Consider the following 72,089-nt stretch of genomic DNA (forward strand, 5'->3'; position numbering starts at 1 on the left):
TCCCCTACCCTTCATCATCTCCTCACCCTTTCAGTTCCTGCCCTATCCCCTTGACCTCCCCATCACCCCACCCTTCTTTTTCCCTCTACCACTCAGTCCCCTTCTTTTACCCACCCCTTCCACTCTCCCTCTTCCTCCCCCTTTCATTCTTCCCAACCATCTCTTCCTGATCCTCTTCCCCCTCCCCTTCCCATCTGCCTGTCCCCTCCACTCCCCACCCCACGCTTGCCATCCTTTCCCCTTCCCTGCTCTCACCCATCCATTCCCATCCCGTCCCATCTCCTGCCCCTCCGCTCCCCAACCCACCCTTATCATCCCTTCCATTCTCAATCCCTTTCCTATCCCATTACCTATCCCTCACTCTATTCCCTCTCCCCCTTCCCTGTTTCCCTTTCGTTCCCTCCCTCACATCCTCCTTTTCCTTTCCCTTCTTTTTCCTAACCTTCCCCATCCCCATCCCCTCACCCTTTCTTTCCCTTCCCTATCCCCTTGCCCCCCCAGCCTATTCCTTGCCCATTTTCTCACCCTCCACTTTCTCCATGTATACCCTTCCCTTTCTGTTTGCTTTCATCCCCTTCCCCTCACCCTGTTCCTGCCTTTCCCTTTTCCCTTTTGTTCCCTTCCCCTCCCTCCTACTCACCCTTCTCCTCCCGTGCCCTTCCACTCCCTTGGCACCTCTCAATTCCCTCCAAACGTTCCTTTCCCTTACCTTCCCCTTTCATTCTCTCATCCTTCCCTTCTCTCCCTTCATTTTCCTTCTCTTCACTTCCCACCCTAATCCCTTACCCATACCCTCCTCTTCTCTCCTTTTTTCTCCCCTTCCTTTCTTCCCTTCTTTCCCCCTTCCCCTTGTCCTCCTGTCCCCTATGCACCACCCTCACCTTTTCCCTCTGCTGTCTCTCACTTTTCCTTCCCTTCCCCAGGCTTATTCCTTCCCCTTCTCCTTCGCCTCTCCCTCCCCATCACCATCCCCTTTCCCCTTCTTTCCTTCCCATCCTTTCCCTTCCTTCACCCTTCCCTTCCACCTTCCCCTTTTCATTTCCTAGCCCGCCACTTCTCATTCCCTCCACTCTCTACCCCACCTCTACCATCCCTTCCCCCTTCCCTCTCCCACTCAGTCCCCTTCTTTTACCCTCCCCTTCCACTCTCCCTCTTCCTCTCCCTTCGCTTCCCCTTCCATTCTTCCTATCCCTTCTCTTCCCATCTGCCTGTCCCCTCCACTCCCCACCCCATGCTTGCCATCCTTTCCCCTTCCCTTCTCTCACCCATCCATTAGCCCTTCTTGTGCGTCCCTCTTCCCTGTTTCCCTTCCTTTCCTTCTTGTTCCCTTAGCTTTCTTCCCACTCACCCTCCCCACTTCGCTTCCCTTCCTTACCTTATTTTTGGTTTAAACCTATGATCACCTGTTCTGTTTACCTATTTTTGAAACAGGGTGATTGTTATTATTCTCTATCACAATTGAATATGAAGCACATCTGCTACTCCTGCCTGGAAAATGCTGCCACCTGGCTCAATCTCCTTTATCCTCAACCTGTACGATATATGTTGCTTCCTCGCCCACTAATCCCTCCCGGTCTAAAACACATTTATTCGTAAACAAACCAGTTCTCACAGAAGAGTTGTACATGCTAACAAGCATCTGCATCTGATGAAAGGCATCAGATGTTTATATAGATCGTAACCTGAGATAATTGGTAACATATTGTTTTTTATTGCATTTATATAGTACAAGGTTTTGAAGTGCTATAGGGCAATTCAGTGGCACCTCAGGCAACTTTCCACATCACACAAAGCGCTCAAGGCCACACAATGCTGCTCCACAGGACACAATGCCACTCCATCCACTCCACTCACTGCCACTCCACACAATGCCACTCCACACCACACAGTAACAATCCACACAATGCCTCTCTGCTCTGCTCAGTGCTACTCCACACAATGTCACTGCACTCCACACAATGGCACTTCACTTCACTCCACCCAGTGCCACTCCAGACAACGCCACTCCACACAATACCACTCCACTCAGTGCCACTCCACTGCTCTCAATGCCGCTGCAGGCCACTTCACGCTACACAATGCCACTCTACACCACCCAGTGCCACTCCACTCAGTGCCACTCCACTCAATGCCTCTCCACTTAAAGCCACTCCACATCACACAATGCCACTCTGTGCCACACAATGCCACTCCACGCACACAGTACCACTCGACTCCACACAATGCCATTCCACACAATGCCACTCCGCTCTAATGCATTTTACACATCATTCCACTCCAATCAGCGACACACAATGTCAATCCAGTACAATCCACGCCAAACATTTCCAACCCACTGCAATCCACACCACACAATGCCACTCAACTTCACTTAATGTCACTCAAGTCCACATAGTGCCACTCCACACAAAACATACCCTGGACAATCAAGACCCCAACAACTAAAGACCCATAGCAAACAGACCATTCCTAATAGAAAGAGGCTCTTTCGACCAGATCTCAAAATTTGATGAAGACAATTCCATACTTTCCGACTTCCAAACTGGATTCCATCCTGGAAGAGACACTGACTCAGCCCTTATCACTATCTAGGATTACCTTAAAAACATAGTAGTCCATAACAGAGTTGCTGCGCTACTTCTCTTGAACTTTTCAGTGGCCTCTGACACAATGGCTTGACTCACTAATCCAAAACCTTCAGGAAGCAGGAGAAGAGGACACAGCTCTCACTTAGATCGTATGGTGCATACATAATAGAACAAACATGAACAAATATTATACATATGTCTCTTTTCTATTCTAAATCATACAACATTAAAGCAGGAGTCCGTCAAGGGTCATCCAACCCATACTTTTCAACATCTATGTGAAAGCATTACCAGATCTTATCAATGTGTTTGACTCCACCTGCTGTAACTATGCAGATGACATGCAAATACTTCTGAAATTGGAAAACCCAAAGAACAATTGAACATCAAAAATCTTCAAATGCCACCAGACCAGTGACCAATGGATGACATGGAGCCAATTCAAATTGAGTGCCTCCAAAACCGAAATACTCACCTGTGGCGACTTGGAAACCTATGACCCTCTCTGTACCTGATGATTTAGGACCACCGGCAAATCAATGCAAGGAGGTAAGAATCTCTTGTAATAATTACCATGGATGCCAAGCTATCAATGAATGTACAAGTAGACAAGGTAGCCAAATCAAAGGTTCTCACAGTGAAAACACTGTGATGCACCTTCCTGCACCTAGGATTCTATCACAAGGTTCAAGCTACCATCTCTCTTGTCCTGTATTACGCTAATGGCCTGTATCATGGAAGAGCGCTGTCATCTATGAGAAGAATACAGAGAACTACAGACCCATAGAAAAAATACCATTCCTTATAGAAAGAGACTCTTTCGACCAGATGTCAAAATTTGATGAAGACAATTCCATACTTTCCAACTTCCAAACTGGATTCCATCCTGGAAGAGACACTGAATCAGCCCTTATTGCTATCTGGGATGACCTTAAAAACAAAGTAGTCCAGAACAGAGTTGCTGTGCTTCTTCTCTTGGACCTTTCCGTGGCCTCTGACACAATGGCTTGACTCACTAATCCAAAACCTTGAGGAAGCAGGAGCAGAGGACACAGTTCTCACTTGGATCATATGGTACATACATAATAGAACAAACATGAACAAATGTTATACATACGTCTCTTTTCTATTCTAAATCATACAACATTAAAGCAGGAGTCCTTTAAGGGTCATCCTAGCTATACCTTTCAACATCTATGTGAAAGCATTACCAGATCTTATCAGTGTGTTTGACTCCACCTTCTGTAACTATGCAGATGACATGCAGATACTTCTGAAATTGGAAAACCCAAAGAACAACTGAACATCAAAAATCTTCAAATGCCTCCGGGCCAGTGACCAATGGATGACATGGAGCCAATTCAAATTGAGTGCCTCTAAAACCGAAATAAGCACCAGTGGCGACTTTTAAAACCTATGACCCTCTGTGTACCTGATGATTTAGGACCACCAGCAAATCTATGCAAGGAGGTAAGAAACTCTTATAATAATTACCATGGATGCCAAGGTATCAATGAATGTACAAGTAGACAAGGTAGCAAAATCAAGGGTTCTCACAATGAAAACACTGACACATCTTCCTGCACCTAGGTTTCCATCACAAGATTCAAGCTACCATCTCTCTTGTCCTAGATTACGCTAATGGCCTGTATAATGGAAAAGCTCTGTCATCTATGAGAAGAATACAGAGAATTCAGGACGCTGCAGCAAAACTACCCCTACACGTAAAGCCACAAGTACATATCTCCCCTGCCTTGAAGGCCCTACACTGATTACCAGCTGCCAGATGATCCACCTTCAAGCTGCTTTGTATCACACACAAAGAAACACATGGCAAAAGGCCACTCTTCATCAGGAAGAAACACAACAAATACATACAACAAAGGAACCTATGCTCAAAAATGCCTCCTGCCTCAATGTACATACATCCAAGAAAAAAAACCAAAGGTGGAACATCTTTCTCTGTTTAAGCAGCCGAACTCCGGAATTCACTATCCACACACAAGATCCACTGACAGCCATCTTAGCTTCAGAAAATTAGTCAAGAGCTGACTGTTCCCCACATGACACCTATACTCAAAACACAGCAATGTACCATAACAGTATACTCAGAAATGACCAACTATGCGTTTCACAGTATAGTGATAGTGTTGTGGTTATACATGGGTCACTGTACCTTAACAGATACACTCATATGAGACAAATGTATATTACACCACTGAATACGTGTATATATTACAATGCCACAATTACTGTTTCTATGTACACATAGGCCCTCATTACAACCCTGGCGGTAAATCCCGCTTTCCGCCGTGCTGAAGACCACCAACATACCGTTGCGGCAGCAGAATTCCGCTACGGGTATCACAACCCACAGCTCGGAATACGCCACAAGACAGACACCCACACAGGTCCGCCACACCAAAGGTCAGTGATAAACTGGCGATACCAAAACCTACACCGTCACGGCAACAAGAATACGCTCACACTATCACGACCCAAGAATCAACGCGGTGGTCATTCAACCGTGGTAATCCATTGCCGGTACACACCGCCCGCTCAAAATACACACACATTTACAAAACACAACTACATTGGACAATTTGAAATACACACACCTGATACACATACACACACCACACCCACACACTCACAACACTATAAAACACACACCCACATTACCCACAACCCCTTGCACCTAAAAATCTGAAAGAAGGCCAGAGAGAGAGATTAGCTAACACAACACCAGCATCCACAGACACACAACACCATCACTCATACAACATCCACGCACCTCAAACAATACACACCAACACACACCCCCACATATCACAACAGACAGCACCTCACACATCACCCACACCACATCATGGCACCTCAAAGACACCCCAGGCTTTCTGAGGAGGAGCTCAGGGTCATGGTGGAGGAAATCATCCGGGTAGAGCCACAGCTATTCAGATCACAGGTGCAGCAGACATCCATTGCTAGGAAGATGGAGCTATGGCGGAGAATTGTCGACAGGGTCAACGCAGTGGGACAGCATCCAAGAACACGGGACGACATCAGGAAGAGGTGGAACGACCTACGGGGAAGATACGTTCCGTGGTATCAAGACACCAGATTGCTGTACAGAGGACTGACGGTGGACCCCCACCTCCTCCCCCACAACTAACAACATGGGAGGAGCAAGTCTTGGCGATCATGCATCCTGGGGGCCTCGCAGGAGTAGCAGGACTGGACTCCGGTAAGTCATATCTTAACTACCATATCCCCCTACCCCACCTGCATGCCATCACATTCCTCCACCCTCACCCTCAGCCCCATCACTCCAACACCTCACAAATGCCCTACTATCACAACCCATACATCCCAATACCAAGCCCTGCATGCAACACCAAAAATGGACACCCATTACCAAAGCATGTCCAGTATAGATACCCACACAGACCCCAAAACACTAATCACACAATGGCAAACACAGTGGAAGCACAGGAGTAAAGGATAACTCATCCAATGCACAAGATGGCACACACAGATACTAAAACTATGCATTTACACCCCAACAGGACCCATACCCAAAGTCACCAGACAGGAGGTGCTAGACATATCCAGTCCCCCCACAGAAGAGGCCCACAGTGATGACAGCAGCTCTGCACGCCTGGATCAAGATGACCAGCCCAGCCAATCAGGGACCTCTGGACAGTCGCTTCCCCTAACACGTCACAAACCACCACAGAGCCTCCCCCTCAGGAAACATCACCACATCACCCACCCAGTGGACCTATCCCTCTGTCCCCAGGACACGTCATTCAGTAGTGTGTCCACCATTACAGGGACCCCAGGCAAACCCACCAACCCAAGCACTCAGAGACCTGGGGTCAGTGGCAGTGGGCACACAGTTCAGGGGACAGAGGCACAGGATAACAGGGAAGCTGGGAGGACTGCTGTGCGACAGGGGAGAACAGGGCCAGGGTTCCCACTCTCCACGAGGCACTCTCCAACATCAACGGAGCATACCACTATTCCCAGGAAACCATGGGCACGGTACTGGCCAAGTTTCAGGAGACCCAGCGGATGCAGGAGGAACACTACCTTGGGATCAGGGAGGACTTGAAGTCCATTAACACCACCCTGGTCACCATTGCAGGGGTGCTGGGAGACCTTGTCAACACCATGAGGGACACAGCAGGACACAAACGGGCCCCTGATACTAGCCTGGACGATGAACAGCCCTCCACCTCCGCTGGCGCTAGTGGACAGGAGGCACCGCCACAGGACCAACAGGCCAACAGCACCCCACCCCCTGCAGAAGGAGAACCAGCCCACAAACGGTCCCTGAGATCCAGGAACAAGACAGAGAACATTGCCAAGACCCCCACCAGGAAATAAGACCCTCCTGAATGTCACCCTTCTGTCCCACTTTGTCACCCTGTCCACCTTAAACTGCCATTGCTCCACTTCCTATGCCCCATTGGACAATGCACCTGTGATACAAATAGACTGGACTCTGCCATGAACATTCCTCCGCCATCACCCCAGCCCATTTCACACACCCCTCCACTTATTTGCACAGAAATAAACACCCTTGATTCACAAAACAATTTGGAGTCAGTCTGTGCTTTCACAAACGTATAATTGCAAAATCTCTAGAATACAGCAATGTCAATATACTTGTTCACATACCAAGGTTACACAGCTGTAGGCCAGGAGTAAACATAGCAGAGGGCACAAATTGGGAGCCACATCTGTGAAATGGAAAGCCAAAGTGACAAGTCAGGGCCCATACACAGAGTGAAAAAGGCAGATTTATGCTAGCTCCTACAATAGTATGAGATGTGGGAAGCAGTTCCATCTTCTTACCTGTGTCTCAGTGGAAGTATTGCATGATGATGTTGTTTCGGTTGTCTACATCTTCTTCTTCTGCCTCCTCTTCTTCACTATCCACAGGCTCCACAGCTGCCTCAGGCCCATCCTCCTGCAGAAAAGGCACCTGGCGTCACAAAGCCAGGTTGTGCAACATACCACAGGCCACGATGATCTGGCACACCTTCTTCGGTGAGTAGTATAGGGATCCATCTGTCCGATGGAGGCACCGGAATCTAGCCTTCAGGAGGCCGAAGGTGTGTTCTATTATCCTCCTAGTTCGCCCATGTGCCTCATTGTAGCCTTCCTCTGCCCTTGTCCTGGGATTCCTCACTCGGGTCAGTAGCCATGACAGGTTGGGGTAACCAGAGTCACCTGCAAATATCAAGGGACAACTGTTAGACATCCTCCAAACATTAGGGAATCTCCCATACCCAGACACCAAATGGAACGGTGTGGGGACTTTAGGCTCAACTATTAGTCACACACGGTGCCTCTGGAGTTGCCCCATCACAGAAGGGATGCTTCTATTCCTCAAAATGTAAGCGTCATGCTCTAAGCCAGGATACTTGGCATTCACATGGGAGATGTACTGGTCTGCCAAACACACCATCTGCATATTCATTGAATGGTAGCTTTTCCGGTTTCTGTACACCTGTTCAATTTGGGGGTGGGGCAAATGCCACATGTGTACCATCAATGGCACCAATGATGTTGGGGATATGTCCCAGGGCATAGAAGTCACCTTTCACTGTGGGCAAATCATTCACTTGAGGGAAAACAATGTAGCTCTGCATGTGTTTCAGCAGGGCAGACAACACTCTTGACAACACGTTAGAGAACATTGGCAGGGACATCCCTCATGCCATGGCCGCTGTTGTTTGAAAAGACCCACTGGCCAGGAAATGGAGTACAGACAGAACCTTCACTAGAGGGGGTATTCCTGTGGGATGGCAGATAGCTGACATCAGGTCTGGCTCCAACTGGGCACACAGTTCATGGATTGTTGAACGATCAAGTCTGTAAGTGATAATGATGTGTCTCTCTTCCATTGTCAACAGGTCCACCAGGGGTCTGTACACCGGAGGATGCCGCCATCTCATCACCTGCCCCAGCGGACGTGCCCTATGGAGGAGAACAGTGAGCAGAGGGTCATCCAACACTTAGGTAACACAATGTGTTTTTTGCAAAAACATTACAAATTCGCCATGTGCCTTTGTCTGTCCGTATTCATGGCCTAAATAGGTGTGACGCAGTTTTTTTGCCTGCCATGTGGCCCCCTGAAATGACGGCTGCCTGACCTGTAAGATGGGACAAGGGGAAATGAGGTAACTGCGCTGGCGCTGTACACCGTAACAGTAGGCGGTCGAAGATCGCAGCGCAATTCAGCATTGGTTAACATTGGACCCTATGGGTTCCTGGAGCCAATGACGATGTACGCCGGCGGTGACGGTACGCACGTCCGCGGACGTGGCCGCCATTTTCTAACTGTTCCCTCACTTGGTACCTGACCTTCAACAGGAGAGGACCTACACTGCAGGTGCTGCTGTGACCTGTGTCTGGAAGCGACGATGGCTACAGTGTCTGGGGAAAGGGCCCCTGCCTTCACTTTGGAGGAGTTGGAGAAACTGGTGGATGGGGTCCTCCCCCAGTACACGCAACTGTATGGTCCTCCAGACAAATAGGTGAGTACACTGTGAGCATGGTGGATGGCACATGATTGTATGGAGTGTCGTGGATGGAAAAAGGTGTGGAGGGGGACAGGCCAGCATGTGAGGATAGTATGTGTGTATGTCTGGGCCAAGGTGGGAGGTGTTTAGGCAATGCATGAGATGGACTGTACGGGATAGTAACATCCATTCTAACTTCACTTTTCCTCTAGGTCAGAGCCCACCAGAAGAAGGGGATTTGGCATGTCATCGCCAAGGATGTCCGGACCCTGGGGGTCTACCATAGATGGAGCACCCACTGCCGTAAAAGATGAGAGGACCTGCGCCACTGGAGCAAGAAGACGGCGGAGGCCCAGCTGGGGATGGCCTCCCAACGTGGAAGGGGTGCCCATCGCACCATGACCCCCATGAGGTACCGGATCCTGGCAGTGGCATATCCGGAGTTGGATGGGCGCTTGAGGGCATCACAGCAGCCACAAGGGGGTGAGTACAGTCTCATTTAGCTGACTCTGCGCGCTTTATGAGCTGTCTGGCAGGGGTAAGTGGGCTGTGGGTTCCCCCAGGGCCAGGGCCAGGGCGAACTTGGTAGGGTAGGTCCCTTGTTAGGCAGGCTCTGTGGCACTCCAACCCAAATACTGGTAATAGCCATCTACACCTAGTCAGGCTCCTGTGGGTTCCAGGTGTGCAGCAAATGGGCTTAGGCATCGTCCCCCATGGGCATGTGTATCCTAAGAACTGTTAATGCATGGCTTAGTGCAAGGGCTGCTCCCTGTGTTTTGTGTCCGCCAACGGTAGTGGTTTTGCATGCACTGAACATGTGTTTCTTCTGTCTTTCCCCCTCCTTTTTGTTTTGTCACCCTGTTCTTGCGTGCATTAGCATCATCTGGCGGAGGAGCAGTGGCACCGGAGCAGGAGAGAGCTGCATCCCACATGGCCCTGGAGGGTGAAGTAACGGAGTCTGAAGCCACCAGTGGGACGGAGGGCAAGGGGAGCTCCACGACGGGGACAGGAGCATACACCAGCGACAGCGACTCCTCCTCTGTTGGGAGCTCCCTTGCGGTGGCGGGCACCTCTTTGCCCACCGCATCAACAGGTACAGCCGCCACCCCCCCCCTACCAGCACTGCCCTCCCAGCAGCCCCTCAGCGTGTGTCCCGTGCCCGCTCACCCAGGAAGGTGGGCATCTCCTTCGCCCCAGGCACCTCAGGCCCTGCCCCAGTCAGCCCTGCTGCCCTCAGTGAGGAGGCTATTGACCTCCTGAGATCCCTCACTGTTGGGGAAGCTACCATTTTGAATGCCATCCAGGGTGTTGAGAGGCATTTGCAACAAACAAATGCATACCTGGAGGGCATTCATTCTGGACAAGTGGCCCAACAGAGAGCATTTCAGGCTCTGGCCTCAGCAGTGATGGCAGCCATTGTCCTTGTGTCTAGCCTCCTCCCTCCAACTTCCTCCACCACGACCCAATCCCCTGTACCTCAGCCTATCCCAAGCACACCATCAGACCAGCATGCACACTCATCAACGCACAAGAGTGGACATGGCAAACATAAGCACCACACATCCCACAGGCACAAACACAAGCACCATAACCATGTAGACACAGCAACATCCACTGCCTCCACTGTGTCCCCCTCCTCCTCCCTCCCTGTCTCGTCTCCACTCACACCTGCATGCACTACATCCTCAGCCACTACCTCCATCACCAGCACGCCCATCACCACACACCGCTCATGTGCAATCACCACCCCCACTACCATTCACACATCCCCAGTGTCCTCTCCCAGTGTGTCTGTGAGCCCTCCTCCCAAAGTACACAAACGCAGGCACACCCAACAGCCATCCACCTCACAACAGCCTCCAGCCCATGCACCTTCACCCAAATTCAGCAAAACGTACACCTCCTACAACCACTACCTCTTCCTCCACTCTCAAACACCCTCCATCTTCCTGTCCCAGTGTGTCTAAGAAACTTTTCCTGGCTAATATTGAGCTCTTCCCTACACCTCCCCCCACCCGTCCTTCCCCTAGGGCCAGGCTTTCCAGGTCCTAGCCCAGCACCTCAGACACCAAATCCCCAAGCACAGTGGTGCCAGCAACTCCGGTCTCATCAAGTGCGCCACCCATCAGGGCTGCCAGAGTGCCACCTAGCGAGGCGAAGGAGCAGGCCATTCCGCCACCTGCCAAGGTGAAGAAGATGTCCACATGCCGGAGGGAGAAGCCGCACCTACCAGCAAGCAAGGGCTCCTCCAAACCAAAAGGGGACAGTGGCAAGACACCAGAGGCACCATCTAAGGTGGGAAAGGGACACAAGCTGAAAGGGCAGGTCAGGACAGGGCACGGTGGCTCTACTTGAGTCACTACTTCTGTCAACCACTACACCAACCCGTACGGCGGTGGACACCACCACCTGCACCGCCACCAGCACAGCCACCTCTGCAACAGTCCCCAGCATCATCCCCAGTGGGCAGCCATCCGAGGCTGCAGGAGATGTCCTGCTGTGTCCCTCAACAGGTGCAGACACATGCACCACCGCCAGCACCTCCGCCACAGACACTGCCACAAGCACCGCCACCAGCCCCACGACGTGCTCAGATAGTGCCACCACAGCTGACATGGCTATCATCCCCAGTGGGCAGCCGTCCTGGACCCTGCCCAGCTTCCATGAGGCATGACTTCCATCACTGTTTGCACCTGCAGGTGGTAGGCGAAGCCGCAGCAGGGTGGGGTATGTCTCTGCCTCCATAGCGTATTATGCTACCTGTTCCCAGTCAATCTCGTGGCACACACACCCATGTGAGGGAATGGGACCAGCCACACTCCATGTGATGCACTCTGGGCACAATGCCCCCTCCAGAACCAGTGGAGATTCACATCCACTTCCTCAGTCCTTGGCAGGATGAAGCACTCTGGGCACCAAGCCCCCTCCAGAACCAGTAGAGACTGTTATCCACCTGTGAGACTGTGGCTTTGCACTCCCCAGGATAGAGCAGTGGGCAAACCACCCACTGGAAAGACTTGTGAGACTGTGGCTTTGCACTCCCCAGGATAGAGCAGTGGGCAAACCACCTACTGGAAAGACTTGTGAGACTGTGGCTTTGCACTCCCCAGGATAGAGCAGTGGGCAAACCACCCACTGGAAAGACTTGTGAGACTGTGGCTTTGCACTCCCCAGGATACAGCAGTGGGCATGGAGCCCCCTCGTGGAGCAGTGGCGTTGTGCGTTCATCTGGCTGATATGCCCCCCCCCCATTGAGGTGCCTGTTTCATTTCGATCTGATGACCCTGCAGTGTTCTCTCCGTTTCGAGTCAGGTATCTTGTGTGGGCTTTGCCCATGCATTTTGGGACACTGATCCACAGACGATGTTTGAATACTATCCGGACTTGTGTAGTTGGTGTGCATATTTGTATATACTGATTTTTGAACTTGCACTATCTGATTTTTATTGATTACAATTGTTACAATCATTTAATTTTGTCCTTGCGTTCTTCCAGGGGGTGATGGGGTGTATATGTAATGTTGCTGCATGTATTTGTGTGTATGGTGTTGTGGGTGAGGGTGGGGTGGGGGTATTGCGTGTTGCGTGTGTGTGTCACTCTCTTTTCCCACCCCCCTGCCCTGTGTTGTAGGTGCAGTACTCACCGTGGTCGTCAACAGTGTCTTTCATGCTTGTGAAACAGAAGGAGGAAGACCAGCATGGGCAGGATGTGTAGTTCGGGCTCCATGGCGTCCTGGTTCCTCGTTGGGTGTCGAGAGGTGAGTGGTTTCCCTTTCAAGTACTGTTTCTGCCATGCTTTTGATCGCATTGGTACCGCCCCGGAAAAGGTGGCGGATAGGCCTCTTGTAATAGTGTGGGCGGTACATTGGGTTCCGCCTGTCTGTTGCCGGTTACCGCCGCGGTGTTTGTTTCTACTGCCGTGGCGGTCGGAGTGTTAAAGTGGCTGTCTATGTTGGCGGTTTCCGCCATGGTCGTGATTCCATTTTTTTTCCGCCGGCCCGTTGGCGGTATTACCGCTGCTTTAACACCGACCGCCAGGGTTGTAATGAGGGCCATAGTGCATGTATAGAAGTTTACACCTGCTACTAAAACTTTAAGAAATTCCATGGAAATTGTGCATACCTCACAAAAAGATAAATGTGCACATCAGACCATGTAAATATTACTGCTTCTGTGCACATATGGGTATTTATATACAAAGATTTTCTCCAACCAATACAACCATACCAAGTGTTATGTGCATATGTGTATGTATTAATTAATCTCAGTTTTTTACATAAAAACCCTCATCAATCTTTTCCTATCCCTCCTCCCTCTGACTCACCCCAAACATTTCTGACTGCTATGAACCCCCAAACCTTCTCAAACTTTTCCCTCCTTTTTACCCATGTCACCCAACTAACAGGCACATATTATCACTACTTACAAAAACAACTTACAACTCCCCCTTTCAAATCCATTCCCATTTCTAGCCCTACTCTAAACTCTACTAAGCACAGAGGAAACAAGACCACAAACATAAATTAATTAATGTGAAATGAAAAGAAAATGTTACTAACTTCTAATCTTGGGTTCTAGAGTAAAGCGTTACTCGCAGCAAAGAGTTTCAATGCCTGGTCAGGGGTAGTAAGTGCTATATAAATGCAATTTATAATGACCCGCCTAATAATGTAGGACAAATAGTTTTCATTCCGATAAGAAGTAACTGTCAGTGCAGCCTAAAAGTAGGGTTGGGTGAAAAATTTGATATAGCCGGCGGAGTTCATGGAGTTTTTCCCATTGCACATGCTGTTTGAAGCATAGAGTTCCAACAAAACTCCACAACCGCCACATGGTGGTGTTTTTACTTGTGCATGGCTCACCAACAATAAGTTGGCAAGCGAGAATTTGCACCCCATAGCATGACCCCTCAGCGGTTGCGGCAGGTCGTGATCCTTCACGTAGAGAAAGCTGCTGCTAGAGTAGAAAATGTACTCAAGCAGTAGAAAGCAGCAGCACCCTCTGGAATGCCACGTACTGGAGTTCTCACTGATTTTACAGTGCAGAACTAACTCCTGGTGCTAAACATCAGTGACAGCACCACAACGTGCCTGATTTTTACCCAGTCTCGGAACTGCACAGAATATCACAGATTTTTTATATAACTCTGTGGAATTCTGCAGAGTGAAACACCGCTAGTTCCAACAACCACTATCTAAAAGAAATTCAGAATATATTTTCAGCTTAAAGTCATGTGGAAGTGATGAAGACAAATAATGGGTCTCCTTTCAACCTTCAAGAACTCTGAAGATAATACTCCTGTGACCTCAAGCGAAAGACATCTTCGAAAGGTTCATGTCTAGGATAAATAAGACAAATGAACAACTACATAAAGTGACATCTTGTTGACACTAGCCTTTTCAAGAGCTAAGCCACTAGCAAACTTACTGCTGCTCAGTTCCATAGGGATCAGCGATTCAGAACTGATGTTCCATAGAATTGTGACTGTACTGTAGACATGCAGGATAACTCAAAAAATGAATAGCACTTTTGACCATACAAAGGTCCAAGTAAAAGACACCAAAGGATCAGGAAAGTGTGCATCCTTGATAACGAAAAGCAAGCTTTACATCTAAAAATACTGCAATGAAAAAAATGAATCTTCATCATCTTCTGGAGAATTCCTCAAGCAGTAACCTGAGGTTGTTGCAGAAGAGACTAAAATACTGGAACATGCTAAAAGCAGCATTCCCAGGTCTAGCAGAACAATAAACTTGATCAAAGAAATGTGACCACAATATTCTGAGATGGATGTCACATCCTAAATAAAGCATAATCTGAAACTCTGCCCGCATCCTAGCTGTCTGGGAGTCAATTTCAAGTGTCATGCATTCCTTCTCCCCACAACCAACAGATGAACAAGGGCTGGTGGACAAAGTATGGCTCGTGCCTGACCGCCTACAAAAAACAAAGCTAGAGACCAACTGCCACAAGTAGACAGGAAGTGATATAATAAACCCATTTCAATCTGGCCAAATAATGGTGTTCGTTGGGAGCTGTGCATCTACATGAACTAGCAAGAGGCAAGGGGAGTAAAGAGATGATAACAGGGGTGTGATCAGTGATCAGGGAGAAGATGCATGGGAAAAAAGAATGGAAAGCAAAGCACAGAAGAAATGAAACTGATTGCTGAGAGAAAAGCAAATAGTTGAGTGTGTGCTCTCAAGCAGCTGGAAGCAAAGTGTGGGTCATGGGTTTGTGTGGGGTGCCCTCCAACAATGGAGCACAGTGCTCACTCGCCAGACGGCCTGCTACCCCCTCTTGTTCCCAGACTATGTCTCACATTAGGCACCTTCTGTGAGACGTGAAGAGGTCTACTCAACTTCTCTTTCTCTTTGGTGGCGGGGACAGCTGTGTAGGTAACAGTGCTTCTGGACAATTCGGAAACCGGCCATGGGGAACTGGTAACTTGGATGGCCTTACAAAGCCAGCAAATCAGGTTTTGTTGTCGAAACGGACATCCCATGACTAGAACACCTATCTTCACTTTTGACTCTCAGAAGGCCAAGCCTATGTAAGTGTAACACCTAGAGATGGAAGGCTCTATTTGCTATTCCAAACCATGGTGAATCCTTCTTTTTCTTGCTAAGACATCTCATATGTCAACTTCGACTACTACCCCTGAGGGGGTGCTGGCCTTACTCCCACTAAATAATGGGATTGGCAAGTAAATGCATTGTGTCACAATGGTTCATGTGCTTGTTTCCATCTTCATCATTGTCCCTCACACCGCATTCCCTTGTTTTGAGTTGGTTTCTTAATCCTTTCTGTCATAACCCTTTAAGTACTGGTGCTACATACATGCATTATCTGAGCAAGCCCTTCAGTAGCTACTGACGGGAATATCTCAATGGCCAGGTTATTTCCACCAGTTCTTTATGGGGTCTTGCTATTTTTCAGCCTCTTTACAAGACTAAGGGGGTCATTCTGACCCTGGCGGTCCGAGACCGCCAGGGCAAAAATGACTAAAGCACCGCCAACAGGCTGGCGGTGCTTTCTTCCCTATTCCGACCGCGGCGGTACCGCTGCGGTCGCACCGCCGGGGCCGGCGGTTTCCCGCCGTTTATGCCCCGGTGGTGATAATCCACCAGGGCAGCGCTGCAAGCAGCGCTGCCCTGGGGATTATGACCCCCTTACCGCCAGCCTGTTTCTGGCAGTTTGCACCGCCAGGAAGAGGCTGGTGGTAAGGGGTGTCCTGGGGCCCCCTAACAGGGCCCCGGCCAGCTTTTCACTGTCTGCATTGCAGACAGTGAAAAGCGCGACAGGTGCAACTGCACCCGTCGCACGGCCGCAACACCGCCGGCTCCATTAGGAGCCGGCTCCTGTGTTGCGGCCTCATTCCCGCTGGGCCGGCGGGCGCAAACTTGGTTTGCGCCCGCCGGCCCAGCGGGAATGTCGGAATGGGGGCCGCGTGAGTGCGGCCGCATTGGTGGCCGCATGGCGGTTTTCGCCTGGCGGGCGGCAGTAGCCGCCCGCCAAGGTCGGAATGACCCCCTAAGTATGCCAACCCTCTTAGATTCCACACCGTTTGTTATCTCCATTTCAAGGAGGTGCTCCACAAGGTGGTTGGTAACATCTTGATCTAATGTTGGTGTTAGTTTGCTGACCTTGTTAGGCATCAATAATGCCCTAAATATATCTGCAGGGGCCTCCCACCTTGTCTCTGTTGCTCCCTGCTGTAAATCATTGCCTGTATTAGTGGATTTAGCTATTTCTTGCCAGTCAAACGACTGGTCATGTTCCAGAAGGAGTTTTCAATGTCCTTTAAGTCAGCTGTGGCAGCTTCACTTTTTTCACCTACATGCTACATTATCTGTTTTTTACCAACTTTGTGAACAGACTGCATTTCTTCAGAAGGTCAAGTGAGCAATACGTCTGACATTATCCATTTACTTTTATTTGTTCACCCCCTATTGTCTGTTTATTGCCTCTTAGCAGATCATAAGGGTAACAGCTTTTATGTAACAGTTGTGGGATGCTGTACTCAGAGGTTTGGTAGACTGCAGCAACAAAAGAGTCCACAGCTTAGTCAAGGTTTTCAAATGAATTTAATGGTTCAGGAATAAAAATTTAGAGATTCCAGTCTGCCTTGCTGTATTTACACCTGATGCCTTTGTTGTGTAGCCATTTTAGTTATAGCTCCATGCACGGTATTTTAACATACTAGGCCTGCCGCTGTGCACTTTAACCTGGATATATTTTATTCAGCTTCGCTTTATTATTATTATTACAACAGCCACTTTTACGGTCTTGTTTTATTTCTCTCTAGCTAATGGTTTTGCCTAGGCCAGCACTCTGTTCTCAAACAAGACATTCTTGCTCACTCTGTGCTTCTTCCAAGGCTGCAGTAAGATAGGTTGCCGGTGAACGTGGTATAGAGTTTTGTCTTCGACATTCATAGAAAACACACATCCCTACATAGGGACATTTTCTCAGAACATCAGCTGTTTGATTATAAAAACACTTCCCTGTCCCTTACACGTTCGAGGGAGATTCCAGCCAGAGAACCACGACTGTATGCTGATTGCTGAACGCTTCGCTACAGTGGCTTATGCAGACTTCAGGCCTTTGCTCAGGTATGGGGGAATGATGTCTTTCCAGGGGAACCAGAAGGGGAAAAATAGAGCTTAACACATTGTGCTCTATTATAGCCTAGGTAGGAATTAGTCCATTGACTCTACTGACAATATGGTAGCGTTATTTCTATGCTTTACTCTCCTTGTCACAATTTTAATCTTGTCAGGCTGTATCGTCCTGATTATTGCAGCCCATGCTTTGCTATCTAAGATGCAGTCGCTTCATTAAAGCATTACTGAAACATATACCACCTCTGTTTGTCATTGTGTATGTGAGACTAATGTAACTGAGAGAAACGGATGAGACCTGAGTGACCATGGTTTCCCTGAGAAATCAATTATTTCATGCCCTTGGCTGCCCAATCACCCCGCCCTTGGGGGGAAATCAGGCACTGCTAGTTAGCAGTAGCCAAACCCGGATTGGAGTGACAGGTGTCACCTGGAGTGGGTCAGACTCAGTCTCCCTGATGGCAGGCAATTATGCCACTCAAAATCCAGTAGTATCATTAGAATAATGAGAGCCTACGCGACATGGCGCCGCCAACGTTTGGTCAGGCTCTAATTTTCGGGTCCTTCTGAGTATCTCTGGCTCACTATATGCAAAGACACCTCAGTATTATATATGGAGACGTCCGTGGTACTGAGGATTTCCTCCTCAGCTAAATAGGGAACACGTATCTGATGCTGGAGGTCGTTCAAGCTTGAACCCTAAAAAGAAAATCCCCATTTGGTGTGCTAATCTCTGAACAAATCTACCATCTAACATGGCAAATCCGCAACAGGTAGCAATTGCAGTCAATATGAGACAACCCCTGACTGCACATTTATTGGCAAATGGCCTAACGGCCAAGGGGGTTGAGTCACATTTGTGGTGGACGCACATGCAGCTTATAGGACAGAACTTTTTTATTCTTGGGTCACATTTCCAGCAGCTGATGGGGACACAAACACATTTCATCACTATACACTTGCAAACATACCTGGACAATACAGAGCATATGCATATTTAAAAATACCTTTATCTTATCAATAACATAATAATAGGCTTGATGGCACCCTACCCCACACGATTTTACCAGTTAGGTTAGGTTCTCTAAGTAATGATGGTCCTACCAGGCATTTATTGGCCACTTATACACCTCACCCTGCAGCAGCAAACTTAGCAGTAGCTTTAGTCCGTCGCTTATATACTGAGCTGACGGCAATATATAGACGATTAGTACAGTTTGTAATGCAAACATTGAATACAAACCCAGCACGTGCTGCTCCAGCGCAACCACATGCAGTGACGCCAGGTATTAACCCTGCAACTGTACATTCGATTATGGGTAAGGTACCCGCCAAACGAGAAGAAATTCCGTTTTGGTTAGCTAAAAAATAAATGCACTGGAAGCAGTATTTCCCCATACGGGAATTCAGGATAAACATAGAATTCTAACAATGTGCTTGCCATTTGGGATGGTTCCCACAGTAGATAACTGTAATACATGAGGCATGGTATTTGCTGCGCTCTACACCACCGCACACGGTACACTGACACTTGCCAAAAAGCTGGAAGTGTTGAAACAAATTCAAGATGGATACACGGCTGCCCTGGCCCTAGACTTGGGGATGCATTTAATGGGCAACTTTGCCACAGTATCCTCAATTATTTTGAGTAACCTTAAAGGGGAAGCGGTCGCACTAGCATTGCGCATGCGGCTCTGGGATGTTCCTCAACAGGATCAAGAACGCGAGCTGCCAAAGATTATCGCAGAGACCTATTGTAGTACTGGTCGAGATAGTTTAGAGGCCAGACCAACTAAACCACAATTTAAGGGCAAATCTAATAAAGATTTTTCCAAGGAAGCTCCTGAGGGTAACAAGAAACGCTGGGATAAAAAACAACAAACTCCTAAAAAAGAAAGGGCAGAATCTCCGCGTACGGAACCCCACAGAATAGATATAATCTCCGAAATAGAGATAATAAAAAAAGCCTGATAGATATCAATATACTGATACACGCCAATCTCGTTCCTTTCAGGGCTCATCGTAAAAACGCAGTGAGAGAGGTGGGTTGTCAGAGTGAAGAACAGAGTACGTGAAACTGAGACAGGAATCACAACGCTCAACAGAGGTTTCTGTTAAAAAGGAAGAGAAACCTCCCCAACAAAAACCCCAATTTAAAAAGAAAAAGATGGCAGCAGTTGCATTTCGACATGCCACTCAAGAAGAGAGTCCTCTTGAAGAACAGGAAGTGGACACTAGCGCTGCTAGACAGCGCGGCAGAGGTCACAATATTTCACCTGAGTCTTCTAGAGCATCTGGCAGTGAAAGCAACTGATGACTTTCTACAAGTACAAACAGTGGACATGCATGTCTCCACGCTTGATAGAGTGTATAAAGTAACGATACAGTTAGAAGGAGACACTGAACACACAATAGACGCAATCTTTTGGTATCACGTGGTAAATATATATGATGTTTTATTGGTCGAACAAGATTGGCCACCTGAATTTGTCCGTACCTGCCCATATGGGGAACATGTTATTAAACATTCTTTCTCGCCCCTTGTTCCGGAGGAACTCGCTGAATCCTACGCCATCAATTGGGCATTGACGCAGACACCCGTGTTATATCGCAACCACGTAGGATGGGATAAAGAATCCCCTTACCATGTAATTCCTATTAAAAATCAACCCCAACCTCAACCTCAGTATCCAATAAAACATGATGCAAAAGCACCCGTGAGAGAAATCCTCACACAACTAGAGTGCCAGGGCGTAATTGAACCCTGTGTCTCCCCAATGAATAATCCTTTATTCCCAGTAGCTAAACCGGACCATTCATACAGAATAGTCTTAGACTACAGACACCTAAACAGTCATGCACGCACATATGCTATACAAAACTCACATAGCACAGCACTGATGAACAACATAGTGCGCAAAAAATACAAAACAACACTGGACATTTCCAATGGTTAGTGATATCAGAGGTGTTCCCCATCGGTAGAGGCACCAGACAAGGATGCCCTCTATCTCCTTTATTATTTGCAATAGCTATGGAGCCACTGGCAATTAAGCTCCGCAGCGGCGCCTATAAATGGGGCATCCAAGAATTCAACGCACACCATATTATATCCTTATATGCGGATGATGCCTTAATATACTTGCGTAATTATACCTTCTCCCTTACAGGGGTTATGCAAATCCTGGATAACTTTGCCCTCTCCTCTGGCTTACGCGTTAATTGGGCAAAATCATGTATTTTTCCTCTTACACGTATACCTCCTGAGTGGCAAATGGCACTACCATTGCACCAACTGACATGGGCATATCAGACTTTTAAATATCTAGGGGTTCATGTATACCATTCCATGACAGACCTACCGGAGGGCAACCTTGATAGGCTGCTGTGCTCAACTCGCGGGTCCATGACATTTTGGAGCTCACTTCCACTATCATCCATGGGCCGTACGGCAATAGCCAAAATGCTAATATTACCGAGATTTTTATACTACTTCACAGCGCTCCCGATATCCGTGCCACGCTCGTTTTTTCATGAACTGCACTCCCTGCTAACTGATCTGATATGGGGTAAGGACAGATGTAGGGTAGCGTTAGCCATCACACAATACCCACAAGAATAGGGCGGGCTCGGCATGCCAAACTTTGAATTATACTACGCGGCAGCCCAGCTTCAATGGGTAACCACGTGGCTTAACGAACCGTCTACACCAGAGTGTACAGCGATAACGGCTTACACGACACCACAAACGATACTGACATCTTTTATGTCTGGACCTCCATACCCGCCTAATAAAACACCCCTATTGGATACAGCCAGATACTGCTTGCGGAGATATGTCCAGGGCAGAACCTCAATTCCCCCTTACTCACCTTTAATACCATTGGCTCAGGTACCAGGTGTCCAAGCTCTCTCCTCTCATCATGATATACGGGTAACCAAAACATTGAACACGGGGACCTGTTTTCGAGCTCTAAAGCAAGCACTTTTGCAGAACTTATGTCTACCGGAATCATGCAACCTGGGGCCTTCTTAACATTCAGCGCCATTATCAAACTTCTACAAAACCTCTGGGGGCGCAACCCCAATGAACCTGACGAATCCCCTCTACTTACCTCATTACTCACTATAGGAAACATAAAGGGCACCATCACTAAATTATATAAAATACTCCTAACAGATACCTGCACTGCTCTGACACAAGTCAAAAGCCGTTGGGATGCCGTCATTCCCACACCAATCGCCCAGAAATCCTGGGAAGCTGCCCTCACCATGATTAAATCTGTATCCCGCAACGGGAGACTGAGATACACACAATTTAATTACATTCACCAAGCATACCTGTCGCCGGCCCGTATCAATAAAATATACCCAAACTCTAAACCAGAATGCCCTAGATGCGCTACTCCCGCCGCTAATTTCTACCATATGGTCTGGGACTGCCACACAATAAATACTGGTTGGTGCCGCATCACCGAGACGGTAGCAGACATAATAGATAACACGCTCGCAACCACACCGGAATCCTGTTTGCTGGGTATACGTCACAGGAGCAAGAATGAAAAACACACTCACAAGTTTATAGATCTTGCGTTTGTAACATACAAGCGCTTGATCGCTACACACTGGAAGGCCCCTAAAGCCCCCCCCCATTCTGCCTGGCCTAAAGCCCTGCACAGCTCCACACTAGCAGAGGCTTACACACTAAGGCAGCTGCAACATAAGGGCCAGATACAAGAAGGTGCTGAACACTGGGATCACTTTGTAGTAAAAATAGAGTCTAGAGACAATATGTACCCCCCTTGAAACACGAGGCACAAGCAAAAAGTCCTCCTGTTAAATACTTAGCAATCATGACAAGGGACATATCATACTTGCTGTAATACCTCTGTTGATTCCATTGTATTAGACCAAAATATAAAGGTAGGCAACAAGCGTAGATCCACCCAGATGTGAACATGGAAGTCGGTAGTGGCTGCTACTAACCCGTCAGCCCTGCCCCCGCCTGACCACTAGTCGCATAACACACAAGCAAAGCATAAACATCATTCACGCCTACACAGCCGAATGTTACCGGTATTACTTAGAACACCATTAAATATACTTAAGTAAAACTAAAGATATGCCTATTGTTATGAACTGCACCAATTTAAGTTGTATGTCAGTACACTAAAATGTAACCGTATTGTATAGAAATTACAAGTACAAGAAGTTGTATATGAAAAGAGAAAATGTTTACTCTCTTCCTAATCCAAGGGAAATATACTGCTGTTTGTGAGTTACGTTTAATAAACAGATTTAAAAATAAAAAAAATACATTTCCAATGGTTTCTTCTGCCAGAATACAGCACCCGAGAGTAGAGACTTAACAAGCTTCAGCGCACTAGGGTCTCAGAATTTTTTTTGTTATTTACCCCTAGGGTACAAGAACAGTCCAGGACTGTTCGCAGCTCGTGTGACTGCAATTTTGCATGACACTGGCCCTGAAGCATTGTCCTATGTAGATGATATCTATCTCACGGATGATGCACAAAAGCCATTGTTCCTAACTCTAAAGCATTACATCCATGTTGGATACAATGGGCCACGTCTTTGACAGCCACTGATGTAGACTACATTTTTGACCCAAAATTACAAACTCAAGAATATTTGCAATATGAACTAGAATACCCAGTTCCTGCAAACACACTGCCTATTGATCAGTATCAAAGAGTCATGTACATGGAGGATAATAAATTTTATCCCCAGCATACATTTATGCAGACCCTAGGGGATTGCACAGCACAACTAGCAGAGCTAAAAGCTCTGGTGATGGCACTGGAACATACGGATCCTGCACACCTAACGCTGATTGTTTGTGATTCGTACTAATGTGTCCTAGAATACCCAGTTCCTGCAAACACACTGCCTATTGATCAGTATCAAAGAGTCATGTACATGGAGGATAATACATTTTATCCCCAGCATACATTTATGCAGACCCTAGGGGATTGCACAGCACAACTAGCAGAGCTAAAAGCTCTGGTGATGGCACTGGAACATACGGATCCAGCACACCTAACGCTGATTGTTTGTGATTCGTACTAATGTGTCCAGTCCTTCAATGAATACCTGCATTATAGGCGCCAGAATGGGTTCAGAGATTCTATAGGCAACACCATTAAACACTGACTTCTGTGGGGGAAAGTAGCGGATCTGAAGGAAACACTACCAAATGCCCATGTTGTACATCCACTTGGATACTAGCATGTTGGAATACACGTGGCTGGGAGTACACTGGCTGATGAAGCTGCCAAGTCAGCAGTTGCTACGGCCACAGTTGCTGCAGTAACCCGCTTAAGTGCGAAACCGGACGAAGACATATGGGCTGCCGTGAAAGCTACGGCTGATGGTACGCTCTATCCAAAAGCATTTCCTGCTAAATATTCCTACCGAATGGGAGGCTGCCTAAACGCCGAGGTTAAGATGCCAGGCGTAGGGGTTCAAGATAGTCTCCAACTAACCCTTACAATGTGTGTACTTGGACCACTGCGGTCCTCTAACACCAGGCAGTGCATACAAATACATCTTAGTCACTGTTGACTCCTGCTCCAGATTTCTATGGGTGTGGCCACAACGCTCGGCTGACACTCGGTATGTTATGAAAGATTTGCGAGTCTTTATCGGTACATATGCAGTTGCGCCTTTCCACTCGGACCAGGGCCCTGCTTTCGCCTCAAGGACATTCAGGGACGCCATGGCTTTGTTGGGGGTCCAACTCCAGTACTCGTCTCCATTTCATCCAGAGGGAAATAGTGTTGTGGAGCGATTAAACCATGATTTAAACCAATCCTTAACAGCCAGAGTCTTAGGTACGGGTCGTAGTTGGCTTAACCACCTGTATGGAGTCGAGAGAGCACTTAACAATCTGCCTATAAGGTCCCTGGGGGGTCGGACTTCATATAAGTGCCTGTTTGGAACTCTAATGTATGTTCCAGATCATGATGGGCCTGGCGGGGAGGCGGAGAGAAACCCTTTGACATAAATGAACATGTCACTGTCTTACAGGAATTGCAACAGTTCCGTGATGACAACGCTTCTGCCAGTACTGCCTCCTCAGGAATTAAGGATGTACCTGTAATGCCTACAAGCTGGATTCCTAAAGTTGGGGATCTAGTACGTGAAAAGGTTGCTGTGAAAAAGGAATTTGTTCCTTTTTATCGTGCACCAGTCCCAGTCTTGGGAATACACGGTACCAGAACTGTCATTCTACCACCATTGGCAGTTGCCAAAGAAAACCACTTTGTCTCCATCGACAATGTCAAACTACGTCATGTGGCCGATCCTGCACAGTCGACCAAAAGGAACAGCCAGTAGTTCTCGAATCCCTCTCACTACTGGTCAAGAAGTTCCTCTACAAGTTGTAAGCAGCAACATTGACACCTCTCCCAGCTTGGGGAGGGTGGAAAATGATCTTGCATTAGTTTCACTGACATCAAATAATACAGAAATAACTGATCGATTTGACACAACTTCAACACAGACAGATGGTGCCACTTGTTCTGTGCCACCGCGGGAAACACCAACACCACCTACTAATACGGCTCCAGTCTTTGCAGAAACTGCTTCTGGATACTTTGCAGACATCAACGACGACGTTTCAGACTCATTTGCCTCTTCAACACCTGCACTGTCAAAAACACGTAACCTGATAAACTGGCTTTTTTTTTCCATATATTTTTATTAACAATTAACAATTCGCTGTTTACATCACTCAAGTACATTGTTGGGAACATCTTATTTTCATCATGCATAGTATTGAAGAGGATACAATATTTTATTTGTGTTCATGTGTAACTTGTGTCATGGTTTAACTCTCACCCCGGTCTTTAACTAAACTTTATTATCCGCAAGCGTATTGGTCCTAGTGTGGTTTCCCATGAGTGTCTAGTTCCTTGCCGGTCTGTGCTACCCATGTTTCTTGCATGCATATATAACAGCTCCAACTTAACACTAAACTATACACACCCTTGATGGCTTTTTGTGGGTGGTGCTAGTATTGAGCGGCGGGGGTGATTCCCTGAGGGAGTTGTGTTTGGGGGGAACTGCCAACCTATTCGTGTGTTTAACTACTGTTATCTACGTATACTTCTACACCCCTCTGGGTTGATCCTTGTGGCCTGCCGTGAGCTTACTGCGTTTTTTACTATTTTTTTCCCATTAGCGTTTTCCTTTTTTCCTCGTTAGTGGTATTATTGAGGATATTCCCTGTCTACTTTCTATTTACGCTCAGATTTCAGGTTCTGCTGGTGTTGTGTTGGGAGCCAGTGGTCTATCTCCTGCAGTAACCCAGTTCATCACTAGTTCTTCCCACCCTGGGGCAATGGGGGACTGCCGGTTCCCCTTTGCCTTTTCTGACTTTAAAACCTGTAATTACGCCCCAGCCCACCTCGTAACGTCGCTTTTCCATTCAGCCAGTGAGGGATGGTTTGAAGCCTTCCAACCCTTCGTAATTAATCACTTGTAGAGGGCCAGGGCGAGATCCAAGAAGCGACCCCCAATCTTCCCTTGTGACATATTCGTCTTTACACCCAATAGGCAGACATCGGGGGTGAACGGCAGTACCGTGCCGTATAATCCCGATATGTGCTCTATAACTGCCTTCCAGCCCAACTGCATCACCTCACATTTCCACGTCATATGGTCAAAGTCTGCCTCGCAGCTGCCACATCTGGGGCATGTCCTGGGGGTCCCCCCATATATACGGAACAGTCGGTGAGGGGTAAGATATGTTCTATGCAAGTAGTTATATTGGATATATTGTAGTCGAGTGTTACGGGAGACCCTCCGGGGATAAGCCAGAGCTCTGTTCCAGTCTGTCTCAGTTAGCTCATGCCCGATTGTTTTCTCCCACCTCTCTCTTAGTGCGCGCATGGGATCCAATGCAGCTTCTATCTGGGCTCGGTATATTTTCGTAATCAGGTGGGACTCTTCCCCCGACGTTAGCAGGAGGTGTAATACTCTGTGAGCCCCGGGTTCAGCATTAATCGTGTCCCAATGGTCCTTCAGAGTGTGCGCTAGCCTCCTGTACATAAGAAATTGACCCGAGGGATCCCCTTTCCCACCAATTCGGTGAAGCTCTGTAGTTTACCTTCCCTATAGAGTTCCCCTACCGTTGTCACTCCCACATCCGTCCATGTGCCCAACTCTCGTCCCACTGGTCTGGTACTCTTCGGCTCCACCACCAAGACCGTGAGTGGCAGCGCCGGAGAGTAGGGTGGACTAATTCCAGTCCTACTCATACACCTTTTCCAGCACGCTGACGCAGTGCTAGTCATTAAATTGTCTCCGAGGGGGGAAAGCCTCTTCCCTATCATACGCGCTATTATTTCGGTCTATGTCCAATGAGCCTTGGGAGTTAAATAGGTCTAGCTGCCCCCTGCCCACCATCCAGCCCGCCACCCACTGCAGCTGGGATGCCAAATAATATGCCTCAAAGTCGGGAGCCCCTAGGCCCCCAGCTTGTGTCGGTCTGCACATAGTCGACAGTGCTGAGTGCCTACGACCTACATCCCATATCAATTCCCGAAGCAGTGCGTTCAATTCTCGAAACCATGTCGGGGGGACCCATAGCGGTACGTTAGCAAAGAAGTATAGGAGACGTGGCAGCATCACCATTTTAGACAATGCCACTCTAGCCATTGTTGTTAGTTTCAGTGACCGCCGGAACCCAACTGAGGTGCGCAGTGACCGGAGTGCCCTACCCAAGTTGCCATCCCGGAGGTCGGCCAGCTCATGGAATATCTGGATCCCCAGATATTTAAAAGTACGCGGAGCCCAATTCACATCTCTGGGGCACGTTTCAGGGCACAGGCTGTTTGGCATTATGGGGAATACAAATGTTTTGCCTCGATTAAGGCGCAGTCCCGATAGTTCCCCGAAGTCCTCTAGGTTCTTTAACACCCACAGGAGGCCACTGGGTCCGTCTCTTAAGTACACCAAGATGTCATCTGCGTATAGGGAAATAATATGTTCGTTTGGGCCCCAGATAATTCCTTTGCTGACTCCGTCCTGTCGTAGTTTGGCCGCTAGGGGTTCGATTGCCAGGGCAAATAGTAGCGGGGATAGGGGGCATCCCTGCCTAGTTCCTCGATATACCGGGTATGACCTCAGATACTGTTTTGCCCGTCTTCACCCTAGCTAGCGGGGAGGCGTACAGCAGGTCCACCCACTTCACCCAATTTTCTCCTAGTCCCATCTCTAGCATCACAGCCCTGAGGTAGTCCCACCTGATCGAGTCGAAGGCCTTTTCGAAGTCTACTGCTAAGAGGGCCCCTGTGGGGGGTTTCTCTGCTGCTGGCATGTGTAAAATAGCAAAGATCCGCTTCAGGTTCAGCGATGTGCTGCGGCCAGGAACGAAACCATTTTGGTCCGCGTGCACTAGTGTGGTCATTCGGGGGAGTAATCTGTTAGCCATGATCTTACTGAGGATCTTAAAATCGCTGTTCAGCATTGATAAAGGGCGGAAGTCGGTCACTAGTGCCTCCCTGTTTTTTGTTTTGGGTAGCAGCACCACCAAGGCCTCCCGCATTGTGACTGGTAGCTCTCCTCGTCGCAAAGCCTCCGCGTATACCTCAGCCAGTTGGGGCACTACCAATGTCCTATATTTTTTGTAAAAGTCCATTGGGAGGCCATCGGTACCGGGGGTCTTTCCGGGAGCTAGTTGTAGTATGGCCTCGCTTATCTCCTCCGATGTTACTGGACCCCCTAGCTTATCTCTCCCTTCTGGGTCTAAGGTCGGGAGGGCGATTCGCTGCAGGAAATCTCGAAAGGTTTCAACCGCTAGGTCTTGGGGATTCCTATACAAGTGCATGTAATATACCTTAAAAGCATCATTGATTGGGCCTGGGCTTCGCCTGTGAATTCCCTCTTTATCTCGCACACTTGTGATGGGTTCTCCCCCTCCGCCTGGGCGTACTAGCCAGGCTAGAAGCCTTCCCGATCTACCTTTCTCTGATTGCACTGATGTCAGGTATTTTTGTGTGCTATGGCACCTAAGCTGTGCCTCTAACTGGGAGTGTTCTCTACGGGCACGTTTATATTCCTCGTTCTCTTGGGCTCCAGGATCCCGTCTCACTTCCCATTCATGTATTTTCTTCTCTAAGGAGATCAGTTCCCTTTCGAGTGTGCGTTTCACCCCCACCAACTGGCCTAGGCAGAAACCCCTCATCACCACTTTAAGCGGTTCCCACTCTATGGCCCTAGACGCGGTAGATCCGCTGTTAATCTTGGTGTGTTCTGTCAAGTGGACACGAAGGGCCTCTCTATACGCCTGATCCTCCAACGCTGCTGGGGACAGTCTCCATGCTGGTATTGGGGGTCTATCCCCTAAGATACTTAGGCCCTCATTCTGACCCTGGCGGTCGGTGATAAAGCGGCGGCCAAGCCGCCAACAGGCCGGCGGTCTAAAATATGCAATTCTGACCCTGGCGGGAACCGCCAACACAGCCCGCCGTATTAACACTCCGCCCGCCACGGCGGTACAAACAAACAGCGCGGCGGTTCCCGCCAACAGCCAGGCGGCAGACAATGTACCGCCCACCCTATTACGACCCACCAATCCGCCACCTTTTCCGGGGCGGGAGCACCGCCGATAAGAACACGGCGGAAACAGACTACGAACGGGAAAACGCTCACCTCTACGCACTCCACGCGAGATTCCGGCAGTATGGAACCAGAGTTGCAGGTCATCCCCGCACTCCTATACCTGCTCATATACCAGGAGCACGCCCGGCGGCGCGGAAGACATCGGTGAGTACTGCACCTACGACACAGGGGAGGGAAAAGATTACTGGCACACACCCACCCACCCACACCCACTACAACACACACATCAATGCATTCCCACAGATCACTGTCACAACCCACAAACCACCCCCCTCCGAAATAATGCAAAGACCAAAAGAAGAGATCATAAACGGGCAGATATATTGAAATATGTACACCAGTAATCCCAATAAATAAATAAACTATGTACAAAATATATACAGCTACTAAATGTAGTCCAACCACTGTCCGTGGATCACAGGGGTCCTGTGCAAAGGGGCAAGGCCCAGTCCCACGACAAGAACTCCACGGAGAGAACACTGCAGGGGCATCAGAAAGAAAATAGGACAGGCACCTCAGGGGGAAGGGAAGGGGGGGCACCTCAGCCACTTGAGTACACGACGCCAGATCCACGAGGGGACTCCATGACCACTGGCCCATCCTGGGGAGAGCAAAGCCACAGTCCAAACAGTCCATACAGTGGGTGGCCTGCCCACTGGGCCATCCTGGGGAGAGCAAAGCCACAGTCCAAACAGTCCATACAGTGGGTGGCCTGCCCACTGGGCCATCCTGGGGAGAGCAAAGCCACAGTCCAAACAGTCCATACAGTGGGTGGCCTGCCCACTGGCCCATCCTGGGGAGAGCAAAGCCACAGTCCAAACAGTCCATACAGTGGGTGGCCTGCCCACTGGGCCATCCTGGGGAGAGCAAAGCCACAGTCCAAACAGTCCATACAGTGGGTGGCCTGCCCACTGGCCCATCCTGGGGAGAGCAAAGCCACAGTCCATACAGTCCATACAGTGGGTGGCCTGCCCACTGGGCCATCCTGGGGAGAGCAAAGCCACAGTCCAAACAGTCCATACAGTGGGTGGCCTGCCCACTGGGCCATCCTGGGGAGAGCAAAGCCACAGTCCAAACAGTCCATACAGTGGGTGGCCTGCCCACTGGGCCATCCTGGGGAGAGCAAAGCCACAGTCCAAACAGTCCATACAGTGGGTGGCCTGCCCACTGGCCCATCCTGGGGAGAGCAAAGCCACAGTCCATACAGTCCATACAGTGGGTGGCCTGCCCACTGGGCCATCCTGGGGAGAGCAAAGCCACAGTCCATACAGTCCATAACAGACCCCACTGCCACTGGAGGAGGCAAGTTGGCCAGAGGACATCCTGCAGCCCTGCCCGAGATAGATCCTGCCCTGCCACGTCTGCCAAAGGGCCAGCGGTTCTTGCCTTAAAGGGCCCAGTTCAGCGCTCCTTGCCTTGAAGGGCCCAGTTCAGCGGTTCTTGAGACGGCGGGGCCCAGCGGAGCGGTTCTTGAGACGGCGGGGCCCAGTTCTGCGGTTCTTGAGACGGCGGGGCCCAGTTCAGCGGTTCTGGAGACGGCGGGGCCCAGTTCAGCGCTCCTTGCCTTGAAGGGCCCAGTTCAGCGGTTCTTGAGACGGCGGGGCCCAGCGGAGCGGTTCTTGAGACGGCGGGGCCCAGTTCAGCGGTTCTTGAGACGGCGGGCCCAGTTCAGCGGTTCTTGAGACGGCGGGGCCCAGCGGAGCGGTTCTTGAGACGGCGGGGCCCAGTTCAGCGGTTCTTGAGACGGCGGGGCCCAGTTCAGCGGTTCTTGAGACGGCGGGGCCCAGCGGAGCGGTTCTTGAGACGGCGGGGCCCAGTTCAGCGGTTCTTGAGACGGCGGGGCCCAGCGGAGCGGTTCTTGAGACGGCGGGGCCCAGCGGAGCGGTTCTTGAGACGGCGGGGCCCAGTTCAGCGGTTCTTGAGACGGCGGGGCCCAGTTCAGCGGTTCTTGAGACGGCGGGGCCCAGCGGAGCGGTTCTTGAGACGGCGGGGCCCAGTTCAGCGGTTCTTGAGACGGCGGGGCCCAGTTCAGCGGTTCTTGAGACGGCGGGGCCCAGCGGAGCGGTTCTTGAGACGGCGGGGCCCAGTTCAGCGGTTCTTGAGACGGCGGGGCCCAGTTCAGCGGTTCTTGAGACGGCGGGGCCCAGTTCAGCGGTTCTTGAGACGGCGGGGCCCAGTTCAGCGGTTCTTGAGACGGCGGGGCCCAGTTCAGCGGTTCTTAAGACGGCGGGGCCCAGTTCAGCGGTTCTTGAGACGGCGGGGCCCAGCGGAGCGGTTCTTGAGACGGCGGGGCCCAGTTCAGCGGTTCTGGAGACGGCGGCCGGTCTATGGCCAACTGCTAATTGCCTGGTGGTGCCCTCCTGGGCAGCGGGGATGGTGCTCCTTCAATGCCCACCTGGGCTGTGGGTGGTGGGGCCCTCCTGGCCAGCTGGGCTGGGTCCTCCCTGGGCAGCGGCTATGGGGGTGGTGGGCTCTCCCGGGGCAGCTGTGCCGGTTCCTCCCGGGGCAGCGGCTATGGGGGTTGTGGGCTCCTCCTGGGCAGCAGGCCTGCTGCCTGACCTCTCCGACTTGCTGCCCTTGCCCTCCTTAGTCGTGGGCCTGTGGCCCTTTCCTCCCTTTGGAGCTGTGGCTGGTGACTGTCTCTGGGTGGTGTCCGGGGGGGATGTAGAAGGCGGGCTCCTGCGGCGCCCCTTCCGCCTTCTGCTCCTCTTCCCAGGGGGTGGGCTGGCTGTCCCCTTGCTGCTGGGCGAAGATCCAGACATGCGGGCTGGCGGGCTCCAATACCCCTGCACCCTTGTCAAGGGGGCTGCAGGGCTGGTGGTGGCTGAGGTGCTCTTCTTACCCCGACGAGAAGGAGGGGGGGGCTCAGGGTCAGGAAAGAAGTTAGTAGTGGCGAGGAAGAGCTTCTTGGGACAATGGAGAGTGGTAGGTACAGTGGGAATGGGAGTGGAGGGAGAGGATGTGGTTGTAGGTGAGTCACGTTTGCTGTCTTTGGGTGCAGGTGCAGGAGGGATAGGCTGTCGTGAGGTGGATGGCTGTTGGGTGGGTGGGTGGCTGCGTTTGTGTGGTGTGGAAGAGGGGGTGACAGACACAGTGGGAGAGGACACAGGGGACGTGTAAATGGCAGTGGGGGTGGTGACTGCACGTGTGCGGACTGGAGTGGAGGGTGTGCTGGTGATGGAAACACTGGCTGATGGTGAGGTGAATGGAGGTGTGAGTGTAGACATCACAGGGAGGGAGGAGGGAGACGAGGAGGTGGGGGTCACAGAGGTGGTAGTGACTGTTGGCATGTCTGCATCGGAATGTTGCGTGTGTGAATGTCTGCGTGATCTGTGGTGCTTATGTTTGGATGAGCTTCTCTTGGGTGTTGAGGTGTGTGCAGGCTGGTCTGATGGTGTGGGTGGGACAGGCAGAGGAACAGGAGACTGGGAGGAGGGAGTTAGTAGAGGCAGGCAGGAGACAGGGACAATGGCTGCCGTCAGTGCTGAGGCCAGAGCCTGGAACGATCGCTGATGGGCAGCCTGACCCGAATGAATGCCCTCCAGGTACGCATTGCTGCGATGAACCTCCCTCTCCACCCCCTGGATGGCATTCAAAAGGGTAGTCTGCCCAACAATGAGCGTTCGGAGGAGGTCAATGACCTCCTCACTGAGGGCAGCGGGGGTAACAGGGGCAGGGCCTGAGGTGCCTGGGGCGAAGGAGATGCCTGGCTTCCTGGCAGAGCGGGCACGGGGCGAACGCTGAGGGGCTGCTGGGAGGGCGGAGATGGTGCGCTGGGTGGCGGCTGTACCTGTAATGGCGGGGGGCACGGATGGTGCCACCCCCGCAAGGGAGCCCCCTTCCGAGGACGTGTCCGTGTCGCTGCAGGGTCCAGTCGTCCCCGTCGTGGAGCTCCCCTCGCCCTCCGTCTCACTGGTCCAGTCTGACTCTGTGGCATGGCCCTCCTGGGCCATGTGAGATGCAGCTCCCTCCTGCCCCGATGCCACTTCTCCTCCGCCTGATGATGCTGATGCACACAAGCACAGAAAGACAAACAAAAAGGGGGGGGGAGAGAGAAATAAAGGGATATTGAGTACATGGATCTCCGGTACAGTTAGCGGACATGACAGACACAGATGCCCCCTGCACTAAGTTGCGCACTTGGGGTCCGCTACGCATTCCGTGGAACATGCCCTACACGCCTAAAGTTGACAACTGCACCCATGGATGACACGGCCCAGGGATGGCTGTACTGACAAACTACTGAGGGTGGTGGCTGGGGACACAGGGGGTTACGGGGGTGCCCAGCCTACAGATATCGCCCTGGCCTAGGGGGACCCACAGCCCTCCTCCCCCACCCAGACACCTCCACTGCGCGACAACAGAGTAGATAATGCTTGGACTCACCCCCTTGTGTCTGCTGTGCTGCCCTCACGCGCCCATCCAAATCAGGGTAGGCCACCGCCAGGATCCGGAACATCAGGGGGCTCAGTTGACGGCAGGCACCCCGCCTACGTTGGGAGGCCATCCCCAGCAAAGACTCGGCGGTCTTCTTGGTCCCGCGGCGGATGTCCTCCCACCTCTTGCGGCAGTGGGTGCCCCGTCGATGGTGGACCCCCAGGGTCCGGACTTCCTTGGCGATGGCACGCCAAATCCCGATCTTCTCATGGGCGCGGACCTATGTGACACGTACAGGGAGGGAGAAATACCACGTTCAAGTTTGTCAGCATTTTCCTTGCCAGTGGCCCAACGCCAGGCCCCCCGCCATGCCCCCCGCCAGGCCCAACATGCCCCCCATCCCCGCCAGGCCCCCCGCCATGCCCCCCGCCAGGCCCAACATGCCCCCCATCCCCGCCATGCCCCCCGCCATGCCCAACATGCCCCCCATCCCCGCCATGCCCCCCGCCAGGCCCAACATGCCCCCCATCCCCGCCATGCCCCCCGCCATGCCCAACATGCCCCCCATCCCCGCCATGCCCCCCGCCATGCCCCCCGCCAGGCCCAACATGCCCCCCATCCCCGCCAGGCCCCCCGCCAGGCCCCCAAGCCAGCCAGTGGCCCCAAATCCAGATTGAATTAAACTCACTTGTTGGTCTGGAGGACCGTAGAGTAGCGCATACTGGGGGAGGACCCCATCCACAAGTTTCTCCAACTCCTCTCCAGTGAAGGCAGGGGCCCTTTCCCCAGGTGCAGCAGCCATTGTCCCTTCCAGACCGAGGTCACAGCAACACTTGCAGTATAGGTCCTCTCCTGTGAAAGTTCAAGTCGCAAGTGGATAAGTAGATAGAAAATGGCGGTCACGTCCGCGGCGGTGCGTACCGCGGCGGTGCGTCCCGCCACCGCCGGCGCCCTTCGCCATTGGCTCCTGAAACCCATAGGCTTCAATGTTAACCAATGCGGCTTGGCGCCGCGGTCTTCGCCCGCCGCCCGCCGCGGTGTGCCACGCCAGCGCATTGACCTCACATCCCATTGTCACACTTCACAGGTCAGGCAGCCGCCATTTCCAGGGCCCACATGGCTCAATTTCAACTGCGTCACACAGGCCTAGGCCTTGCATAGCCACTCAGACACGCCATTCACTGCATAGAGAATCGTTTACTGTGCTAGCTGTGAGTACGTACCTGTGGGTTGCTTGACTGTGTGCTCCATGTTGTCCTTCCTAGGCACCGTCCGCTGGGTTGGGCGAGGAGACGGATGAATCCTCCCGTGTACCGACCGCTGGTGGACCTGTCGACAATGGAAGAACGCCACATTATCCTGACCTACCGTCTTAACCGTGCCACTATCCATGAACTGTGTGCCCAGCTGGAGCCCGACCTGATGTCCCCCATCCGCCAACCCACAGGGATTCCCCCTCTGGTGCAGGTCATGTCAGTACTCCATTTCTTGGCAAGTGGGTCATTTCAGACAACCGTGGGAATTGCTTCTGGGATGTCTCAGCCCATGTTTTCGAAGGTGTTATCCAGAGTGTTGTCTGCCCTGATGAAATCCGTGAGGAGCTACATCATTTTCCCTGAGGTGGGCGAATTGGCTACAGTGAAGGGTGATTTCTACGCCCTTGGACATATTCCCAACGTAATTGGTGCCATTGATGGGACCCATGTGGCTTTGGTTCCCCCAAGAGACAGGGAGCAGGTGTACAGGAACAGAAAAAATTACCATTCAATGAACATCCAGGTGGTGTGTTTGGCTGACCAGTACATCTCGCATGTAAATGCCAAATTCCCAGGGTCAGTGCATGACGCCTACATCCTCAGGAATAGCAGCATCCCTTACGTGATGGAACAGCTACAGAGACACCGTGTATGGCTAGTGGGGGACTCTGGGTACCCCAACCTGTCGTGGCTACTGACCCCAGTAAGGAATCCCCGGACCAGGGCAGAGGAACGGTACAATGAGGCCCATGGGCGTACTAGGAGGGTGATCGAACGCACCTTTGGCCTCCTAAAGGCCAGGTTTAGGTGCCTGCATATGACAGGTGGATCCCTAATGTACTCACCTAAGAAGGTGTGTCACATCATCGTGGCCTGCTGCATGCTTCACAACCTGGCTTTGCGCCGCCAGGTGCCTTTCCTGCAGGAGGATGGTCGAGACGGTGGTGTTGTGGCAGCGGTGGAACCTGAGGAGAGTGACGAGGAGGAAGACGACGGGGCTGAAACAGACAACAGGGACAGAATCATTGAACAGTACTTCCAATAGGACACAGGTAACATTTCAAAGATAATTTAGTAAATGTTAACTACTCTCCTGCATCTCTGCTGCCTGTCTATTTGCCCCAGTGTATGATGACTGAGTTTTGGCTTTTCCCTCCCTATTTCAGATCTGGGGTCCCCACTACGAGTCCTGTGCTTCGTTTCCCCATGGACTACAGCTTTGTGGCAGCTGTTTGTTGACTTCACCATGTACAAGGACATATTTGCACTGTCATGTCAATTACAATATATTGAAATCACAGCCAGACTCCAGATATTTTGGTGCAAAATAGGTGTTTATTTAAGTGCTCAAAATGGGATGGGTGGTTTCAAGTGGGTGGGGGCTATGGTGAAGGAATGTCCATGGCAGAGTCCAGAGTAACAGTCACACAGGTGCATTGTCCAGAGGCCTGTGGAGAGATGGAGCATGGGCAGTTCAAGGATGGACAGGGTGACAATGTGGGACAGTGGGATGACATCAGGTGGTATCCATTGCTGGCGGGGGTCTTGACATCCTACTCTGTCTTCTTGCGAGATCTCAGGGCCCTCTTGCGGGGTGGTTCTTCTCCTGCAGGAGGTGGGGGTCTGGTGGGCTGCTGCTGTGCGGGGGCCTCCTGTCCACTAGCGCCGGCGGAGGTGGTTGGCTGTTCTTGGTCCAGGCTAGTGGCAGGGGCCCTTGGGTGTTGTTGAGTGTCCGCCCTGGTGTTGACGAGGTCCTGCAGCAGCCCTACCATGGTAACCAGGGTGGTGTTGATGGCTCTGATGTCCTCCCTGTACCCCCGATAGTGTTCCTCCTGCAGTACCTGGATCTCCTGGAACCGGGCCAGTACCGTCGCCATCGTCTCCTGGGAGCGGTTGTATGCTCCCATGATGGTGGTGAGGACCTCGTGGAGAGTGGGTTCCCTGGGCCTCTCCTCCCCCCCCTGTCGCACAGCTGCCCTCCGAGTTGCCCTGTTTCCCTGGGCCTCTGCCCCCTGGCCGGTGTGCCCACTACCACTGCCCCCAGGTCCCTGTTGTTGTTGGGGTGGTGGGTTATCCTGGGTGCCCTGTAGTGGTAGACACACCGCAGATTGACGCGCCCTGGAGACAGAGGCATGGGCCCGCTGGGTGGGAGCTGTGCTGGTGTTCCCAGAGGGGTTTGGGTCTGTAGTGGCCTGTGCCTGTGTGAGGGGAACCGACTGTCCAGAGGTCCCCGATGGTCCGGGCTGGTCATCGGTGTCCAGGTCGACAGAGCTGCTGTCATCGCTGACGGCCTCTTGGGTGGGGGGTGTGGAGAATTCTGGCCCCTCCGCCGCGGTGTGTTGACGGTCGGGTCCTGCAGGGATATAGAGGTATGGTTATAGTTTCAATGTGTGGCATATGGGTGTATCTATGGGTTCTCGTGTCCCCAAGTGCTGGCATTCGTGTGTGGGGGCTTTGGTGAGGGTGGCTTGTGGGGGGGATGTGTATATGCATTGGGCATGCTTTGGTGATGGGTGTCCATGCTTAGTGGACGCATGCAGGCCTAGGTTTTGGGATGTGTGGGTTGTGATGGTGAGACATTGGCGGGGAATAGGTGTGCTGGGGGTGGGGGTGAGGATGGTGGTGGGGGTGAGGATGGTGGTGGGGGTGAGGGTGGGGGTGAGGATGGGGGTGGGGGTGAGGGTGGGGTTCGAGGATGGGGGTGAGGGTTGGGGTATGATTTGGCATGCAGGTGGGGGGGAAGCAGTATTGAAGCTTCAACTTACCAGTATCCATTCCTCCGCCGACTCCTGCGAGGCCGTCAGGATGCAGGATGTTCAAGACTTCCTCCTCCCATGATGTGAATTGTGGGGGTTGAGGTAGGGGTCCTCCGCCAGTCTTCTGCACGGCGATGTTGTGCCTGGATACCATGGAACGCACCTTCCCCCGTAGGTCGTTCCATCGCTTCCTGATGTCTTACCGATTTCTGGGGTGCTGTCCCACTGCGTTGACCCTGTCGACAATCCTCTGCCATAGCTCTGTCCTCCGGGCAATGCTGGTGTATTGTATCTGTGTGCCGAACAGCTGGGGCTCTACCCGAACGATTTCCTCCACCATGACCCTGAGTTCTTCGTCTGTGAAGCGGGGTTGTCTTTGGGGTGCCATGGGGTGGTGTGTATGATGTGTGGGGTGGAGTATGTGTATTTAAGTGAGTTGAGTGTGGTGGTGTGTGTTGTTTTGTGTGTGGATAGTGTGTGGGTGATGGTGTTGAGTGGCTGTGGCTGTTAGTTTGTGGATGCTGGTGTCTCGCTCTGGCCTTCTTTCAGAATTTTTTAGCGTAGGGGTTTGTGGGTGATGTGTGGGTGGGTGTTTTATATTGTATTGTGTGTGTGGGAGTGGTGTGTGTATGTGTATCAGGTGTGTGGGATTCAAATCGTCCAATGTGGCTGAGTTTTGTTCGTTTGTGTGTATTCTGACCGCGGCGGTGTGTCCCGCCAATGGAATACCGCGTTTGAATGACCGCCGCGTGGATTCGTGGGTCGTAATGGCATGGGCGTATTTCTGTTGGCGTGACGGTGGAGGTTTTGTCACCTCCACTTTTCCGCCGACCGCTGGTCTGGCGGTCTGTTGTGGCGGTCGGATTTTCGGAGGTTTGCCTTCTGCGGGTCAGAATGACCGTGGCGGGTTTCCGCGACCGCGGCTGGATTATGGAGGATTTCTGACCGGCGGTAGGCGCTTTTACCGCCGAGGTCAGAATGACCACCTTAGTGTCACCAGTAAGGGGTTATGGTCTGATAGTGTGCGGCCCAGGTACTCTGTGTGGGTCACATAACGCGCCAGGCCCGTGGTACATGTTATTCTGTCAATTCTTGTGTGTAGCCGGTGGAGGCCTGAGTAATAGGAGTAGTCGCTGTTGCTTGGGTGTTGTTCCCGCCAGACATCCACTAGCCCCCAGGAGTCCAACCATTCACAGAGCTTTTTGGCTATTCTAGTGGACGCTGCGCCCTGTAGTGGTGGGGTCGATCTGTCCATGTTAATGTCCAGTATTGCATTGAAGTCCCCCCTCACTAGCAATTCTCCTGCGCATTGGCGGGTAAGGTGGCTCGATAGTTTGATCAGGAAGGGGACCTGGTCCTGATTGGGAGCATAAATGCAACTCATGACAACTGGAATACCATGCAGTCTTCCTTCTAACACCACAAACCTACCCTCTCGATCTATGTTGGATGAGTCTACTGTCAGTGGGACCCCGGCCCTGACCCATATCAGTGCACCCCTTGCATAGGCCGTGTACTCTGTGGCAAACACCTGTCCCCTCCATCTGTGCCTCAGTTTCTCAACCTCCCCAGCTATCAAGTGGGTCTCTTGCAGCATTGCCACCTGCACCCCTCTTCTCTTCAAGTAGGTGAGGACTCTGTGTCTTTTGGCAGATGTGCTCATCCCCCTGACATTCCATGTTAAGAAATTATATTCTGCCATCTTAATATAGTAATTTGATAATAGCGTCCTTGGTTCCCCCAGGTTACCACCCTATCCCCGCTCATGTTCAAACATTTCCTACCATCGTGTGTCGCCACCCACTTAGCCAAGTTAACTGATAACTGTAAAACCTAACTCCCCCACCCCAGGGCCCCTACTAACCTGCAGGTAGCCCAGAAAATCACGCAACATTGCAACTTGTTCAAACATATAGCTATAGTTCCAGCCAGGCTAGCTAGACCAGCAAGGTACTGGTTCGGAGGGCGGTCAAGTCCGGAGGGGCAGCAAGTCTTTTTGTTGTGCCGCATCACCAGGTCCACTCGTATAATGCTTAACCAAGTTCATCAGCGGTACTCGGCGTCACCTTGGGGGCACGTGTCGAGCAGCTCGAGTCCCCAGCTGAAGACACTACTGTATCATCTGAGTCCTCTCCCGAGCCGGAGCTCCCCGGGGGGGAAGCTCCACCACTGACTCGGGCCGCAGCCTCCAGAGCCGCTCTTTTATCTTTTTCCTTTTGCGTTTGTGTTGGCGCTAGCCTCGGTCGATTCCCAGACCGCCGCGATTCACGGCCCCGTCGAGTCCGGTCTTCAGTCGCTCCCTCACCGGCGGGTCTCTCCCCCCGGAGCCCCTGCTTCTCGAGCCATTCCCATGCCTCCGCTGGTGTCTGGAAGAAGGTGGTTTTCTCTTACAGTATCACTCTCAGTCTGGCCGGATACAACAATGAATATTGAATCCCTTCGTCTCTAAGGGCCCTTTTGACTGCTAGGAATGAGGTTCGTCTGTTTTGAACATCCAAGGTATAGTCCGGGAATAGCGTCACCTCCCCATTTGCTACCTTAAACGGGCTCATCTCTCTGGCCTTCTGAATGAGAGTGTCTCTGTCTTTGTAGTGCAGTAGTTTGGCAATCACCAGTCTGGGTGGCCTACGGGGGGGCCAGAGGTCTTGATGGCATTCGGTGTGCACGTTCCAATGTGTAAAAGGGCGTTAGGCATCCAGGCGCAACCGTTGTACTAAACCACTTCTCCAGAAAGTCCACCATGTTGGTCCCTTCGGCTCCTTCAGGAAGGCCCACTACTCGCACATTGTTCCTCCTGTTTCTGCCCTCCGCGTCCTCGGCCCTTTGTTCTAAGTGTTTTACTCTAGCAGCCAGGGAAGTCACCTCTGCCGCAAGATCCTTCTGTTTCGGTTCCATAATTGCCAAAGTGGATTCCGTTTCCTTGACCCTGACCGCCAGTTTGTGGTGGTCCGCCCTTAGGAGGCCCACTTCGACCTCTACTTGGTTGATGTCGTGTTGTAGCGTTGTCTTTGTGTCTTCGATCGCCCCCAGAATTATGTCCAGGGTTTCCTGTACGTTGGATTGCAGGTGGGGCTGTTCTTCCATTTCCTTGCACGCTGGTGGAGGTGCAGTGTCCATGATTTTCTTTTTGTGACGGGCCTTGGGGGGCATCGGCCAGGACAGGCGGGGAGGACTGCACCTCTAGGCGCAGGCCCAGGCCACCACTCTGGCCCACTTACTCCCATGCTCCAGCATCACAGCAAGCGTGGGCTCAGGATTAGTCGCCCAGATCGGCGTCAGGCTGGGCCCGTCAGCGCAGTACCAGCGGGGTCCACACCCTCTGCTCATTTACTGGGTTCTGACTTCAGCCGCTCCGATAATAGTCCCTACGGGGGCTTTGGGCCAGCCGTTCACTCTATGTTGGGCAGTTTCTATTTCTTCTCCTATTTTCTTTATTCTTTTTATTTTAGTTTTTGGGGTTCTGCCAATCCCCTTCTGTAGTGTTCTTTTATCACTCGTTGCTTTTTTTTTTTTTTCCTTTTTTTTTTTTTCTCTTCTTTCCTTCCCCCTCTTTTTTTTCCCTTTCTTTTCTTTTTTTTTCCCAATAATTTCCTTGCTTTACTTGTGCCCCGTGTTGTTTTCTGTCGATTCCAGGGCTCAGCTCCGGTCAGATGAAAGGGCGGCCTCGCGTCTCCTCTGCCGGCCGCTTCTGGCTTCGCCCGCTGCTCCCAGGGCCGCGTGCCTCCCGGCCCCGCCCCTCACGGGGAGGCCTCACCACTCCGGCCCACGGCACCAGGATTCATTCGGCCGGGCCGCTTCATCGGTCCGTGCCGACCGAGCCGCGGCTCCTGGCACTACTCGAGGCCCCAGCTCGTCGGGGCAAGGAAGGCCGCAGGCCCGCCTCGGATCCGACAGGCCGATTCCAGCTCCCCTCGCGTCCCGGATCAAGGACGACGGCCAGGCGGCATCCGGGGGTCTTCCCCAGCCCAGCGGTCACCCTCCGTTGTTGTGGTACCCGAGGATGGCACGCTTTTTTGTCCAAGTTCTAGCGGCCCCTCCGGAGCCGGGAGATCAAGCGTGCGCCATCTCCCGGTAGCTGGCCACGCCCCCACCTGATAAACTGGCTTAAAGCAACTTACTTTATTCTTCCATGGAACTATCTGTGGCTTTCCTTGACTGTATTGGCTTTCCTGCTTTGGATTGGGTTTGTTATAACATTCTTTTTATTAATTCATGGTCATTTTCTTCCTGAAAAATGAACAGTTGAACTGGTGGATGAGGTCCTCCAACCATATTTTTCTTCTCACAAGGTCCGCAGAGACCTGTCTTTTGTGAACATTTCCGCTATACCAATTCCTGAAGAGGATTGTTTGGGATAAAGTAACATTTGATATATATATACGGCCCCACAGAGGTCATTTAAATACCATATGTGTTTAAACTTTCAATGAACAATATAATAATACCCGGAGTTGTTTCTGATGATTAGGATGTGAAAACAGTTGATTCTATGATGACTGAATTACAGTATTATACTGTATTTCTAAACAAAGATGTTTATCATCTAAAGAGAATTATGGTGATATGTTTTGCTATAATTATTATGGGCACCATTTCATCCACAGATCAAGTACCCAAAAGACTGTTTTTAATTACACACAATGGGAACATTGTCCGACTCCACCACAAGGGAGTTCTAAAACATATTCTGAAAAGTGTACATATTTTTCTGGGCACGATGTTAAAAATGCTGAGACTTATTATTTTAAATTGCCACCTACAGCAAATGTACGCATACTGTTGAAAAATACTAAATTTATTTATTCAGATTCCTTTGTTTCCCGTTTGACTATAAATAGCAATGAATATTGGCTGAAGTCGATTGACTTAAAAAGTGTGTGGGGAACTAGAAATTGGCAAATACGGGGGACGGAAGCTTTATTTAGAGCATGCCTGCCTGCCCCTGCAAAATTTTACAAATGGCAAAAATATATTAATGCAACTGAAGACCACCTCGATGAATAGGTCCAGAATGGCATGTTTAATGTTTCACTGTCACGTCCTGACGGGTGGTTATTCTGGCCAATAGATACCAATGGGTGTCATAAACGTTTTAAAAACTCCTGGGGGTTTAAGAACTAGTAGGCCAGACCCTCGCTATACATCGTCCAAATATGTGGGTATAGTAACAACATACAGTGTAGGGAAACTATGCCAGCAATGGTTGAAGAGTTCCTCACTAGATGCGGTTAGAGAACACCTCAGTCTCCTGTCTAATAACACTGACTTACAGGACTTCTTGTTAGGCCCCTGAAAACAACGCAGAAAGCGCCTCTTATATGAAGTATATAATTAAATCTGGAAGCTTTCACATCAAGAAGCTGCTGCCCGGTTAAGGCAGACAGACCAAGAAAATTTACAGAAGGCATTAGCTGTTGTAGATAATGGGATTAATACCCTGTCCGACCGGATATGGTTATACACCTTAAATAATATTGGAGGTCATTACAACATTGACCGGTGGCAACCGCCGCCCGCCAAGTTGTAACTGCCGTGCCCATTATGACATCCCGCTGAGTTTCCGCCCGCCGGCCCAGCGGGGATGTGGGCCGCAACATGGGAGCCGGCTCCAAATGGAGCCGGCGGTGTTGCGGCCGTGCGACGGGTGCAGTTGCTATGCAGACAGTGAAAAGCTGCACGGGGCCCTGTCAAGGGGGCCACTTCACTCTCTGCTATGCAGACAGTGAAAAGCTGCACGGGGCCCTGTCAGGGGGCCAGTGGCATGGGCAGAGCAGGGGCCCCCAGGGGCCCCGTGACTCCCTGTACCGCCAGGAAAAGGCTGGCGGTAGGGGGACTCGTAATCCCCTGGGCAGCGCTGCTAGCAGCACTGCCCTGGCGGATTACTACCACTGGGGCCATTGTGGCGGGAATCTGCCGGCCCCGGCGGTGCGACCGCGGCGCTATCGCCACGGTCGTAATGACCAGCGAAGCACCGCCAGCCTGTTGGCAGTGCTTCCGTCATTTCAGCCCTGGCGGTCTTGTACCGCCAGGGTTGTAATGACCCCCATTGTCTCTTCTGCAATAGACATTATACAAACAGATATGTCTTCCTTACATCATGGACAGAGTCAACTAAGGTCCATTATGCAGTTAGGTTGGACACTTCAAACACTGAATGCAGGTCGCGTTCCCTGGCAACACATCAGACAAAGGGAAATATTTCCTACTTTTAATTAAACGCGAGGAGAAAGAAGCGACTTATGTCATGCTAAACATTGAAAAGTTAGAAAAGTTGCCTTTTACTGTGGCTAAAATACCATCTGCTGAGTGGTTAATACACAGGGTCATTAATCTGCCTATTTCCACGTTACAATTCACGTCCTGTCTAAAACACATTCCGGTAGGCAGATATGAAAGGCTGGGAGATAGTTACATCCATGAGGTGTGCGAGCTACCCTTCTCATACAAATGTCTAAGTGGCATGAAAGAAGTATTCGTTAGTGGTAGTGACTGCGAGACTTCTGTCAGCCATTCAATGGTTTGTAAACAGCTGTCCTTGCATGGAGCATGTAACACGTCTGCAGTGAACTTGGCTTGTTATCTGAAGGGAGTTCTGGCCCCCTTGATTAGACCTACGTTCCAGGTGCTTTCAAATGGCAGCTATGTCCTCCTCTATGGTGACGACAGTTGTGGGATGCGAGCCGGAATAGTTTATGTTGGTTCGGTCTCTAAGATCGTTACATGCTGCGGGAACGTACTTTTTCCTCCCACTAGAATAAAAGAGGTAGCTGACATTTGGCCTCATATTGCTGCTTTTAATGTGAATTTTGACAAGTTGAGCAGCCTCAAGGCTTTATTGTTTCAAAAACATGTGGCTCTCACATCTGCACGCGAAGCCTATGCACTTCAGGTGGCAAGGTCGTCAGCAGAGATAGTCCCTTTTAAGTACCAACTTTCCGAGACATTTTGGTGAACTCATGGGACGAATATTTAATGCATCCAGTACTACTGGAATCGCAAATTTCTTTAAGGCGGTTTGTTCTGGTTTCGTTCACACCTTCTCCTCTATATTCAGTTTATTACCATCAGCTATCCACTAAATATTCTCCAGTATTTTCGGGGGATTTCCAATGACTTTGGCTATAATAATTGGCGTTCTGCTGTTGTTATTTTTTATGCGCAATGGCTGTCCCGCCGCAACAAGAAGGAATGAAAGCGCTCCCATTAGCAATTGGAGTGTGAACCTTGTTTTCAGCAATCCGAAGGTGCGTTCAATCATGTTCCTGGTCCTCTTATGTGCACTGTTGTATCGCCTCTCTGAATCATTGCTGGGTGTTAAGAACGGATTTATTATCCATGGCCGTAGTGCATATGCACTGTCACCTGTTGGGCACAAACATTACACTGTTAGAAAGTCCTGGTTAGTGTGCAGATTGATCTGTGTGTATGTCTACAAGGTGTATGCAGCTCTACCTAGGAGGTATCCGTCTCCAAACTCCCCACGTTCCAGGCGTTGGTGTATCCCACTGTGCCTAAAAATGTATGAGTCATGGGTACTGCCTGGAAATTTTGCAACAATTTCAGTGATGACATAATGAGCATCACAAACAACCTGAATATTCAGTGAGTGGGTACACTTTCTGTTGCGGAACAGATATTCCAGGTTAGCAGGGGGGCATATTTGAATATGTGTCCCATCTACACACCCTATGACATGGGAAAAGTTGGCAATCCGGTAAAATTCCAACTTGGTGCTGTTAATTTCTGCCTCATTCCTGGGTAGGTATATGAAGTGAGACATGTGTGTGAGTATGGCATCTAGGAATGCCCTGAGGAACCTTGATAGTGCACTTTGAGATACCCCACCTGCCACAGCAATGACCCTCTGATAGCTCCCTGAGGCCAAGAGGTGCAGTGAGCATAGCACTTGCACATGCGTAGGGATGGCGCAGCCGCGCAGAGTCTGGCGTTCTAGCTGTTGTTTTAGTAATTGTATTAATTCTAGTATGGCTGCGCTGCTAAGGCGGTATTTGTCATATATCTCTTCCTCAGTTTGCTGAAAAAGAGTCTGCCTTGTTCTGTAAATCTTCTCCTGTCTCTGGCTCCTCCTCCTCCTCTGCTGGGCTGCGTGGACTCTCCTCCTCACTGCTATCAGGTATATCTCCGCCATCTTGAGTAACCCAGATGCCTTCTGGGTCTCCTTTTATACTTTGGTAATGATTACCACCTGCTCTGAGTTAATGGTAAATGGGACATGCAAACTGGGCGAGTTGCAATTGCATATGGTTTGCGACTCGCAAATTGCGACTTCCTATTTGCGGGTCGCAAAATGGGGTTGCAATTTTTGCGAGTCGGTAACGGCTCGCATCGCTTTTTGCGAGTCGGAAATTGGATTTTTGCATCCCATTTCCGATTTTGCGCAGTCGCAAATAGCGATTCAGGCCATTTGCGACTCGCAAAACTTTGCTACATCTGGCCCTTAGTTCCTTGTTGGGATCCTACCCAGGATATGGCTCTCCACTCTGGTCCTGGGTCCTCTTCTAATTTTGTTCTACGGCAGATTGTTTACGAGATATATTTGGCTGTTGCAGTTGCATCGACTTTCTTCACTCACCCTTATTTGCTTCGAGCATGTGTGGACTGCCTCAATAGCTTGCAGAGTGATATTCAGCTAAGTCTGCACATGCAGCTGGATCGGCGTACATGCCATGAGTGCTTTATTTGATCCCCATCACAATGCACACAGCGTAATTTCTAATGACAGAAGGCCGAGGTGTATCCTCATTGCTGACTGTTGCAGCGCAAGTCCCCATCTTCTCTGAGGTGCTTCTATAGTGGCAGGACAACTGAAAACTGCAGGTCTCTCTTTGTGTTTGCTATTAGGCTTAGTATGAACAATGGGAACATGTTTTTCCTATCAGTCAGCGAGGCACTGTGTACAACACCTTACAAGTCATGCGAAATTTGTCCCAAGGGGGTATTGGCGGCTAGCCCACATTTCACGAAATGTGTTTTCATCCAGTCATTGAGAAAGAGTAAAATTCCCACCACAGCCGCTGCCGCGCTGCCACTAATAAAGGGGCAGAAAAAAAGGAGGGTGCAGCCTCGAAGCCAATGGAGGCAACCCGTCCCTTTAGAAATCATGTTTGCTTTTGCCAGATTAATATCTCTGGAACCAGAACACGTAAATATCCCTCTTGACAGAGCTCTCAGGTCTCCTTTTTCATGATCCAGTGGGGTCGTGCCGTCCAAGATGTTTCTGTGCATTCTGAGTTAGTAGTCCTAATAATCCTATGACATGACTAGGACTACAAGTCCCCAAGTCAAAGGGAAATCTGAAATGGATGAACCATTCACATTCGGACTGGAAAAGTTCAGTGCCCTGCTCTTGAACATGTAAATGTCTTTGCTAACTCACATGAATATTGATTTGTGGCCGTTGATAGCAATATTTAACTGAAACCAGGGAGGTACAATCTCTAATAAGAGACTAAAACGAGCGGATTCACATGTGTCGGAAAGTATTAGGCACAGTGAATTCTTATTCGAGTTAATTGTATTCTGTTCTGCACCACTTGCTGAAACCAAGAAGTCGTCTTGTATTTTTCCATCTTAAACCTTTTTGACCATTCGAGCGGAAGCAATTGATTTTAGTTGTCTGGATAGCTGTTAGTTGTTCCCTAAAGGCGTTAGGTCAAGTGAAAGCTTCGTGCCGATCACTGTCTTACTTCGAAATAAGCATGCATACACTCATTTGCATGTAACCGAACATACAGAAGGTGTTCTTCAGCCTTACTACCTTTATTTATGCCCACCAAAGATGAGACTTAATGCCTCGAATAAAGACTTGAGAGCTTCTCATACAGTACGTAGGGATACAATCCATTATTAAGTGATATAAATTCCAAGACCTATAGTTTGGGAAGAACTGGAAACTAGATACTATACTATTTCGGCTATGCTGCATGCACTCCAATCAATTCGAATTTGTCATGCTCAAATTAGTTTCTAAAATACAGCCGAACTGCCAGTATAATATTAGTTTCCCAATCCAGCCTACTTGTTCAATCAGGAATTCACTGTAAAATCTAGGATCAGTGGGCCAGGTGTGCTAACATTAGTAATTACCAAATAGGGATTTTTTACGAATCAGCATTTGGTAATCGCTATTGCTAAAGTACTAAAGTTATATCTGGCCCTTATTTCCTAATTAGCACTTCGTAGTAGGTCACAAATAGACCTACTTCTTGAATATTAATGAGGTAGGTCACAGTTTGTAACCCACTAGGATTCGCTGCTATCACAGGGATGGTGGCCTGCTGGGGTTAGCAGACCACCCTGTCTGTGATTGCTCTTAAAGAAAGCAATCTTTTTTTTAATGCAGCTCTTTTTCCTTAAAGAAAAACTAAATGCTTTTTAAAAAAAATAAAAAATGAAAAGATTCATTTTTATTTTTTCAGAGTAGGCGGTGGTCTGCGGGACCACTGTCTACTATTACAAATATTTTTAAAAAACATTCTCAAAGGGAATGTCATCCCAAGGGGACCCTTTCACATTTGCGAATGACATTCCACCAACTGTAGGTTGGTGGTAAAGTACGATTGATCTGCGACCGCATTTTGGTCACAAAACATTAGTACATACCATTCAGTTCCCTGTTTGGAAGGGACGCCCTGATCACGCCCCTTCCAAACAGTGATTCTGTTTTTGGTTGCAAGCCCAATCACAATTTGGTGTTTGTACATTTGAAAAAGCATTTTTTTGAGTGAAAGCAGCACGCTTAGACAGACACATTGTACATCTGGCCAATTTGGCATATATATTATACACAGATTGAAGTTGCCAGCTGATGTCCTAATCTGGGCAATGGCTTATCAAACAAATTGATCTAACTTAGTTTTGCCTAAATTGCATTCATAACTCATGCCAACACTGGCAACATCTCTAGTAGTCGATGTAAAAGTAGAATGAATACAGTTCCTATAGCCAATTGTTGGAAGAATTCAGATACTTTTACCATCTACCAAATTGGCCTTGTCAAGACAAATTAAATCATATGCAAAAAAACAAGGGAAATCCGATGATCACTAGGGACCTTGGATGTCAATTAAAGAAGAAAAAACAATGGGAACAAAATGTCATAGAAATCAAGGTCATTAGTTTTTAAGATCAAATAACCTTATTTATTTACAATTTTTCATAATACAATAAATTACGATGCACAGTGAGATGCAAAAGCATCTGTCATTTATGCTCAGAAGGCTGACACACTCATGGGATATAGAGAAATAGTTGTATATCAAAAACCTTTCTTAATTGACAAACCAGAAAACAACTGAAGACACAAATTTCATTGGGTTCGCTTAATTAGTCAATGGCGTTTCAATCCCTATTGCAGGTGCGGCCCGTCCTTTAGGGCGGAGGGGCCACGCACCCTCACCTTTTGCCCCTCATGAAGAGTGTCTGTCAGGCTGAGCAAAGGTCAGCCTGACAGACACTCTTCATTTTCAGTCAGGCAGCCAGGAGCAGACATGCGCGATTTGCGCAGACTCTTGGCTGCCTAAGCTGAACTTTGCTGGGCTGAAGAGGTCACAGCTCCTATGGGCATGACCTCCTCGGCTCAGCAAAGGTGCCTCAAGACCCTCCCCCGGGTGATGAGGAAAGCGTCAACCACAGACTTCGACCTGGGTGCTTCAGGTTTAAGCCCTGAAGCGCCCAGGGCGAGTGTCAATCAGTGACACCTTGTCACATAGTGGGGTGGGGTCAGGAGTCTCACTGACCCCATCCCACTCTGTGACGAGGCTGGGACTGCTGCCTTCCCTCATTGGCTGACCTCCAAGGATGAAGGTAAGCGTGTGTGTGTGTGATCTTTTTAAAGGAATGTTTGATGCGTGCATGTATGTTTGAATGTTGATGAGTGTTGTTAATGGATGTGCGTGCGTGCGTGTGTGTGTGAAAGTGTGAGTGTGCTTCCCGTCCACCCCCCTCCTAAAACTGCCGGCCGCCACTGCCCTATTGATGATGGGATCATCATCAACACTCCTAATATATATGAGCCTGAGAAGGCGCTATATGTAATTGGGGCAGGGAAAAAGGAAACATGAATAAACATGAATAAAATAATATATGCACAGGCACATTATTTACAATTAACCGCTATTATATACAGCCATTTGTTTGAGAGTAAGTTACAAAATCAGCACATACATGCAGAGGACGCCACAAATTGCTCTAGTAGAGATCCATGAAGGAAAAGGGGAAGAAGTAAATGGCATATGAAATTACTACCATGGAGGGGAGAATCTCAGAAGAATAGACAGTAACTCCCGCACTTGTCTCACTCCAGTACCATATATTTCCCAATTTTGCCCCACCAGTGGCATTCAAAACAACCAAGCACTGTGCACACTTACTAGTGGATATAACTTGGCCACTTGTACTGACATAGACACATGTACAATTGCCCATAAGTATTTAAATTCAGTTGATGTGGAGAGGCCTTAATTTCACTGCTAATTAAATCACAATTATGTTAATACAATCATCAAACTTAGTTGGTAGTTTCATAAATTAAGAATAGTCAATTTAAAATAAATTCAAAATAGAAAATCAGAAACTGCAGTGACTGATCGGTCTTTGAGTCCTGGCCTCTGTTTGTCATGTATCTTTGACCCATTTTGTCTGTAGGCAATCCCACACTTCGTTTCGGAGGGGGCTCAGTCCATAGTGTTTGTTTTACCATGTTTCTCTGAGGGGGTAGCTTCTCATTTTCAGATTAGGCCCAACTCGCTACCTGGTGTGTGTCTGTGCCCTGCCATCCGTCCTGGCGGGTCTGGGCTGCGAGTGCGGTGTTCCACTTACTCCCCTTAGCTGGCCTCTTTTTACCCTGCTGTAAGGCATCCCCAGGTGTGTGGCCTTCCATTTGCACACCGCCTTACTAGGTGTGCTTACTGTCCATTTTGGTAAAAACTTCCTTTAATTTCCGCCACGCTGCCTGAGAGGCTTACGTCTCCGGGCAGCTCCCCCCAGCTCTCTCTTTTTTTTAATATTTTTTTTTATGCACAGCCTGACTATGCCATTCCTGCAGCCAGGTTTGCTAAGAAAATCTCCATTCCTTCCGATGATAGGTGCACGCCGTCTAGTGCATATAACTCTGGTCAAGCTGTGGCGTATTGTCTCAAGCCCATTTGCTTTGCAGTATTTGCAGACTGCAATGTTCAGTTTCCTTCTGGAGTTGTCCACCGCCTTGCTTGAAAAAGCCCATCGCCACTTGATCCTAGGGATTATTTCTGACCATATGATGGTGGTGTTGCCGCATAACCTTGTTATTTTTGTCAAATCTTGTCTGATCTCACTTAGAAGGATCTTTCTCCCCAACGTGGCCAAGTCGTTACCCCCCAGGTGTATGATTGTAACATCCGGATGTCTCTGAGCTGTCTCTAATAACCCTTGCACTGTCTGTGGGAGCTGTGCCCACTTCATGCCAGGGAAACCCCACCATTTGATTTTTCTCACCGTTAGGTCTCTTCTCACGTTATTGACGTTCTGATTCCACCATGTCTGTAATCTAGAAATGAAGGAGTGCCCGACCACCCATACTGTCCTGGGTGGCGCACCTGTCAATGTAATCAGAGAAAAGTTCTATTTATAGTCAATGTGGCCGTACATAACTTTTGTATGCTTTGGAGCGCCACCTACCCACAGCTTTGATGGCGTTTTCTTCCAACCCAAAATCTGCTACCCATGTGGCCGCCCCTATGCGGAAAGAGTGGGAACCAAAAACTACTGGTGCTAAGCCTCCTTGCCTTAATGCTTTGCGCATGACTGCCGAGAACTGGTATTTGCTCGACCAATCCCCATTGCTGTGCATAAATAAGGGACCCGGCGATCTGGGGCGCATTGTCAGATAATTTTTTTAACCGTGTGTAAGGAAATGCCTCCTTGGCATGGTTACCCCCTGACTTTTTGCCTTTGCTGATGCGATGTTTTGAATTGAAAGTGTGCTGAGGCCTGCTAACCAGGCCCCAGCACCAGTGTTCTTTCCCTAACCTGTACTTTTGATTCCACAATTGGCACACCCTGGCATCCAGATAAGTCCCTTGTAAGTGGTACCCCTGGTACCAAGGGCCCTGATGCCAAGGAAGGTCTCTAAGGGCTGCAGCATGTCTTATGCCACCCTGGAGACCCCTCACTCAGCACAGACACACTGCTTGCCAGCTTGTGTGTGCTGGTGAGAACAAAACGAGTAAGTCGACATGGCACTCCCCTCAGGGTGCCATGCCAGCCTCTCACTGCCTATGCAGGTATAGATAAGTCACCCCTCTAGTAGGCCTTACAGCCCTAAGGCAGGGTGCACTATACCATAGGTGAGGGCACCAGTGCATGAGCACTGTGCCCCTACAGTGTCTAAGCAATACCTTAGACATTTTAAGTGTAGGGTAGCCATAAGAGTATATGGTCTGGGAGTCTGTTTTACACGAACTCCACAGCACCATAATGGCTACACTGAAAACTGGGAAGTTTGGTATCAAACTTCTCAGCACAATAAATGCACACTGATGACAGTGTACATTTTATTGTAAACTACACCCCAGAGGTGCCCCCTGAAACCTTAACCGACTATCTGTGTAGGCTGACTGGTTCCAGCAGCCTGCCACACTAGAGACATGTTGCTGGCCCCATGGGGAGAGTGCCTTTGTCACTCTGAGGCCAGTAACAAAGCCTGCACTGGGTGGAGATGCTAACACCTCCCCCAGGCAGGAGCTGTAACACCTGGCGGTGAGCCTCAAAGGCTCACCCCTTTGTCACAGCACCGCAGGACACTCCAGCTAGTGGAGTTGCCCGCCCCCTCCGGCCACGGCCCCCACTTTTGGCGGCAAGGCCGGAGGAAACAAAGAAAACAACAAGGAGGAGTCACAGGCCAGTCAGGACAGCCCCTAAGGTGTCCTGAGCTGAGGTGACTCTAACTTTTAGAAAACCTCCATCTTGCAGATGGAGGATTCCCCCAATAGGATTAGGGATGTGACCCCCTCCCCTTGGGAGGAGGCACAAAGAGGGTGTACCCACCCTCAGGGCTAGTAGCCATTGGCTACTAACCCCCCAAACCTAAACACGCCCTTAAATTTAGTATTTAAGGGCGTCCCTGAACCTAAGAATTTAGATTCCTGCAACTTACCTGAAGAAGAAGACTGCTGAGCTGAAAAACCCCTGCAGAGGAAGAACAGAAGACACCAACTGCTTTGGCCCCAGTCCTACCGGCCTGTCTCCTGCCTTCCAAAAGAAACCTGCTCCAGCGACGCTTTCCAAGGGACCAGCGACCTCTGAATCCTCTGAGGACTGCCCTGCTTCAAGAAAGACAAGAAACTCCCGAGGACAGCGGCACTGCCCCAAAAGAACTGCAACTTTGTTTCAAGGAGCAGATTTAAAGACCCCTGCAACTCCCCGCAAGAAGCGTGAGACTTGCAACACTGCACCCGGCGACCCCGACTCGACTGGTGGAGAAACAACGCTTCAGGGAGGACCCTCCGGCGACTCTACGACTGTGAGTAACCAAAGTTGTCCCCCCTGAGCCCCCACAGCGACGCCTGCAGAGGGAATCCCGAGGCTCCCCCTGACCACGACTGCCTGAACTCCATTTCCCGACGGCTGGAAAAGACTCTGCACCCGCAGCCCCCAGCACCTAAAGAAACGGAACTCCTGTGCAGGAGTGACCCCCAGGAGGCCCTCTCCCTTGCCCAGGTGGTGGCTACCCCGAGGAGCCCCCCCCTTGCCTGCCTGCAACGCTGAAGAGATCCCTTGATCTCTCATTGAAAACCATTACAAACCCGACGCGTGTTTGCACACTGCACCCGGCCGCCCCCGTGCTGCTGAGGGTGTACTTTTTGTGCTGACCTGTGTCCCCCCCGGTGCCCTACAAAACCCCCCTGGTCTGCCCTCCGAAGACGCGGGTACTTACCTGCTGGCAGACTGGAACCGGGGCACCCCCTTCTCTCCATTGAAGCCTATGCGTTTTGGGCACCTCTTTGACCTCTGCACCTGACCGGCCCTGAGCTGCTGGTGTGGTAACTTTGGGGTTGCTCTGAACCCCCAACGGTGGGCTACCTTGGACCCAAACCTGAGACTTGTAAGTGATTTACTTACCTGACAAAACTAACAAAAACTTACCTCCCCCAGGAACTGTGAAAATTGCAGTGTCCACTTTTAAAACAGCTTATTGTGTTTTATGTAAAAAGTATACATGCTAATGTAATGATTCAAAGTTCCTAAAGTACTTACCTGCAATACCTTTCAAATGAGATATTACATGTAGAATTTGAACCTGTGGTTCTTAAAATAAACTAAGAAAATATATTTTTCTATAACAAAACCTATTGGCTGGATTTGTCTCTGAGTGTGTGTTCCTCATTTATTGCCTGTGTGTATGTACAACAAATGCTTAACACTACTCCTTTGATAAGCCTACTGGTCGACCACACTACCACAAAATAGAGCATTAGTATTATCTCTTTTTGCCACTATCTTACCTCTACGGGGAACCCTTGGACTCTGTGCATACTATTCCTTACTTTGAAATAGTGCATACAGAGCCAACTTCCTACACCGGGCAATACTCTGTTTGTTTTATGCAGTTGAGCTGAATCCAAGTGCCCCTGCCTTGCTGGTCTGTCTTTGACCTCCTTAGTAGAAAGCATACCCTGTCTGACTCTGATCTGCAATCCTCAGCCTGGATGCAACTGCAGCCGCCCATTCTCTTCGCTGTGGCTACTATCTTGCTTACGTGAAAAGCCCCAAAGAAAGCTGTGGTCAAAACTGCTCTGAATAGACCTAGCTCATACAGGTTGTCTGCCACTGTCTCCAGTGCGACTACCAGCAGTGTCAGCTTGGTGAAATCTATGGGGTGCCTGTTGTCCTGCCTTGGTCCCGCGAGCCGTTTCCAGCACTTCATAGCTATTCTAATATAGTGTGAGGCTGTGGGGTCTACCCCCGTCTGTATCTTTGAAAAATGAGCAACCGCTGCCAGGTGGGCCTGCGCCCAAGACTTCGTTTTCCCCTGCTGGTAGGCCCATTTGATGAAGCGTTCCACTACCGGTCTGGTCAACACTGGATACCTAAGCGACTTAAGTCCCCTTATTTCCATTAGTGACCTGGCGTATTTGGAGTACCTCTTGTGTTTCTCTGGCTTGAGCGCATCGTGAACTAATATTGACAAGTCCACTCTGCCAGCTCCCACAGACCTTTAGGAAAAGGTGTCATCGCTCGTCTCACCCCCAAGGCTAGCTTCCTGAATTTGTCCATCTGGGAACGAGACAGAGCATCTGCTTGTGAATTTTTTATGCCCTGCACGTGTCTAGCCCTGATGTCCTGTTTCCCCTTGAGTTAAATTCTGACCAATCGTCTCAAAAGTCTCAGCGTGTCAGGGCAAGATGCTGACCCTTTGTTTAAGGCTAGTACCACACTTAGGTTGTCTGACCATATTGTTGGATTCATGTTCTGCAGTTTATCTTTCCAGACTGTCATGGCTACCATTATGGAAAACAGCGCCAGAAATGTAAGGTTCCTGGTGGTCCCAAGCTCGTGCCACCTGTTTGACCATTTGCCTGCGCACCACAGTGCACCGAAACCACAGCCGCCTGCAGCGTCTGTGAACAGTGCTAACTCATTAGCTGATTTCCAGCCTTCTCTCCAAATGAGCAGACCGTTAAATTGGTCCAGGAAGGAATCCCACATGGCCAAATTGCTCTTCACTCCTGATCCCAGCCTGACATGGTGGTGCTTCTCGCGCAAACCTGCTGTCAGTCTGCATAAATGCCTCACAAAAACTCGCCTCGCTGGGATAACCCTGCTTGCGAAATTCAGTTTACCAACCATCCTTTGTAGCTCCCCAAGGGTTGCTCTCTGTTTCCCTCGCATGGACTTGATCTCTTCCCTTAGCTCCGCCACCTTATCCCCCAGGATCCTTGATGTTTCCGTGATTGAGTCTAACTCAATGCCCAAGAAAACTAGTGTTGTTGCAGGGCCTACAGTTTTATCTGGTGCCAGGGGGGCACCTATTTCATTTGCTAGGTTTCGAAAAGACCTCCGTAGGCTGGCGCGTTCGCCTGTGCCTGCTTTTCCCACGAATAAGAAATGGTCCAGGTAATGCATCTTTCCCCCAGATGGATGTTTTTTATGCAGCGCCCATTACAAAAATTTACTAAACCGCTCAAAATATGCGCACGAGATGGAGCAGCCCATGGGCATAGCTTTATCAAGATACATTTCCTTGTTGTGTGGAAAACCTAATAGGTAAAAACTGTCTGGGTGTACTGGTAATAAGCAGAAAGCTGACTCAATGTCTGCCTTTGCCAATAATGCCCCTCTGCCTGCTGATTTTATCATATCAATGGCATCCTCTACGGTGGCGTAACCTACAGAACATGATTCAGAGGGGATGCTGTAATTTACTGATGCACCTTCTGGGAATGATAAATTGTGTATTAGCCTGTATTTTCCTGCCTCTTCCTTGGGTACCACACCTAATGGTGAAATTAATAAATCTCTGGGGGTTGGTGAGGGCAATGGGCCTTCGAAGCGACCCAGCCTCAATTCCTTTTCAATTTTTTGTTGAACTACTTCTGGGTGTTCCGTGGCTGATTTTAGGTGTTTGCCATTTACCCCACTATTTGACCTGTTACTGGGATTCTGAAACCTTCTTCAAATCCCTTTACTAATAGCTCTGCTTCCTTTTTGTTGTAGTACTCATTGACTAGCTTTCTCAGAAATTGTGTGCTAATAGGGGATCTGGCTATTTTATCATTTCTCCAGTTCCCCGTCAGTGCCCGTGTTGAAAAACTATCTTTAATATTTCTTTTTCTTTTCTTTCTTGTCTGATTGGTGTTTGTTTTTCCTGCACGCTGATGCTGGTTGCTCCCCCCGCAGGATGAGCAGCTGTGCCTGAATTTGCAGCTCTGTCCCTAAGTGCACTCATCTGTTTCGAATTTCCAGCAGATTGCCTGCCCTCCCTTATCCCCTTGACCCTTGCCGCTGTGCCACGGCGTGAATCTATGAAATGATTTAAGCTTCTTGTGCTTCCCTTTGTGGTAAATGCTCCGAAAGGGCTGCCCCCCCCCTTCCTGCCGAGGATCTGACCTCTATGGCCACCATCATCTTGTGTATGTAGCTAGATACGTCCTTCTCATTCCATTCCATCTATGGGTGGGCCTGCATTTTTAACCTGAAACTTTTATTGTATTCTAGCCATGCATCCCCAGGGAATTGGCGGTGCGCTTCATGTATTTTTGACTCATACAACTACAGGTCCGCTGCGCAGCTTGGGAATTTTTCTACTATTTCGCAAGCCATGATCCTGAAGGCATCCAACCAATTCTCAAAGTTCCTTTCTTTCCTGACCCTTTTTCTTTCGTCCCTATCCTCGTCCTTATTATAACACACTGTGAGATCCAAACCTTCTAACTGAATTTCTAGTAGGGAAAAATGTCTATGAATTCCTTCTGCCATATTCTTTCTTTTACTGTTAGTGGAATTGCGTTTGCCAGGCCTGCAGACCCTGTTGTCATTGCAGGGGGCCCTAATGAGGGTCTGACGTACGCCTCGGGTGATTGCCCCACCACCCTGCTCTTTGCCCCCTACAGCCCAGGCCGGTGTGGGGTCCACTGCAGCAGACCGTTCGCTCCTAACCACTGGTGCTCCTGTGCCTTCCCCCTTATTGAGAGTCTCCTGGCTCCCCCTTTCCCTGCGCATCCTAGACTTTGCCCTGCACCGCTGCGTTTTAATAACAATGGTGCAAAAGACTGCAAACACTCTTTGATTATTGCGCTTATATGCTCACCCTCCGATGGTTTCCACAAACTCCTGCTTTCAGGTGCTTCTACCGTTGCTGGTGCTGAGGTAGGCCGGTTCGCCACCCTTTGATCTTTTAGCCACCTTCTTTGCAGGTTTCCCTTCGGTTCTCTGCCGCTTGTTTGCTTTATGTGTGGTGTCAACCTTGGACCCTGGGCCACTGGCGTCTTCCCTCGTGGTAAGATTTTGATCCAAGACCTGTGAGACATCTCCATCAGCGACTCTCTCCTCCATCTTTGCGCGTAGCCAGTCCTTTCCCCGCTTCAGGGCCTCGGCCCTCATATGTGCCAGCATCTTCTCCAGATCGTCTTGGTGATCACCTACGTCCCCTTCTTCCACGCTGGTCCTAAGAAAATGAGTATACACCTCTATAAAGTTCTTTCTGCTGTAGAGTCTCTGGGTCAACTCCAAACTCAGCTATTTACTCAATCACATTCATTGATTTCTCGCCTGTGTAAGTTTCTTGGAGTTGCTGGGCTGCTGCAAACTCCACCTCTCGACGCCGTACGACCTTCGTGATGTTTAACAGGAAGTGAATGAACAGCCTCGTGGAGTCACGTCACCTGTACTAGGCTGTCCTCCACTCTGGGCGCGATGGTTCAGATTAATCGCCGCTCAACAATTGCAATGAAGGTCCAGCCCCTTGGAGTTGCGTCGCCGAGCAGGTGGTCCTCTGCAGGGGAAAAGTTCTACCGCAGTGAGCAGTGCGCCGGCACTCTGGAACGCGTCGCCCAGGTGGGCGGTCCTACGCTGTTAGCCGTAGCCGGGTGATGCTCCCGTCGCTGATGCTGCCCGTTTGGGCTTCGGGATGCTCACGGGAGGGTGTCACATGGATGCACCCTCCCGGCGGGAGCGAGTTCATCAGGAGCGTGCCGACACATAGGGTGCAGGTGACGAGGCTGTGGAGCCAAAGAGAAAACGGCACTCCGGGGCTCATGGTCACGTCTCCCAGATGGGCGGTCCCACGCTCGGAATCTTAACAACAGGTTGCAGGTCCCTTAGTCGGAGCTGCTCGATAAAACTTGGCCACGCTCACGGGATGGGTTCCACACGGGTGCAGGAGGAGTCGTTCCCAACCCTGGGCACGGGCCTTCAGGAGCGAGCAGTCGCGTCGCCCGGATGGGCGATCCCACGCCGAAAGCGGAGAAACTAACAAGGTGTGAAAGAGGCGTCTTGATCATTACACTACAGTTGAAGAGGGCCACACTCATATCACAGACCCTGAGCAGCGGCTGTCTTAGAGTTACAGAGCCAAGGTTGGGAAAACAAAGTTGACACAGTAATTCTAGTTTAATGGAGGAACTAGAAAAGAGTGTGTCACTCTTCTGAGCACTGAAGCCAGACACTTTTGCATTTTACTGTACAATGTGATTTATTGCTGGATGAATAATTGTAAATTATATCAGGCATACTACTGCCAATTTCATACAAAATTCTAGTTTGGTTTCTCTTGGAAATAAGACCCTTAACAATACAAGTAGTTTGTAAGAGCCATAGTACATTAGGGATTTAGACACAGTTAATACTCTTACATGTGTAGACTTAGCCACATTTATATTTCTTAGTTCACTTGACAATCTCAGTTTACATTTTCTTCACCTGGCCCCATTCCACCTACCCACCCGCCACTTACCCAACATTACTCCTCCTACTGTATCCTCTACTGCCCACACAAATAGTCCTCTAATGACACTTCTCCCCAATTAGACTTCAACCCACTATGGTACACAAATACATTCACAGCCCAACTAAACAGCTGAAGAATAGCTTGAAATCCTGAGAAACAATTACATAAACATCCTTACCTTCTTCTTTTTACCCCTCCTATTTGCTTCCTTTCCCTTACTCTGAAATAATTGTATTTCCAAGCCCTCTTCTTACCCCGTCTTTCCATCTCTGTGCTCCCTGCTTCTGCAATGTGTAATGAGAAGTAAGGTAAACAACATTATGTCAAACTCTGAATGCTTCCAGTCACTTGTGTAATTCAAGGTCTTTCCCCACTCCAAAAGTTGAGCGCTTTTTGACATTTGGGGAAGTTTGTGGTTAGGCATTCCACTTTCACTAACACAAGATATCTGGGCCAGAGGACATCCTTTTTCCCCACACACTAGGGATTGTAAGGTGTTCAGAGTTTGTGATTTCACTAGAAAGGATTTTATATCATTCTTTACATAAATTGGGGAAAAGTGCTGTGCAACAAAGTGTGAGTTTTTTTTTTTTTAATGGCATCAACAAATGTGGCTGTGCTAAGGTCATCCTCTTCCCAGCTTTCAGAAGCGCACAGAATGGAAAAAAACATTTTTTGAAAGACACGTGAAATCCATGGATGAACCCAGAACGCTATACATATCTGAAATCTAGGCAATATTTTGAGTTCAGCAAATGGATCATTTGTGCCAATTGCTAAAGTGTTTCACAAAGAAATTAACTGCTAAAATAAAAAGTAAAGTAGAAAAGAGAAAAATTATTAACAATGTCATTATCTGTACGTTTTTACACTGAAGGTAGAGCTATGAAAGTTATATGCTGGTAAGGCCTTCACACTTTTTGACTCGCAGAGATACAATTAACTGTTTGGTTGTCCAAAAACTTGAGGCTGCTTAAAATGTTTTATACTGTGTACCAAGCATGCATCACTTCATGAGGAAAACTCTAATAAATAAAAAACAGGCATAAAGGAAAGGTATGCATTTTTTAACCATGTCAGAGAATCTGAGTTTAGGGATAAGCGCCATTCACACCACTCTAACCTCTGGATTACCACTAGTGCCAGGTGATCCCAAAAGTGCTTTCAAAATGTGTTTGTTGTGCACTCTGAGATACAGCTAGAAGCCAAAAATACTGCGGTAAAATCAACTAATAATAAAAAATGTGTTGTCCACTCTATTTTACCATACTTACCCCAATACAAACGGTGTGCCCAAAAAAAATCAACAGATGTAGAGAATAAATTACATTTAGATATGACGAGGCTTTAATGGTCGTGGTAGTAGCCTTCTGTATTTGGCCCAAGGTCAACAGGCACCCAAAGAATTCCACCAATCTCAAAAAAATTACAAATTAGACACCTGTTGGAGTCGAGAATTTGATGGACTGCTTAGATTCCCACCATTCTTCTTACCCAGAACGCCCTGCTAAGCAAATCAACACTCAGAAAACCTGAATTTTCTCAAATTTCTGTGGCTGAATTTTCCAGAAGTTCTAGGGAGTTACATTTGCCCTACTACCAAGCATTCCCACACTTCTCCCAATAAAACCGGTAGTCCAGATGTGGGTGGGCATGTTGCCCAGGACAAGAAAGGCTCAAAAGAGGCTTTGGTCTCATTAAAAATCACTCTTTTGAGATATGGTTAAATGCTCTATTTGGGCTGGGTCAGCCAGCAATCGGGGAAATGCAGAAACCCACATGTTTCTAAAAGATAAATACCCAGTGAGTCCAGAGTGATGTGTCCTGCATGGATCCCACTACTTCTCTTTACCCAGAATTCTCTGAAAACACCATACCTTCGGCAAAATCATATAATTTTCACGTTTGTTTGACAGAAGAAAGTTCCAGAACCTTGCAGGGAACAACAAAGAGCCTCTCAGTTAAAGTTCTCACACGTCTTCCAATAAAAACAGTATGGTAACCCACTTGTAAGGATGAGGATATCACGCACGGCAGAAAAAGCCCAAATATTTGCAATGGAAAAATCAATATTTTTGCTTTGAATTTACATTGTTTTTTGGGATGTGGTGACTGTGGCGTCTAGACCAGGTGGTCGGCCTGTGCCCAGTGCAGTAAAAACTAGGCAGTGCAGCTTGTGTGGATCTCAGCAAAAAAAGTACTCTTATCAAACATTCCAAATGAAGGTGGCTGTCAGAGCCCCAAATGGAAGAGCTCCGATGTCTTTCTCGGTCTCCAAGTGTGTGGGATCTAAGGCACTGGTCAATAAACAATTTGAGAACAATGACTGGGGAATTCCTGCCCAATACCTGTACCCAAATGGCAAGCAAAGGCTGTATATTCCCTAGGGTCCAGTTCTGGGCCCTGTTTAGACAGTCCCTGACTTTTATCTACACCTCTCAGACTGGTCAATCCACAATCTTTGTCATCCTAAATCAGTAGGAAAGAGGAGTGGGGCTGGGAGATCCTTGTAAGACAGACCCAAAACAAAGGCATGAAAGAGGGAGACACTTCCGCACTCACCCTTCTCTCAACCTGTTAGGGTAAAACCTTTGAAAAGAATAGAGCACTCTACAATACAAAGGGGTCCTCTGTCTCTTGCCCTCCTCACTTCAGAGTATGGGCCATCTTAAAGGACTTCAGGAATGTTTTAGGGGAGCACTGCAATTCGCATTTCTCCCTTGCAGTTTCCCTCCAACCTCAATCTTATATACCAAGGACACAACTGAGATCCAAAATGCATTCATGGACTTCAACAAGTTTGTCCTACTACACATAAATAGGTTAAAAACATAACTTCTGAGTCCTAAATGGGTGGAGCAAAAGAGTCCCTTGTAGGGAACTAGCACACAATTTGCCTGTGCAGGCAACAGGTATGTGCGGATGATATCAGTCACAGCCACCAATGTCAGTACTCCACAGCTCGGTGAGCTGACATTCTCAGTAAATGGGGGGGTGCATATAGCGTGTCCCTCGAGATCGCAGAGTTTGGCTCTGGGTCACATTCCTTGTCACGGTAAGCCAGTGGTTCCCAAACTGTGCGCCGTGGCACCCTGGTGCGCCGTTAAAAGTTGCCAGGGGCGCCACGCACATTTTGGAAACATGATATGAACATTTTCAAAAGATTTATGCGTGCAGTTTATAAATGACCTGTTTATGACGAGTTAAAAGTATTTTGCGGCCGAGTAACTCTTTAGCATTTTACATAAGGAGTTACATAAGCCCCACCTGTCAAGGTCTTGCCCTCTGCAGCATGGTTTCACCAAACGTGATTAGTTCTTAAAAAGCCTTCGTCATTGCCAGCCGGTCGGAAATTCAGAAGAGAGCACTGGAATGTTATTGCTCCGGTGGGATCCTCTTGAAGTGCGCACATCGGACGTGTTCCTTGTTGAATTTACAATAATCAGGTAATTATAGTTATTATTATTAGTATTTCTAATCTAGGGTGAGAGAGAGGGCACGGCAGGACCGGAGATCACAGGAATGTGCAGGAAATTCTCCTATGCAGCGCTGATATAGTAATTAATTATTAATAACTAATGTTCTGTTTTTAAAACAGATGGATATTTCCCAGGGGCGAGCACGAGGCCCCTGTGTAGTTTCCGGACAGGAGAAAACTGCTAAATGCTTGATTCAGCACACACACAGAAGTTGAGTTTGTTTATTTAGGTTAGAAGACATTATTAGAATTATTAGTTCCTTGTTGATTTCAAGTCCAGGGGAAAATTGCAGCATTTCTGCTTTGTGAAAGATTAACCTTCCACCCTTTTCTTATTATTAAGCACACCTTTCCTTTTTTCCCCATTTGTGTTTACTAAATGCTAGTAAATTGTTAAAAATAAATTATAGGACCACAGTCCTCCCTCACTTGCATGCCCAAATCAGATTACTTACTGAGTCTTACTGCCAGGGGAAGGCAATTTTCGTTGGGATGCCAGAAAAACGGCTATGGGAGGTACAGACCAAGTGGAACTTGGAAAGCACAGTTATCAAAAGCTGAAGCCTTTGAAATAATTTAAGGCAGCGGTGCCTCCTAAATTCTCAAGAAACTGCAGAGTGGGAGTGTGAACGGCAGTGCTTAATTTGTAAATAAAAACGTGCCGGTGCCCAAAGTCCTCCTTTTAAACATGTGGCTGCTGCAATTAAAAGCACAAATTAAGCACTTGTGAATGATCAAGTACTGTTAAGTAGTTTTAGATGAGAAAGTGTCCAGATTGAAGGCAGAATGTGTGCACCAAAGGTGAGGTGTGAGATGTGTGTGTGGTCAAGGCAATGTAATGACGTTGTAAACAGAGAAGAAAATACGTGCATGGAGGACAGCAAGTGTGACACAGGGGGGAGATGTGGCTAAATCTTTTAGACGTTTAAGAATGAGAGGTTGAATTGGAGGAGATGTGGTCTAGCAGGGAGGAGGAAACATACAAAACATCCATGTTATGCTCGTTGATATAATTAAAGTACTCCCGAGGCTGTGCTTACATCGGCCACCCGAAAAAAAAAAAGTAACATAATGGGGAGCCGCGGGCAATGGCAAATATAGGTGAAGGGAGCCGCGGGTCGAAAAAGTTTGGGAACCACTGCGGTAAGCCCTCAGAGTACGTGTATGATTGTTGTTTGTTTGGAGGCCGAAAATCAAAAATAACCTGAGACTTTGTAGATGGGGGATTCAGAAAAGAGGTGCACACTTTCATGAGCCATACAGAGGGTTATTTACATCCCAAAGCACGAGCAAAAAAAAAGTACAATTTGCTTATAAATTGCATTAGAGTTCACTCTTCCCTTCTCATCGTGTATTAAAATAGGCAATGGCAACGTCAAACGTGTTGGCATTTGTGTAGTGAAAATGTTTATAATAGGCTCCATTTAAAAACAAAACGGCTGCAACATGGGTAGCAGTAGTGCAACCTCTCCTCACACAAAGATTATGTAAATGACAACTGGCAGCAGCAGGATGAGTGATAAAAGACACACACAGGACAGGTACAACACAGACAGCATAGTGACAGATTCTCTCTGACACAGAATAGGTACAGAAAGGACAACAGCGGTAGAACCCCCTACTTCAAACAACAGTTATGGAATCGCAGCAGCGGTGCAAGTATCCTTCTCTCACACAAGTACAGCTTGGGCAGCAGCAGTACAAGTTTCTCCCTCATAGGATGGGTACAGAACGAGGCAACAGCAGTGGAATCAGCCTTTCTTAACAGAAAAAGTACATCAGAGCAGCAGTAGTGCATGCTTCCCTCTCTCACAAAACAAGTATAGCTTGGGCAACATCAGTGTAAAGATCTCTTGCGGAAATGGACAGGTGGTAAAAACGGCTTCTTCTCTCACAGAAAGCAGCCACAGTGTAAAATCCCCCTCCGTGCAGAACAGATAGATTCAGCATGGTAGCAATAGTGAAGCACAACAGCGCATGTGAAACTTCCATCACTCAAAGAACATATACACCTAAGACATCACTGGGATATGGCTTACTCATAGTTCTCTGAAGCAGGTGTTGGAGCATGACTGTACAGGAATAGTGGGTGACTATGAGTCTTGCCACCACCTTCACTCAGGTAGCATTCTATGTCAGCACGCTTACTGTCACCCTCTTTCACATCTACTGTATTTACTTGCATTGCTTTTTGTGTTTCTGTCATAGTCTGAAAAGCGTTGCTAAAATCACTCTGAGCCCTGCAGCCATTGCTGCATCGCCTATTGTTTTCATACTCTGCAGTCTTGCTGTTGCCGTTTTCTCTAGGTCCTAATGTTGCTGTTTACAAGCACGTGTCAATGATCCCAAGAACACCGAGGCAGGCGACTTGTTATACAGAGAGATTCCCTATTTGTGGCTTGAGAGGGCAATAATGCTGGGTCCATGGAGGGCCATTTAAAGGAAAAATTGTAAAAACAAAAAATGCAATTCTATGATGCTCTTATGTTTCTCCTCCCCATTTCCCCACCTGATCCCCATCCATTAGATATCCCCCTATCTCTATCCATGCTCTTTCTGTCTATTCTCTTCCTTTCTTTTTCTATTACCTTCACCTTTTCTGCTCTCATTTCTCTCTTCTCTCTTGTTTCACCTTTGTTTTCACTTATAGTTTCCTCACTTAGACCCATGATTCACACCTGCTACTCTCTTGCCCTTTTCTTTCTCACTGTACTCTTACACATACTGTGCTACACTCTTCTATAGTTTCCCTCTCTCTCTCATCTATCACCCTCTCACTTTCCTCCTCTCTTATTTCCTCCTATCTTCTATCCCCTTCTCCTCCACCTAGTGTAAGGATTTTGGCATTGTCGGTGAAGGCACATTTTTCTGCACCACCCACTCAGCAAAGATACCATATTTCTGCTTGTAGTTGTAATATGACATTGTTTGTTGATGGCAAGAAATGCATACACCCTCTATTTTTCCCCCCAGAAATTGCCTCTGTTTGCTTATCTGTCTCACACATACCTAATTCTCAAACCATTATTGTCTATTTTCTATTGATACCCCTCCCCTGTCATAAAAGGGTCACTAGGTGAATGATGTCACAATAGATCTCAAAATCCCAGCAGAACTCATCATACAAAGCAACATTGTAGAATGCTTATTGTTGGTGATTGTTAGTCATAAATAACTGGAGAAAGTGACCCATGTTTCTTTCTCTTCACTGGTTGGGCCAATAAATATTTGCCCCTCACAGCATCCCTTTTCTCAAACTCTTGCCTTTCTTTTTCATATTCCATTATATTTCATGTTTAATTCACATTGCCATCCCCTTCTCGTCTACCTTCTCTACTTCCTCTAGGTCCGCGTTTCCCAACCTGTGGGTAGGGACCCACTTGCGAGTCACAAGCCGATTTTTGGAGTCTCACGAAAGTCCCCGACTATATGTAAGTAACATGTAAAATGGTTAGCCCCTTGTCCGCCAGTGTAAAGGTGCTGGGCAATGTCCTCAAGTTCAGTTTTAAAACACTTCCTTGCAAGAATTGCCAAGCAAGACTCCAGTTGAACTTTACAGTATTTGTTGCTACTGTTTCTTTGCTTCACAAAGCCATTTCAACATAGAATGTGCTCACTATACGTGATCATACACAACCATACTACTTGTGCATGACTTTCACACATAAATTGGATAATGTCTAAAAAGCACAGCTGCTGACTGTAGATCTGGGGAATTAGGCTTGAGTGCCGCTGGGTTGGCTCAACTTCTTTTGATTCTGGGCAAATAACTAAGGGCCTCCTTATAAGCTTGTCGATCATGAGACCGCCAAACTCTCAGTGGCGGTTGGACCACCATGGCTTTGGCGGTCCAGCTACCAAATTACGACTTTGGTGGTTGGACCTCCAAAGGACTGCCTTCCCCGCCATGGATCATTGTCCCGACATCATGACGGGGGTCGGGCTTTCAACCAGCCATGGCGGCACTGAACTCAGCGCGGCCTGGCTGATTACAACCCCTCTTTCCACCAGAATTTTCATGGCAGGGAGCCCGCAATGAAAAGGCTGGCGGAAAGGAAGTGCTGGGGCCACAGGGAGGCCCCTGTACCTGCCACAACTATGTTGTGGGCGGTGTAGGAGCCACCCTGCCCAGCACCGTCTGAATGTGGGCTGTCTGCTTTGCAGACAGTGTGCATTCCGAGGGTGCTGGAGTGTTAGGCTATCGGCCTCAACTCCCTTAAGGGAGCTGAGGCCAATATCCTAACACTGCTCCCGCCGTTCAGTCCGGTGGGAACGCGTATTACAATGTTCCTGCCGGTCAGCCAGGTGGGAACATTGTAAAATACTCAGAGAGAATGTCTCTGCATGGCGGTGGCGTCCTCCCCGTGAGTTTGGCAGTGTCCTGGTGGGACCACTAAATGCATAATGAGACCCTTAGTCTACTGTGCTTATAATAAAATAAATGTGACCATGTGTAATACAATCTGGTGCTCATGTAAAATGTTCCAATGCCCTTGGGATGTGTTTGTGATATATAAAACGGCAAAATACATAAAATACACCACAGGGCCTTGTTTTAACACATAAATGGATACAGCCCTTTACCCCATGCTCTGCTGCAGAAGGGTTTTCTTCCATTGGCTCAAATCACTCGTATCAACAGCAAGATTTTTCAGTAGCCCTATTATTTTAGTGAACGGATGCCACAGGCCACAACCCTATTTGAAAGTATCAGTTCACCATCTGCCACTTTTATGAACAGATCAATATCTTGGTCACTGTCCTATATTGAAAGGGGTATTCAAGGTTGTGATGTTTACAAACAGAACAATTGCCCCCTGTCTCATGTTCATTAACCCTTTTGCTGATAGAAATCCCACCCCTCTAGTCTTATTAAGGCTATTTGGGGTAGTTCACATCTAGGCCTCCATAACTTTTTGCCCACAGAACCTATCCACACCAAATCTGCATTCTTTTTTCCAACATCCTGAGGATTCTAAAGGTACCCACAGTTTCTGGAGGGGACCATGAAAATAGCCAAAATATAGCTAAGTTTTGAGTATTTTGGAAAAATAGGAAAAATGTCATCAGGATAAAGGTGTTTGATTTTTTCATTACAATGGCATCAATAAACGGTTTGATGTGCTAAAGTCGCCATCTTCCAGCTTTCAGGAACATGCAGAGCAGAATCAAACAAAACTATTTTTTACCACAGTTTTGGCATTTTTCAGAGAGGTAGTCCATGTTTCCTATTTGTTGTGCTTTCAAACTACTTCCAGTTTATGGTGCAAACCAGTGTGAAATCAATGGGTGATCCAGGAAAGCTATATATTTCTGAAAAGTCAACAAAATTCTGAATTCAGCAAAGGATCATATATGTAGATTCCTCATGGTTTTCCTGAAAAACTAACTTGAAATAAATAAATATTAAAAACGAGTAGGAAAGAACAGCCATTTGTGACAAAGTTTTAATCTGTATCTTTTTTATCACAATGGCTGATTTACAAAAGCAATGTACCTTTACATTTACTGGACCCTTTTGTATCTGGGGATATATAAGGGTTTGGAGTTTCTCCAAGAAACTGAGGTACCCAGAGCCAAAAAATGAACTGCATTGTGCAATGGTTTTTCACTATGTATTGAGTATTGACCAATTCAATATGGTGAAATATGTAGAATGCAAAATAGGTATCAAGGTATCCTATCTACTTCTGAAATGGGCACAAGATATGGAGTTTACAAGCAGTGGTAGTTTGTACATCTCTGAATTTGTAGGTTCCTGTACAAGCATATGATTTAGAGGGTATTTTTACAAAATGTCTTCTTTCTTACACACTGGCATACATTTGGAAGCCACAGATGTAGCGAAATCCAATAGGTAATATACAGATATCCTACTATTCTATACTCCCACATGTCTTCTGATAAAAATGGTACCTCGCTTGTGTGGGTAGGCCCAGTGCCTGCGACAGGAAACGACAACAAATGCTAGATGGATAAATCACATTTTTCCACTCAAAACTAACCCATTTTTGCAAAGTGGATCGCTGTGGACTTAGAGCCCTAGCTCAGCCTGGACCTAGGCAAACCTAGCAAACCTGTACATGTTTTGAAACTAGACACCTGGGGAAATCCAGGATGGGGTGAGTTCCATGGCTCATACTAGGTGTGTTTACCCAGAATCCCTTGCAACCCTCAAACTTTGACTAAAAAAAAAACACATTTTCCTCACATTTCTATGATGGGAAGTTCTGGATTCTGTGGGGAGTCACAAACTTCCTTCTAACCAGCATTCCCCTAAGCCTTTTGACAATCTAGCAAACCTGTGCATTTTTTTAAAACTAGACATCCAGGTGAGTGCAGGGTAGTATGTCTTGTGTGGATCCCACAAAATTATATTACCCACAATTCCCTGTAAACCTCAAACTTTGCCTTAAATTGCACATTTCCCTTGCATTTCTGTGATGTAAATTTACGGAATCAGCAGGAATCCATAAAATGTCTACTACTCAGCGTTTTTACACTTGTCTCAATAAAAATTCTATCTGACTTATGTGGCTTGGCCTAGTGCATGCGACAAGCAAACATCAAACCAAGGTCAATGGGAGTCTTGTGGAGTGACTCTCTTTGACCCTGCTTTGATTTGTGCCTGTCAAGGGAATGAGGCCAAGCCACCCTCCAACACAGGTGACAGAAAGACATTTGGGCCTGAGGGCAGTGGAGAACATTAGCCCACTTGCCAGGGGGCCGCTCCTCCCTCCAAATATAATCTGTGGTGGCCTAGGGGGCTTCTGTACCCGGCTCCTACCAGGGGCAGTGTAACGGTTTCTTTATCTCCGAGTAGGATAGATATTGGAATAATTCGATAGGCGCAGTTTGAGGGGGTTGAATGATTTATTTATTCGTTATCAAGGTTGGGTTTTCTTTTGTCTCTGTTTGTTCCACAGGTTTAACTTCCTGTTTTGTTCACTCAGTATCCCTTTCTCCTTCTCAGGCTCCGTTCGGGTTCCCACTGTGGTCCGGTCCGGATTTGAAGGGATTCCTGTTTGGTCTTGCGTGGAAGTAGCAGAGTGTCTCCCAAAATAAAGACAGAACGAAAAATAGGTAAGTGTAGAGGTAAGTAAAGTTATAGCGGGTTAATAGGGGTGAGGGTAAGTGCAGGTGGTTGGGGTGAGGTAACTGTCATTCACTCGGTGTGCATCACCTTCCCCTGTGGTGTCTAGGTTTCTCTCTTTTCTAGAGAGGGTGGTTCTTTTCTTCTCTCTCTCTTTTCACTCTTTGGGCTTTTTGTGAGGTTAAGAGGGGGGGGGCGGTTCCTGCGGATATTCCCCGACTTAAAGGGTTTCTCCCTCCCGACAGGACCTTCCTTTTTCCCTCCCGGTAGTCCCCCTTTTAGCCCCTACTTCCCGTAACCACTGAGGCAGGAAGCCCCAGTTCTGGTACGAACGTACCTGTAGGGGCCACGCCCCTCCGGGGACACGGCCGGCTGTCTCGTGGTCTCCCGACTTTGCTTCGGCAGGGCCGGGAGGCACCCTGGGGTTTTCCTTCGTTCCCCGCGGTTCTTTTCCCGGTTTAGGCTTCGTTTCCTTCGTCGTCGGCTCTCGGCTCTCTCGCTCTCTCAGTCCGGTTAGTTCGAGGTCCTCCGTTTCCTGCTTGCCCTCTTCCCCTAGTCCGTCGTCTTTTTCTATTCTCTCGACGCGGCTTCTTCCGGCTGCTGTCATGCCCCGAGGCTTTTGCTCGTGCCCCGGGGGTATGGCCACTCGATCCCGGTAGCCGTATGGGGAGCTGCTTCTGTAGACGCCCGGCTACACATCCCCTCCCTTGAATTGGGCTGTTCGAGACCCAGAGGGCCCGGGAACCTGGACAAATAATCTGCCTGACCCATAAGGTCCCCAGGGAGATGGCAAACCTGAAAGGAGAAAGGTTGAAGCTCCATGAACCATCTCAGAATTCGAACGTTGGTATCTTTATACCTCGAGAGCCAGGTAAGAGGAGCGTGGTCCGTATACAACAAAAAAGATCTTCCTAGGAGGTAGTATTGCAAGCTCTCGATCGCCCACTTGATGGCGAGATACTCACGTTCAATTATGGGATACTTCTGTTCTCGGGGGAAAAGTTTTCTGCTAATAAATACTACTGGGTGACTTATGCCATCATTATCTTTCTGGAAAAGTACAGCCCCCAGTCCCACATCCGAGGCATCCGTTTGTAGATGAAACAGGAGGTCAAACTTAGGACACTTTAAAACAGGTTGGGTAGTAAGACACCGTTGTAGGGTATGGTAACTAAGGGACTGCGCTGGGTTGAGACTGGAGATGTTTTTAGGCTGCCCTTTTTTCAAAAGGTCTGTCAGGGGTGCTGCTAAGGTGGAGTAGTGTGGTATAAATCTCCGATAGTACCCCACTAGGCCTAGGAACGAACGGATCTCTTTCTTTGTAGTGGGGGTGTTTATGCATAAAATGGCCTCTATTTTATTCATTTGTGGTCTAATGATACCTCTCCCTATATGATATCCCAGGTAGGAGATCTCATTGAAGGCCAACCGGCTTTTGGATGGGTTGGCTGTCAGTCTTGCTTTCTGTAGGGCTGTAAGTATTTTATCTAAATGTAACAAATGGTTACTCCATGTTTCGCTATAAATAACGATGTCATCCAGATAGGCGGCTGCATATCCGGTATGAGGTCGTAAGATGGTATCTATGAGTCGCTGGAAGGTGGCGGGTGCCCCATGTAACCCGAAAGGGAGAACATTAAAATGATATAGGCCTGAGGAGGTATCTTTACCTGATTCTGAAATTGATTTCTTTAGGAGAGTGTAGGAAAGTACCATCTTGCCTGGCATGTTACCCCCATTTTTCACTGTATATATGTTGTTTTAGTTGTATGTGTCACTGGGACCCTGTTCACCAGGGCCCCAGTGCTCATAAGTGTGCCTGAATGTGTTACCTGTGTAGTGACTAACTGTCTCACTGAGGCTCTGCTAATCAGAACCTCAGGGGTTATGCTCTCTCATTTCTTTCCAAATTGTCACTAACAGGCTAGTGACTATTTTTACCAATTTACATTGGCTTACTGGAACACCCTTATAATTCCCTAGTATATGGTACTGAGGTACCCAGGGTATTGGGGTTCCAGGAGATCCCTATGGGCTGCAGCATTTCTTTTGCCACCCATAGGGAGCTCTGACAATTCTTACACAGGCCTGCCACTGCAGCCTGAGTGAAATAACGTCCACGTTATTTCACAGCCATTTTACACTGCACTTAAGTAACTTATAAGTCACCTATATGTCTAACCTTTACCTGCTAAAGGTTAGGTGCAAAGTTACTTAGTGTGAGGGCACCCTGGCACTAGCCAAGGTGCCCCCACATTGTTCAGGGCCAATTCCCCGGACTTTGTGAGTGCGGG

Source organism: Pleurodeles waltl, chromosome 4_2 (assembly GCF_031143425.1).
Source record: "Pleurodeles waltl isolate 20211129_DDA chromosome 4_2, aPleWal1.hap1.20221129, whole genome shotgun sequence".
NCBI classification, from domain to species: Eukaryota; Metazoa; Chordata; class Amphibia; order Caudata; family Salamandridae; genus Pleurodeles; species Pleurodeles waltl.